This window comes from Pogona vitticeps, chromosome 4 (assembly GCF_051106095.1).
Source record: "Pogona vitticeps strain Pit_001003342236 chromosome 4, PviZW2.1, whole genome shotgun sequence".
In the NCBI taxonomy this organism is placed as follows: Eukaryota; Metazoa; Chordata; class Lepidosauria; order Squamata; family Agamidae; genus Pogona; species Pogona vitticeps.
The window spans coordinates 63,949,751-64,021,839 of record NC_135786.1 but is presented as its reverse complement, the minus strand read 5'-3'; the positions used below and the strand labels follow the sequence as shown (position 1 = coordinate 64,021,839).

General features: G+C 40.0%; 1 protein-coding gene across 1 annotated transcript; it reads left to right on the top strand.

The window, feature by feature from the left end:
• Positions 1–30,956: 30,956 nt before the first annotated feature.
• On the top strand, positions 30,957–67,098 carry SMIM44 (small integral membrane protein 44). The gene is made up of 2 exons (XM_072997583.2): positions 30,957–32,367; positions 66,038–67,098. Exons 1-2 carry the CDS (start codon positions 31,977–31,979, stop codon positions 66,214–66,216), a joined length of 570 nt encoding a protein of 189 aa, XP_072853684.2. The 5' UTR covers positions 30,957–31,976; the 3' UTR covers positions 66,217–67,098.
• The last annotated feature ends 4,991 nt before the right edge of the window (positions 67,099–72,089 follow it).

Here is a 72,089-nt window from a genome sequence, read left to right as displayed (position 1 = left end):
CCAAATGCCATTGTGATCGAAAGAAGTCAGGGAAATTATCCTTTTCATGTTCCTCAAGCAGCCTGGCATTTAATAAGTACACTCTAATATATCGAAAGGTCAACTACTTTCATTTTGCTCAAGTAGCACCTTGTTATGTATTTAAAAAACTAATTAGAAACTTTGCTGTCACCAGGCAGTTTATTGAATGTGAAAACTTCCAATGTTAGCACACTGATCATCTTTTCTTCTGCTGTCGTATGTTGGCTGACTTGGACGTACGGCTAATTACACTCAGTGGGCTGTACTTTTCAATAATTGTCTTTAGGATATATTTATTTATTGCATGCCAAGACAAGGGTCAAAGCAATATTATCTGTTCCATATCCAGTTCCTTTCAGTCCACAAGGTTAAAAATAGCAATTGTTTCTTGAAAAGATTTGGAGTTTGGGTATTTCCTTTTTAGTACAGAGAAAAGTGTGGAGTGATTGGCCCAGTCTCACCTTCTTCATTGGATGATGATGATGATGATGATCGCTTATGGATGATGCACACTTCAGTGGTTCCCGTAGTTATCGTGGCTTCAGGAACAATATCAAGAAATTTCACACAATACTATAAGCAGTTGCAGATCTCATAAATCACAGCATCAGAGCTACCAAAAAGGGCAATATCAGGAACAGTGTACATATTGTGCCAATATTTAACAGAATCTTAGGTTTTTGGTTAAAACTTTTATCCGTTACATAATACCAGTCAATGTTTTTACAGTTTCGATTGACTGTGCCTGGTATTTTTTAATAACAATAACAATAACAATAACAATAACAACAACAACAATAGTAATAATAGTAATAGTAATAGTAATAGTAATAGTAGTAGTAGTAGTAGTAGTAATAATAATAAAATAATAATAATAAAATAATAATAATAATAATAATAATAATAATAATAATAATAATAATAATAATAATAATAATAATAATAATAATAATAATAATAATAATAATAATAATAATAATAATAATAATAATAATAATATAAATATAAATATAAATATAAATATAAATATAAATATAAATATAAATATAAATATAAATATAAATATAAATATAAATATAAATTCTTTACTGCCTTAAGTATTTTTTTCTACTGGCATAAGGAATACTGGCATGAAAGATCAAATTCCATTTTTTCTATTGCATGTTTTTCTTCCTGTCAGATTTTCTGTGTTGCAAAGAGCTTTGATTGATTATTTCTTATTTTCAAACTAAGTCAGGAAGTACATATACTAACATATACTTGCCTTCTTTGGGACTCTTTTATTAAAAGGTCATTAATGTTAAGAAGTATTCTGCAGGTGTAAAAACGGACACCAAGTCCCAGTGGGTTCCTCCCACTGCAAACTTACTCCAGAAGCCGAAGGCCTCTGAAAAAGTAACTGACACATTTGCAGGGAAATGCCATTGTCTTCAGTGAGCTAGAAAATCTTTAAATGGATACCTTTCCTAGTTCTGAATAACAAACAACAGCAAAAACAACACGAAGCAAGGTGTTGGGTCACCATTTATTATAGCATGAGCTTTTATGGACTTCATTCTAGTCTCTCAGACATGTTGCCATCACATCTGGCCCAATGTTAGGACTTTATGCTTGAAAAAGTCTTCTGTCATGATTGCCTGATAAAGAGTTCTGTAGAATCCAAAGGCTTACCTTACTTGTAACTGTTTAGTGATCTAATAAAAGTACTACCTAACCCAGAATTTTTCTTGGAGAGTCTCTGCTCTTTGCAATTTTAAGGAAAAGAATAATGTGGAGAATACTGGAAGCATGTGAAGCATAAATAGTTTTTTTTAAAAAAAATAGTGCTATGATTTTGAAAAAAATTAATTGGAGTTGTCCCTCTCCCAACTCTATTACCCCACAGGTTTGTTGTGTGATCCATTCCAGAAGTGCCACTAAAGCAGAGTTTGAGGCTAGATCTCCAGACCCACTCAGTACTCCAGTGTCTTCAAATTCAGCAGGATTCATGCAACATATTTTAAAGCAGTAGAATACAATTATTATCTAAGTAGAGGGCCCATTAAAATCAATAAACACAGAGTTTAAAGTCCCCTAATCACACACTTGGTCAGAACAATGGTGAAATGCCAGGGGTCAGACAGGATAAAATAAATGTGACCTTTGTAGTAGGAAGGAATGTGGGATTGACCAAAGACATGAGATCATGTAAGGAAGGCCAAAGAAGGGAAAGAAAAGAAAACAAGGAATAAGTGGCTTTCAAAATAGACATCAGCAGTACAATTTATTCCCACTACACATGAAAGAAAAAGCCATAGTGACTATGGTTGTGGAAGCACAAAGAAGAGTCTGGGACCCAGCAGTAATAGGCTGAGCTGAACAGAAAGTGACCCCTCTGGTCCAGCTGCCAACCTTTGTAATGTCATTGTCCATGGCACAATACAAGATTGGAACAGGCATAGAATGTGATTCTATAGCAACAGACTTTGAGTGCAGCAAAATCTAAACTTTTTCTCTTCAATATTTATTGTTACATTTTGAATAGAAAAAAGTTGGGTGATGCAATGGGTTAATTCTGAACACTGCCATCTGCCCTCCCATTACTACCACCAAAATTCAACAAATAAGGAAAAGCCTTATGATCTTTTTTCTTCTTTTAGACTTTATCCCCTAAGAAGAAATTGTTGCAAGGATACTGGTTAGCCGCTTCACTAGAATGTATCTAAGAGGAGAGGTTGGCCATGCCTGTCAATGTTCCCCTACCCTCCTTCCTCATCGCTCATCACTGATTTTAAGACTCTGCTGTTCAGCCAAGATCAGAAAGGATGGAGACACAAGACTGTGCTGACTTTGTATAGCCTGTATATTTAACTTATGATCACTACTAAGAAAAAATTCTCATTCCATTTAAAATGAACACACATCCTCTCCTGCTAGTAGTTTTTCTGACTTCTTACCACTCCAGGCAAGTCCAGGTTTACTGAGAGAGTCTGGAAGCTGAGTCATGGGAAATGGACTTCTTTCTTATAAGGTTGAAACATTTTGCTACTCATCCAACTTGCTTCTTCAGTCTAGATTGAGAAGTTAGGTGGTTTGAGAGAGGGATCAAGGAAGCTATACATGTGTATACAGAAAATCCCTCATTGGACAGGGGTGGAGGCCTTAGATACATACTATCTCCTATTTATCATGCTACCCTTTCATCCGTCCCCAGAAAGAATAGGACCACACATCAGAAAGACTGTTAATGGCCCATGACAATGGGTGGAGAAGGACTGCAGAAGTGGGATTATCCCTCACCCCAGTCCTTTGTCCATCTAACGAGCTTATTCAGACCAGGGGAAAGTGAAACCTACATAGAGGACATATCAGGGATCTCCTATCAACTCTCCTCAGACTAAAGAAGCTACTTGGATGAGTAGCAAAATGTTTCAGTCTAATAAGAAAGAAGTTCAGTTGCCATGACTCAACTTCCAGATAACCTCACCTGGATGACTGAGAATCTTCACAGATATATTTACTGAGAGAGCTCAAGACAATTTTATATTGTTGTCAGTGGAGGCTGGTTCAACACCTTGGAGAGCTCCTGTAAGGTTTCCATGCAACACAGAACAAACTGAGCACACCTGTGAAATTGAAGTCACCACTTTTGTTGATGGTATAATTAAATTATCATCCCCTGCAGAGAAAAAACTTGGATAGTTCCTTTGACAGAGGATGAATGTAGTGATACACGGGAGTCATCCACATTTGAACAGTGGTTGAATGATGCAGTGGAACCACAGCACTTTTACTGCTAAGGAAAGGGGGAGATACTTATGGAATGTTCTCCCTCATGTGCCCAGATAATGTGGTTGACTTTAAATAATGTGTGTCTTGACTTCAGTGGGTAGGGACAGCAAAATGTCCTGTGCCGTCATCCAGAAACCTTTCCCATTAGTAGGGTGTGTGTGAAATGTTCTCTCCACTTTTGGCAAGAGGTAGCCAATCCAACAATGGAATGGAAAAGAATGGTAGAGGAGACAGCAAAAAAATGGAAGGGAGCCAGACAGCATAAAGGATAAACCTGAGGATGGGCATGTGTTCCTTTGGCTGGATTTTTGCTACAGTGCTGGAGAGTGGAAGGGAAAGGTACCAGGTAGTCTGAAAATCCTGTTAACTAGGCAGCTAAAGCACCATGTTGTAAAATATGCAGCATTGGCTACATGTGCAGAAAGAGCACAGCCAAGGAAAAGTCAGTGAAAATCAAAGCAAAGCCATGTCTTGCCGCATAGAAAGTAAGTTCCTAGCAAGGAGTTCCAAAGGCAAACCACGGTGTCAAAACTCAAGAGCTAACCAGTCCAGACAAGGAAGTGACAACATACATACAAGGATGTGACGAGAGACAAAATCCAGCACATGAATACACTGTACACAAAAATAAACCCTTTGCCTCTCTGGTAAGGACTCAAGTGGGATTGGGATGAATGAATGTAATTTCAATGTGAAGTGGCAACATGCCACTTGCACTGATGGAGAAACCACCACTATCCAGTGGTCTCCCTATGTAGAAAACACTGGATGGAGGGTAGATATAGTTTATTCTTCACTTTGGAAGAAGACCATCTCCATCATATTTGCCATTTAAGACTGAGGAAAGAAACAACCAGTTAAGGTTGAGCATTAGCACATTGATGGATACTCAGGTAACTAGCTCACTGCGAACTACGAACATTTTGATGTCTTCAGTGTATCTTTGTATCTTTTCTTTTGTGCACCACACAATTGTGCATCTTCACCAGTACAGTGAGCACCCGAAGCACACACACAAAGGATTCAGAGCCCATGTCTTCTGAGTGCTAATTGTCATTTTGTCCTCACTGCTGCTCAAAGGAAAGGCAAAGCTGTGCCTTGTTTCCCTGGATGGATCCCCTTTACCTTCTCCAATTCATATCAGAGAAGTAATTAATTTCCAATCGCTGGCCATATGGCACGTTGTCTTCTGCCTCCCTCCATTGTCTTAACGTAAGCCTTCAAGAATTGTGTCATAACATTACGTAAATGCAATCAGGAGAAAGGTGTTACCCTCAACAGTCAAGGACATTTTTATGTTTTATCAAAAAGACTCCACAAAAAATCAGTTGGCAACATATGTTATCAATAAGGTTACTTGATTAATCTTATTTTTAGAGAACATCTCCAGCTATAAAACACCAGAACAGTGCAAGATATGATGGCATTTTTAATTGAGATCCATAGTTTCATACACAATGGGTAAACCTTTTGCATTTTCACAATTTCAGTCAGACAGCTGTAGTCTGTGATCCTGAAGACACATAGGATAAAATCCTGTGGTGCAGAGTTACATCAATGTAAGCTGACTCCATAACTGGAAATACTTCATTTAAATGAATTGAAAATTTCGTATCACTCCCTCACTTTCAGGTCCCAAGGCTCCCTAGGACTCCCTTTTGACATGCAGAAGCCTTTGGCAGCTCAGAATGTGTGCGGATGAGGCACCCTTTAATAGTAAAAAATTACTGATTGATTACTGATGGCAATCCCGATCACAGCGGTGATGATCCAGCGGTGATTTTTTTTTTTTACTATTAAAAAAAATAGTATGGATCCCTGCTCCATCCTGAGGACCCCAAAGGCTTCCCCCGGGGCAAATGGAATTCCCAGAGGGCCTCAGAAGCTAGCACTAGATTTGGTTTATCTGGTTTAACTTTATGCAACAGGATTTTGCCCATACTAAGTAGAGAGTAAGTCCCACTGAACTCAGAGAGTTTTCCTTTGCTTAGAACTGCACTATTTTTTCTTTTAATAGAATTAGACTTAGTTTTCAAAAACACTTCCCATTCATGCTCTTGTAGAGCAGTATAATTCATTATAGTTATACATTGATTTCCCTGCATTTGCCATGCTCTATGTATTGGTGTTTCAGACTTGCTACCACCCATGTTGCTGTTCAAGAATGGATACATGCAGAGGAGCCTTGTACCTCCTGTTGCACTTACAAGCTAAACATGGGCCTATATCCATACAACTGAAATATTAGAAATGCCCTTCCTGTAGCAGGGCTCACAGAGTGATGGAGGCATTTGAACTCTGCAAACCTTCATCTTAACTGCAACTGGAGAAAACTTAGCAGACAAGTAGGGCTCCAGTAAACAAGCCTGTCAATACACAGGTCACCTCAACTCAAAATAAGTCAGCTTAAAGCACACCCATTCCTCAAACAAAGGGCAAGAGGGGGACACTGATCTCTGAGGTGTGGTTTTGCAGTGGTTTTCCTTCACCCTGGCTTGAAATCACCTGGCTAGAAGGGAAGTTTCAGAGGGCTAGCCAAATATATTTTTCTATCCGAAGTCAAGAATAACATGGTGCCCCTCCATTCCAGGTTCAAAAGCTAGCTGGACTGACAGTTGAAACTTTCCTCATTGTTGAAGACAGGACAGCATCCACCACTGAGAAGGCACATGACAGGATCCCCACCCATTCCTTACTCCACAGCACCTGAAACCTGAGGTCACCAAACCAGTCTTGATTAAATGATCAAGTCGCTCACAGACCAACTATCATATCCAATCAGGCTGACCAGAGTTTTAAATGAACAGATTTTTAATAGTTACTTGGAGGAAGAAATCTCGATAGATTAAAAGGTGCATCTGCTGACATTTTTTTTGTTCTAAGCAATGATGGAAGGTACAGGAACCCTGTCTTCTTTTTCTTCTGATCACCTACTCCCTTATGCATTTACATTGCCATAGCAAATACAGGTATGACTTTACAGAAATTAGGGGGAAAAAAAACCCTTTTTAGAGATAACTCCTGGAACCTCTAGATTCTGCTATGTTGTACTGTATACTTTAAAGTAAAGTCCCTATTGTATGTCTAATGGAAAAGCAAGGTAGGACTGTTTTATTTCTTTCCATATGACAGTGTTCCAAGTGGTGTTGTTTATCTTGTAAGAACAGTTTCCCCTTCTCACAGCAGGAAGGGTCCAAGCTCCCATGTTTGCTGTAATCAGCACTATTCTGTAGGCTGGGATGGTTTCTGATTAGCTCTAATTAAGGTTGGGTGCTCTGCACCTTCTACAGACTGATTATGAGATAGGATTCCTTCCTTTAGATCTTCAGCATTTCTGGTGGGTCAGCATTTGGGATGAGCTCAAAACGAAAAAAAAAAACCCTCCATATCTACATAACCTGTGTACAGTAGCCCAGATTTCAAGAGACAGTTACTCCCTAGAGGTTATACATCATGAATGAGATTCTTGAGAACTAGATCTTACTGACCAGCTCCTGGATTTCCTGTCCTAAACCAAGTTCTTTTGTTGGTCTCTAGGCTGGTTCTATGTAGTTATACATTTTCCTTCACACACTTTGTGCCTGATTAGTATCAGGCAATCCACAATAGACTGCCTTATCTTTCCTGTAGATTTTTCCAATACATTTTTCACAAGTTACAGGCTTGCATTCACATGCACATAAACTCAGATCTCCAAATTGTGCAAAAGCAAATGTATGCATTGATGAGGAGCTTGCAAAATGTATTGTAATAAAAAGTGGAACAAATCTGATTCCAAGTTTCTTAGCAGTAAGCAGCATACAAACTGATATGTTGAGATAGCCAAGGAACATTTTTTGGGTAGTTGCTCCATTCCAGTACCCAGTTAAATTATCTAACCTACTCTTTCAGTATTCTCCACTTCCAAATATCATCACAAGCATCTTCAGAGTTTGTGGAAATGAACTTCAGTAGTCATGCAAATTGTTTTTAATTTGCCAATAATCTGAAGAAAGCCCAGCTGGCTGCCTCCAGACTCTACAGTTATGATGATGTGCAGCAAAAATGGCCAAACTGCAAAGGGCTGGAATTCCAATAGCTGTGCAGAATCAGGAATAGCTCCCAATAGCTGTGGAGAATTGGGAGTTTCAGTGCTCAATTTCATCTTATGTTTCAATGACCTGTTGTAGAGCTGTAGCAAGCTATGACTGCAACCTACACAGCTACACTCGTCCTTTTGCTGTCCAAGGATTTCATGGATTGCAATCAAGATTGCATCCATCCCAGTTTATGGTAGATTAGCATGGGCACAAGTATGGAAGGAGGGAGACCCAACAAAAGACGAAGTGATTATCAAAAAAATATTAGAGTGCGCTGAAATGGATAGACTTACAAAGAGACTAAAAGGGCAAGAAAAGTCAACTTACTATGAAAGCTGGAATATGTTCTACGAATGGTGGAAAGCAAAAACTTTGTAATAAATAGAAAATGACCAAAAGGAATAATGAGGAGAAGACACTGCTGAAAGAAATGTGTTATTATACAAAAGGCTTGTAGGCTAAGCTCTACAGTATGTATCGTTTGTAGATAGAGATTTAGGCATATGTGTGTATATATATGTCTATGTATGGATATGTGTATATAAAGTAAAAAATAAAAAAATAAAAAAAAAGATTGCATGCATCCCAGTTTATGGTAGACTTGTCTTCACTGCAACAATAAATGCAATATGAAGAGCCATGACTGTATATTTGGGTGCCTGCAATTGTCTCTGGTGTTTGGCCCCAGAGTGAAAATTACCACATGTCTGGTGGGCCCGTGCCCTTCCTGGTTTATAAAGGCTGCAAGAGAGGGACAGGCTGAGTGGGTATGAGGAGTGGTGAATGTCTTCTTGCAGCAGGATAGGATCCCAGCATGTTTAAAGGGGGCAGTAGAAAGACTGCTGTTGAAAAATCCTTCCTTGAATCCCACGGTATTGGATAATTATTGCCCAAACATTCCATTCCTGGGCAAGGTGCTAGAGTGGACTGTGGCTACTCAGCTCCATGGGTTCCTAGGTGAGATGGATTATCTAGATCCATTTCAATCTGTCTTCAGGCCTGGTTATAGGATGGAGACTGCTCTGGTCACCTATGCCAGGAAATGGGCAGGGGGAGTGTGTCCCTGATGGTTCTGTTGGGCCTCTCAGCAGCTTTCAGTACCATCAACCATGGTCTCCTTCTGGGATGGGACTTAGAGACATTCTTTTATGGTGGTGCTGATCCTTTTTTGAGGGGAGAACTCAGGGGGTGGTGTTGGGGGACTATTATTTAATACCTTGGCTATTGGCCTGTGGTGTCCCTCAGGGTTCTGTTTTGTCCCCTGTGCTTTTTAACTTCTACAGGAAACTGCTGGAAGAGACTACCTAGAGTTTCAGGGTTCAGTGTGGATTACACTCAGTTCTGTCTCTCATTTCCATCTAAATCTGAGGAAGCTGTTTCAGTTCTAGCTCATTGTCTGGTGCCAGTAATGGACTGGATGAGGACAAATAAACTGAAACTTAATTGAGGCAAGAAAGAGGTGCTCCTGGTCAGCTGAAATGCAAATCAAGGACTAGGAATCCAACCTGTGCTGCACAGGGTTAGGTTCCCTATGAAAATACAGGTGTGCAGCTTGGGGATGCTCCTGGATTCATATCTGAGCCTGTATGCCCAGTTTTCGGTGGTGGCCAGGAGTACATTTGCACAGTTAAAAGTAGTGTGCCAACTGTCCCTGTTCCTTGAGAGGTCTAATATGGCCATGGTGACACATGCTTTGCATCCTGACTGGATTACTGTAACATGCTCTACATGGAAAGTGTTTTGAAACTCCTGCCAGATGATTAACTGGGACAGATGACTGGGAACATATAACTCCTCTGTTACAGCAGCTCTGCTAGCTGCCAGTCCATTTCCAGGAAGAATTCAAAGTGCTGATTTTAAGCTATAAAGCCCTAAATGGCCTGGGTCCAAGATATCTTTGTTGTTGCCGTTTAGTCATTAAGTCGTGTCCGACTCTTCGTGACCCCATGGACCAGAGCAAGACAGGCCCTCCTGTCTTCCACTGCCTTCTGGAGTTGGGTCAAATTCATTTTGGTAGCTTTGGTGACACTGTCCAACCATCTCGTCCTCTGTTCTCCCCTTCTCCTCTTGCCTTCACACTTTCCCAACATCAGGGTCTTTTCCAGGGAGTCTTCTCTTCCCATGAGATGGCCAAAGTACTGGAACCTCAGCTTCAGGATCTGTCCTTCCAGTGAGCACTCAGGGTTGATTTCCTTTGGAATGGATAGGTTTGTTCTCCTTGCAGTCCAGGGGGCTCTCAAGAGCCTCCTCCAGCACCACAATTCAAAAGCATCACTTTTTCAGCGGTTAGCTTTCTTTATGGTCCAGCTCTCACTTCCATACATCGCTACTGGAAAAACCATAGCTTTGACTATGAGGACCTTTGTCAGCAAAGTGATATATCTGCTTTTTAAGATGCTGTCTAGGTTTGTCATTGCTTTCCTCCCAAGAAGCAGGCATCTTTTCATTTTGTGGCTGCTGTCCCCATCTGCAGTAATCATGGAGCCCAAGAAAGTAAAATCTGTCATTGTCTCCATATCCTCCCCTTCTATTTGCCAGGAGGTGATGGGACCAGTGGCCATGATCTTAGTTTTATTGATGTTGAGCTTCAGACCATTTTTGGTGCTCTCCTCTTTCACCCTCATTAAGAGGTTCTTTAATTCCTCCTCACTTTGTGCCATCAGAGTGGTATCATTTACATATCGGAGGTTGTTGATATTTCTTCCAACAATCTTAATTCTGGCTTGGGATTCCTCCAGTCCAGCCTTTCACATGTTGTATTCTGCATATAACTTAAATAAGCAGGGAGACAATACAGTATACAGCCTTGCCGTACTCGTTTCCCAATTTTGAAGCAATCAGTTGTTCCATATCCAGTTCTGTTTTGCTTCCTGTCCCACATATAGAATTCTCAGGAGGCAGATAAGGTGGTCAGGCACTCCCAATTCTTTAAGGACTTGCCCAGATATCTAAAAGACTGTATCTCCTTTTATGAGTCTGCCCGGGTGTTAAGATCAGCAGGAGAGGCCTTTATCTCAGTCCCATCTTCCTCATAAGTGTGTTTGGTGGGGACACGGGAAAGGGTCTTCTCTGTGGCTGCCTCCAGACTCTGGAACCTGCTCCCATGGGAGGCCAGGCTGGCCCCATCTTTGTTGTCCTTCCACAAGCAGGCAGGCTTTCCTTTAAATGACTGTTTGACCAAGGATATTTTAAAAAGGGATTATTGCATTCTGTTTTATTTGTATTTTTAATATTCCTCTTATTTATAAGTTTTAATATATTTGTTTTTAACTTTCTTTTTTAAAAAACTGTAAGCCACCCTAGATCCTTTAGGACAGTGATTCCCAATCTTTTTTATAATAGCCAAATAATCTGCAACCCTAACCCAGCCACATTTTCATTAATAGGCCATTCTCATCATTCTCCAACATGGCAGCGCCATCAATTATGCTGATGCTACTCGCCCTCCTACAGCCCCTGGCACTGACTTGGTAGTGGCTGCTACTGCTTCAAAACTGGCGAGGGAACAGGCTGGGAAAAGTCAAAGGTAGGGAGAAGGGAAGGCAAAGGGTTTCAGAGATAGGCCAGGGGATGGAAGGACATTGTGGTACCCGGGGAGGGGGCAAAGCCTTCATGCAGAGAGGATTCCCCTCAGAAACCAGCACAACACTTTCCTTGCATCTGCTACTGAAGAGGTGGCCCATTTGTTTTTGTGTCCCCCTCCTGGGGGGTTTATTGTGTGTGTGGGGTCTTCTTTTTCCTTTTCCTTCCCTTCTTTAGGCTCTCCCAAAGTGACACATCTTAGTTCAAATCCTTTGCTTGCAGAAGAGGCAGCAATTATATCTTTCTGCTGGCATTTGCTTTTTTGTAGAAAATAGTCCCGGTCATCACTTTGCAGAAAGTAGAGGTTTCTTTCTCCCTTGAAGGCCTGTTGCTCATACATTGACATACACACTAACTAACTAATATCCTGCTCCAAAAGGTCAAATAAGACATTACTTAACAAGGGCTACAACACATATAAGGTAAACCATGACCCACCAGAAAAACCCCAGGCTGGGAAACACATTGCTTCAGGACGAAGATGGCAGAGAGAGAGAGAGAGAGAGAGATTGTGTGCTGTGATTTTTGGCTTGAAACAAGTACTGTACTTGGGAAAGGATATACCTATGCCTAGTCATGCTGTAGATGAATTTCCTTATATACATTTTATCTTGTGCCATATAAAGCAGCCCTAAATTGGGCAAGAAATGTATGAAACTTGTCAGAGAACTGAAGTGCCTCTGTTTTGATGCCTTTCTCCCAACTCCCTCCTTTAATGAAAATGTCATTCTTTCCTTTAGTACTAGAATTGTTCTGATAGCTAATGGAACACTTTTCATGTGTTAGTATCGCAAACTCTGCGTCTCTCCATTCTTAGAGTATTCAAGCTGTGCTTTTATAGCTTTCAAGTGTGAGTAGCCACATCAAAGTTGCCTTTCCTTTTGCGTGCTCAAGTCAAAATGAGACCACACAGCTCCAAATGACAACTTGTTGAAGACCAATCATCTGTCCTTTTCTTTCCCAGCATCAATAATTTCCTTAATTTTCCCCCTGCCGGCTTAGGTGTGTGTGTGTGTTTTTTTTTCTTTCCAGGGCTTGAATGGTAGCCTCGTAATGGGCACTGGAAGCTTCCAACTGTTCTCTTCTACTTCCTTTCTCTCAAAATGACAAGAACAATTTCATCCACCAGAACTGAGCTCTGCTCCTGACAGAAAAGCCACAGACCCTGCTGGCAGTGCAGTGTGGCTGCTTCATGACATAGGTTTCCACCTTGTGCCCATGCATACCAAACGCAGAAACGGCTGCACACATTTGCTGTTTTCTGAAGCCAGAGTAACTTTACAACCCCAAGGAGCACCAACAGATCAGTTCAACAGATCAAACTGAAGTACCAAGGGACCCATAAAATCCCAGCATTAAATAAGCTTGTGTAAGAAGTAACTAACAATAGAGGGGTGCATGCAGGACAAGTGTGGGGGAGGTGATGCGCACCACTTTGCTGCCGAACCTTTTGCCTCTAGTTATTTTATGCCATGTCTTTAGAGGCAAATAATTAGGGATGTGAAAATCTAATAGCCTCATTCATAATCACTGAGTTTCTCAGAATGGCATCAGTATTCTCATCCTGTCCTTTTCCGTTTTTTAAAAAACTTTCCAAACCGGCATTTGTTCTTTTACTCATACGTCTCTCTACATAGACTAATGCATGTTTGTGTACATTCTCAAACATATGCATTTCAGTAGTGTAGACTTTTCAAATATGTGCATAAGGCTTGGTACAGTTTTTCTGAAATGTATTGCAAGCTTCAGAAGTGTATACATTTCTGTGGCAAGATTTTTCATGGAGTTAATAATAATAATAATAATAATAATAATAATAATAATAATAATAATAATAATAATAATAATAATAATAATAATAATAATAATAATAACAATAATAACAACAACAACAACAACAACAACAACAACAACAATAATAATAATAATAATAATAATAATAATAATAATAATAATAATAATAATAATAATAATAATAATAATAATAATAATAATAATAATAATAATAATAATAATAATAATAATAATAATAATAATAATAATAATAGTGTGCCATTTAGTTGATTCTGACTTATGGCAGCTCTTTCTAGGGTTTTCTAGGGAGAGAATACTCAAAGGTGGCCAACCATTCCTTTTCTGGGTGGGTGGGGGGCTGGGACTATGGAGCTTGTCCAAGGCCACACAGGCTGGCTCTTCTTCCTGGAGGCACAGTGAGGAAATGAACTGCCAACCTCTAGCTCTCCAGCAACATACCTAAACCACTGAGCTATCTAGCCAGCAGAAGATGTTCATAGGGGAATGTAATTCCAACCAAAGTCCTTTCTATCCATATAGACTATCCATAATCATCTTGAAAAAGCAACTTGGGTATCTGTAAGAGTAGGGAAAGTTACTTTATCTACAATTTAATAATCTTAGATTAATATATTAGAACTGTAGAGCTGGAAGGGACCCTATGGACCATCACGTTCAGCCCCTCTTAAAGAGGCACTGTTAGGAATTGAATTCTCAGCTTCTGACTCTGCAGCCTAAAGACCTGAGCCATCCAGCAGTTCTTGGAATACAACTCTCAGAAACTGACATGTAGTGCGGAATTTTTATTTCAGAAATGTAACTTTACCTACCCCTTCATGGATTGCTGCCTTGTTGTGGGAAAGGCGCTTGAGTAATTCAGAGAAGCTATGGGCTATGCTGTGCAGGGATACCCAAGACGGACAGGTCATAGTGGAGAATTCTGACTAAACGCGATCCACCTGGAGCAGAAACTGGCAAGCCACTCCAGTATCTTTGCCAATAAAACTCCATGGACAGAAACAAAAGGCTAAAAGATATGACGCTGGAAGATGAGCCCCTCGGGTCAGAAGGTGTCCAACATACTACTGAGGAAGAGTGGAGGACAAGGACAAGTAGCTCCAGAGCTACTGTGTTTCCCTGAAAATAAGACAGGGACTTTTATTATTTTTGCTCCAAAAATCTCATTAGGGCTTGTTTTAAGGGGATTTTTTTTTCATTCACAACAATGTATATTTATTCAAATACACTCATCATCTTCTTCTGGTTGCTGCAAAAAGGTGGAGGGTCGGGTTTCACTTAACTAGGGCTTATTTTGGGGGTCGGGCTAATATAACAAGCATCCTGAAAAATCATACTAGGGCTTATTTTCAGGTTAGGTCTTATTTTCAGGGAAACAGGCCAAAGCTGAAAGGATGCTGAGCTGTGGTCGTGCCTGGAAGTGAAAGGAAAGTCTGATGTTGCAAAGAAAAATACTATACAGGAACCCGGAATGTAAGATTTATGAACCTTGCTAAGCTGGATGTGGTCAAACAGGAGATGGCAAGAATAAACATTGACATCCTGGGTGTCAATGAACTAAAATGGATGGGAATGGGCAAATTCAATTCAAATGATTATCATATCTACTATTGTAGGCAAGAATTTCATAGAAGAAATGGAGTAGCCCTCATAGTCAACAAAAGAGTGGAAAAAAGCTGTACTGGGATCCAATTTCAAAAATGATAGAATGGTTTCAATACGAATCCAAGGCAGACCTTTCAACATCACAGTAATCCAAGTTTATGCACCAACCACCAATGCTGAAGCTGAAATTGACCAATTCTATGAAGACTTAGAACACCTTCTAGAACTGACACCAAAGAAAGATGTAAGGAGTCAAGAGATAAAAGGAAGAACAGGTAAGTTTGGACTTGGAGTTCAAAACAAAACGGGGCAGAGGCTAATAGAGTTTTGTCAAGAGAACAAGCTGGTCATCACAAACATTCTTTTCCAACAACACAAGAGGCGACTCTACATATGGACATCACCAAATGGGCAATACTGAAATCAAATTCATTATGTTCTCTGCAGCCAAAGATGGAGAAGCTCTATACACTCAACAAAAACAAGACCTGGAGCTGATTGTGGCTCTGATCATCAGCTTCTTATAGCAAAACCCAAGCTTAAACTGAAGAAAGTAGGAAAAACCACTGGGCTAGTCAGGAATAATCTAAACCAAATCCCTTATGAATACACAGTAGAAGTGAAGAACAGATTTCAGGAACTAGATTTGGTTGGCAGAGTGCCTGAAGAATTATGGATGGAGGCTCGCAACGTTGTACAGGAGGCAGCAACAAGAAACATCCCAAAGAAAAGAAAATGCAAAAAAGCAAAGTGGCTGTCCAATGAGGCTTTACAAATAGGAGAGAAGAGAAGGGAAACAAAATGCAAGGGAGATAGGGAAAGTTACAGAAAATGAATGCAGACTTCCAAAGAATAGCAAGGAGAGACAAGAGGGCCTTCTTAAATGAACAGTGCAAAGAAATAGAGGAAAATAATAGAAAGGGAAAAACCAGAGATCTGTTCATGAAAATCAGAGCTAGTAAAGGAACCTGTTGTGCAAAGATGGACATGATAAAGGACAAAAATGGAGGGACCCCACACAAGCAGAAGACATCAAGAAGAGGTGGCAAGAATACACAGAGGAATTATACCAGAAAGATCTGGATGTTCCGGACAACCACAGATAGTGTGGTTGCTGACCTTGAGCCAAATATCCTGGAGAGTGAAGTCAAGTGGGCCTTAGAAAGCTTGTCTGACAACAAGGCCAGTGGAGGTGATGGCATTCCAGTGGAACTATTTAAAATCTTAAAAGATGACACTCTTAAGGTGCTACACTATATATGCCAGCAAGTTTGGAAAACTCAACAGTGGCAAGAGGACTGGAAAAGATCAGTCTACATCTCAATCCCAAAGAAGGGCAGTGCCAAAGAATGCACCAACTACCATACAGTTGCACTCATTTCACATGCTAGCAAGGTTATGATCAAAATCCTACAAGGTAGGCTTCAGCAGTATGTGGACTGAGAACTCCCAGAAGTACAAGATGGATTTTGAAGGAGCAGAGGAACTAGAGACCAAATTGCTAACATGCGCTGGATTATAGAGAAAGCCAGAGAGTTCCAGAAAAATATCTATTTCTGCTTCATTGACTATGCAAAAGCCTTTGACTGTGTGGATCACAGCAAACTATAGCAAGTTCTTAAAGAAATGGGAGTGCCTGACCACCTTATCTATCTCCTGAGAAACCTATATGTGGGACAGGAAGCAACAGTTAGAACTGGATATGGAACAACTGATTGGTTCAAAATTGGGAAAGGAGTACGACAAGGATGTATATTGTCTCCCTGCTTATTTAACCTATATGGAGAATACATTATGCGAAAGGCTGGACTGGAGGAATCCCAAACTGGAATTAAGATTGCTGGAAGAAATATCAACGACCTCAGATATGCAGATGATACCACTCTGATGGAAGAAAGTGAGGAGGAATTAAAGAACCTCTTAATGAGGGTGAAAGAGGAGAGCGCCAAAATTGGTCTGAAGCTCAACATCAAAAAAAACAAAACAAAAACAAAAACAAAAAAACAACTAAGATCTTTCCAGTAGCGATGTATGGAAGTGAGAGCTGGACCATAAAGAAGGCTGACCGCTGGAGAATTGATGCTTTTGAATTGTGGTGCTGAAGGAGACTCTTGAGGGTCTCCTGCACTGCAAAGAGAACAAACCTATCCATTTTGAAGGAAGTCAACCCTGAGTGCTCACTGGAAGGACAGATCCTGAAGCTGAGGCTTCAATACTTTGGCCATATCATGAAAAGAGAACACTCTCTGGAAAAGACCCTGATGGTGGGAAAGTGTGAAGGCAAGAGGAGAAGGGTTCAACAGTGGACGAGATGGTTGGACATTGTCACCGAAGTTACCAAAATGAATTTGACCCAACTCTGGGAGGCAGTGGAAGACAGGAGGGCCTGGCATGCTCTGGTCCATGGGGTCACGAAGAGTCGGACATGACTTAATGACTAAACAACAACAAAACTTTCCCCGACTTTGAAGCAGATTTGGAACAGGGAAGCAGCAGGAAGAGGAAAACCTAAGCTTACTTTTTTATAGACCACTTGTTCAATTCCAGTCACCCCTGCTGCAAAATTCCAAAACATGTGCTAAAACAGTGGTTCACAATCTTGGGGAACCTAAGTGTTCTTGGACTGCAACTTCCAGAAACCATGGCCAGCGTAGCTGGTGGCACAGGCGTCTGGAAGTGGCAGTCCAAGAACACCGGGGTTATCCCAGGTCAGGAACCACTGTGTTATGGTGATAGCTTTATTAGGCCAACCAAAAGGTGCAACGAGTGTACAAGAGCACAGACGACTGTGGAAGCTTTCAAGAGAAAACTCTCCATAAGCAGGGGTAAAAAGTAAGCAGGATGGGAAAAGAAGGAGTGCCTGGATGTTAGGTCCTTGTTGTCTGCCTGTTATTGCAGGAAGTAACAGAGAAGAGCAGGCCGGGTAGGTGGGGCTCGTCAGCCATGGAAGGCAGCCTGTCTAGGAGAAGGAAAACTCCGATTTCAAACCTCCACTGCCTTGTGGCTATATCCGTTCATGGAAAAGGCTTCAGGAGTTAACCTAGAGGCAAAATCCAGAGCTGGAGTCCCGAAGGCAGTTCTTGTCGTTCTGCCAACTCCTGCGACGTTGCCGGAACCAGTCGTATTGGCTCTTGCCTTTCCATTGGACCAGCAATGTGGAGAGGGGGGATCTGCTGCTTGGGTAACAGCCTATCCTCCATATTACTTTACCCAGGCTTTATGCTCTTGAGGGGACACTCCTCAATTCAGAGCATGTTACCATAGTCTTTCGAGACTGAAGGATTCCTATGCTAACAGAGAAGAAGCTGAAGACAAAGAGACTAAACTTGTCATGATGCCATGGTATTAACTTTCATCTAGGCTCAGAGATGGAGATTCAGAAACATTCAGCCTCTGATATAGGCAACAGGAGTCCCCACAAGCATGTGTTAAGTTTGAAACAGGCTAGGAAAGACTGGAAGGAGAGGATAGCAAGCTATCCTGATGCCATGTGTAGGTGAGGAGTGATAGCAAAAGGATTACACTGAAGCAAAAGCCAGGAAAGGTACTTTTGACTGACTGCCAAATAAAGGACTAAATAAATAACATTCTGAACTACTCATGAGAGATTACAAATTGCTTTTGCCACTGACTCAGTTAAAAGAAACACTTAAACCTAATTCTTTCCTTTTTCATCTCTTCATTTATTAATTCTGGTGAGAAGCTAAAGTGCCTGTGGGTTCTCTAGAAGTTATTTGATCTCTTGAATAAATCCCACTTCACTCATTAACACAGGCTGAGTCCCATGAGAATAGAAGCTTGATTGGGATCTAATGTATGGCATTCATCAAGACATTTTTTTTTAATGAAGGAATGAGAGTGTATACAACCACTTTCACCTGGAAGCTTTGTTCCTTTATCCAGACAGAGTGTGACATCCCCAATGCATGATTTTCACCATAGTTTCTCCAATCCATTCCAAACACACACGTGTGCATGCCTGTGCTTGTGTATGCAGAACAAATATTTTCCACCTTCAAAGTGGTTAATGATTTTGGTGAATAGTTCCAAGGCTAATAGTTACACAGATGGCATAAATAAAAAATTAACATATGAGGCACACATTTTGAAATCTAGATAACAGCCTGTTGTTAATGTTTCCTCCAACACTGCTGCAATGAGACAAATATTCCAGTCTGAAATCAACAGGAATTCCTCATTTAAACCTGTATCCATTTGAACGAAATGGTCTACCACAAGGTACTGTGGTTGTAAGAGTCTGGATATGATTTCTCATCCACAACGAGTAAGCCATGGGACAGCTGGTCATTTTTTGCTTTTAATCTACACAATCATTTCTCAATCATACTCATATTTTCCCAGAATTCCCACCCATTGGCCATGTTAGCTGGGACTTCTAGGAGCTGAAGTTCAATTCTTCAAATGCTGAACCATTGATCTCTACTACGGGACATTAAGTGAAGGGGCAACAATGACGGCCAACAGAATTGGGGGGGGGGAGTCCTGTGACGAAGTGTAGAAAGAACTGAGTAACTTAGCCTTCAAACTTATGCTGCTTGAACTCAAGAAAATGGGGGACAGAGTTCTTCCATTTTCCAGAAACGATGCACATTGCAGAATAAAAATATTGACAATCTCCTGTTACACATATGGTCAATACTCAGAGTAAGCACAGAGTGCTGTCCTCTGAAGATGCCGGCCACAGAGACTGGCAAAACGTTAGGAAGAACAACCTTCAGAACACAGCCAAAGAGCCCAAAAAACCCCACAACTCAGAGTAAGCTTTCTCCAGGCAATTCACCTTATCATGTAGGGGATAGCCCATTATTATAAAACAATAGCAGTTTGAGGAGGAAATGTTATCCTTCCTGCAAAGTGCAATATGAAAGAGTTTCTTTCTGTTGTTATAATTAAAATGTTTCTCCTAATATGGAAGCAATATCTACCCACCTCTAATTTAAACAGGGGACAGGAACATTTCAAACTTGCAGGTGGTACTTTTTTAGCTGGCAGGGATGGCAGTGCAATCCTAGGATCCACTACTTGGGCCTGCTGCAAAAGAAATACTGTACATTTAGGGTCAGATCACCTGTTCAGAGATTAGGGGGGATGGATTATCATATTGCTGTTATTGTTAAACTGTAAAGAATCAGAAAGCTGACCAATCTATTTACAACCCATTCAGAGACCTTTCTGTCTACCTTCTGCTTACCCTTGCTTCAAAGGCATTTAATTTGGAAAACAGATACATGAGTACATATTATTTATTCACAGCATTTATACTTTTTTTCTACAGATTAAAAGATCCCAAGACCAGTTTTCATGTCAATAAAACAGAGAAGCCAGTCTCTCCTCAACTGATGTGCAGTCTGAAAAGACATGAGCAAAAGGGGAAAGGGAAGAAAATGAAAACAAGAAAGCTTAGGCACAAATTCTTCATGGGCGTGTATTTGGAGTCAGACAAATCCTGAATGGAATTGAATTGGATCAGACACTGTAAGGAGCAGACTCAACATGAACCTGAATGCTCCTGAAGATTTATTAGAGGCTGGGCTTTATTGGGATGCAAATTCTCTTCAGGCATTCAGCATGAAAGCATGTAGGACACAAAGTGTGGTGGGAATGCCAATGGGCAGATAAACCTCCCTCTCACATCTCCACCTCTCACAGAAGTCCTACAGTGTAAAGGTCTGCAGAAGCACTATAAGCACATTCAGCTGAACATGTGTGCAGTGTTTCCATGAGTGACAGCCCTTTCTGATCAAGGCTGTTGATCATCATGTGCAAAAAGCTGTTCAGCTGAAAAGATTTACAGCGTCTATGCAGACAATGCAAAATACATTAAAGTTGGCAGGACTGCTGAATGAGGTGAACATTTAACTGCATTCCTGTGTTCCCATCACCCGTTGAACTCCACAGGATTTGGGGCTGAACACCTGAAGACACAGAAACTCTACAACACTCTCCTCAAACGCTTCATAAAAGGAAAATACCAAAGAGGGGGAAAAGGAAATTGAGAAGAGGTAGTTTGAGGCTCTGTGGGAGACACTTTGTCTTTCTAATCACATTGAATGGTTTTACCCAAACTCTCTGTTGCATTCCCCCAGTGTCCCCTGTTTGTTTTCCCTCAAACACAGGTCCACCCTTGGACACGATGTATTATTTTCTCCCTTTACATGCTGCCACCAGTGGATTTTTATCCACACTATACCAAATATGGTGGCTTTAAATTGATCTGAGTGGACTTGTCTGTTTTCAAACTCCTGAACTGGGGTACAACCCAAATTGGTGTATACCCCAAACTCTTGAAATTATGAGTTCAATACTGTGTTCTAGTGCTAAATTTGGAAGTGCAGGCAGCTCCTATAGCCAGACTTTCTGAAAAACATTCTAGAAATGCAACCATCTAGATTTGTCTATATCAACAAATGACAAATAGACTTTTTGTATGATTAATAGCTCTTAATGGCCCATTGAAGACCAAACGACCCTCAAATGCTTTGAATTACTGCAGGGTCAACATACAATAACATACTGTACTATTATTTCTGGAGAAAACTTTTCTACATGGTGATCGTGAGGACTGAGACATAAACCCAGAGAGAACAGGGAAACCAAGGAGAGTACAAATGCAAGAGCAGTTGATACCTTTATTAGGCACTAAACAAATCAAACAATCGACGAGCTTTCCTGGGTCAAGTCCACTTCCTCAGGCCATGCACTGATATCTTGCAGATAGTGCAGAAAAATTACAAGTGAGAGCCCCCCAAAAAATCAAGGCAGCTGCATGTGCCAGGCTTGCTTCTCCACCTCTGAGAAGCAAGCCTGGCACCACCAGCAGAGTTATAGGCTAGCATTCTAACCATTACACCACACTCTCTCTATATACTTATTAAAAGGCTGTGATCCTACTTGCAGGTCTGCCAGCCCCCTCTCCAGCTCTCTTGCATGTGCTCCCTCTCCCCCTTGGTTGTTTGCCATGGAGCCAACAGCTTTTGTGTGCACAGACAATGCCTCTGTTCCCCATTTCCTGCCTGGGGCTGCTGTCTCCCACAATTAACATCAAAGTGACAACAATAAGGCCTCTGATACCAATTTCACCTTGGCTGGTTTGAAGCTTATCTCCTCCCAGCCTGCAATTGTATAATATAACAGGCAAAGGAAACCTTTTCAGATGAAGCTGATGGGCCAGAAGAGATGGCACTGAGAACAGGCAGGCACCAGAAAGGTGAGCTCGAGAAACAATTGCTTTTATTGAAGGGAGAGCTTTCTTTCCCTTTGGTGGGAAAATCACTCTCTTGAAATAACACTGGAAAGGGAGCCACTGATGACTGTGCCTCACATTCTTCTTGGCAGAGATTTTTAGTGCGCAGAATAAAGAGACCTGAGAATGAGACCCACCTTCAGAGTTTGCAGGCCATAGACAATGCATCCATATTTCTGAATACATTACAAGTATTTGATGATGAATACTTGTTATATAATCAGAAATAGGGATACATTCGGGGATTTGTTATTATAAAACTGGAGTTGTACACAATATGCTGTCCGGCAGGACTTGCTGTACCATGAGACAAGGCAGAGCAGAATCCTTTAAGGAAATATACATTAGAAAGGCAGTTTCACAGCTGTCTTCCTCTTCCCCCCCCCAGTGACCTGTTGTTTTCACAACTAGACACACACCACAGATAATGTGTCATGCAATCAGTCGCATGAAGGGCCGCCTGTGAGAAGATGGGAGATCATTGTTGAATTGCTCTTACAAGCACAGATTTCGGCAACAGGAGCCTAGTCTTCATGTGTTTATTATGGACTCATTTGTGGGATTTTCTCACAAATATGTCACAATAATTTGACTAGCATTGGGATACTGCATGGGTGGACATGGGTGGATGGGGGTGCCATTTGCTGCTGTACATCAGATGCTAAATACCTTGAGCTGGACCTGCTATAGGGACATATCTCCTTCTCCTCCCCCCCCACTCCACAAGTTCTACTTACCATTCCTAACACTCACTTACTCTCATGAAGCTTTTTTTGCTACTCACATAGGCTAACAAATGATACCATTGTGTTGAGTATCTTAGGAACAGGGTGCTTTTGAAGCCTCTTGTATTAGAGGATTACCAATCTTTCCATATTGGAGATGTGGTCCATAATATACCTAAAGAGAAAAAAAATGCAAAATGTCCTTAAAGATATACAGTGGTACCTCGACTTATGAACTTAATCCATTTTGGAATGACATTTGTACGTCGAAAAGTTCGTAAGTTGAAGTACCATTTCCCATTGAAATGCATGGGAATGGAATTAATCCGTTCCAGCATTTCAAAAGGCAAAAAGGCAGGGGGAAACGGCTGGAAATTCCAATTTCCCACCCTGTCTCCCTGCCTTTTTGGCTTCGGAGGTCTCAAACGGCCTCTGAAGCCAAAAATTAAAATAAGCCTGTTTCTGATCTGAATGTAGTCAAGAGTAGCTATGACACCAAGACACATCTTTCAATTTATATCACACATCTTTTTTTAAAATGCAAATTGCATCCATTTGTCTGCTGTGTCTCTGTGGCTGAAATCCAGTAGTGAGTGGCAACTAGAGTAGGCTCATTGACACAGCATGACTCATGGAGAAGGTGATTCACCAAATTCCCACTGATTCAATGGACCTCCTCTACTTGCAATTTACCTACTGGATTTTAGCTGATGTGTGGAAACAGTTTGGATCACAGGAGGTGGGGGGGGGGGGCGTTTTAATCATTCATTGTTACAACTCTGTTACAAGTTCCTCCTTTGAAGCAAGAAAATCCCCTTCTGTAGCCTGAAAAGCTGGTTAGCAGACAAGAAAAAGTGTTGTAAAAGGAGACTCAAATAGAAACTAAGTGCAAGAGCAAACCAAAGTGTGTGAGAGCAAACCAAAGATAATGTCTGGGTCCCTGCTGAAGTATGAGGATACAAATAAATGGATAATCCAGCTGAGGTTACTTGCATAGACTATACACAAATGCCAGCTAAAGTACAGGCAATCCAAACGCACCATTTGTTCAGTAACATATTTCCCTCTTATGCCTCTGTTCTTTTGGATTTACCTATTAATATGCCTCTTGATTGCTCTGTTCATATCTGTGAGAGCTACTTTTGGGGACTACAGCTCCCAGCATCCCTGAGACCCCAAAGATGATGGCCATGCTGGCTGGAGGATCCCGGAAATTGTAATCCTTAAAAGTAACTTTTCGCAGCTCTGGCAGTGCTTGCTTAAAACTTCAGGCAGCTGAAGCTAGCATCTTCCTAGTATGACACAATCTGTAGATGTATATGCAAGGGCAGTGACATCTCCCCTCTGGAAAAGACTTCCTGACTCTTCTGAGCTTCAAAGAGTACTCCCCATTGCACACAGTGATCATAATTTCTCCACCGTCTTCACAAAGGTTAGGCAGAAGGTTGTATTTGTCAATTGACTGCATAATATCCGATCTGTCAAAGAGAAACAGCAATCTAATTTTCAGCCTCACCTAACTCAATCAGAAGTCTGGGAGAGCTTCTCCTGAGATCACTATACTTACTGGTTCTGTAACCTCTCCTGAGAGCTTTTTCTAATACTTTTGAAGAATGGGTAGATTTTACGGGACATAAATCTGCCAGCCTAGGTGGTCCCCGTGATCCAGGCAATATCACTCTGGTGGTGTACCGAGAGATCTGCTCTTCCAACAGAATTTAGATATTACTGGTTGATTAGTGTGGGGTGAAGCAAATACACCTCTGGTTATAGATAAATTGGTTATTAGATCCCACAATACAAGGAAGTGAGATTGTTCATTCTTTTCCACAAAATTGTTGCTTTTCTTCTCATTTATTTGGTTTTTAGAGATTATTCTTGTTTTGTTTTTATTTTAAATTTTAGTAGAAACTGAGCTTGAGATCTCATAATATAAGGTGGAATATAAATATTACAAATGAAGAAATAGTACATATTACCAAGCAGAAAAACATTCTGGTGACCATTTCTTTTTTTGTGGCTTCCCTCATTTGGACGGTACAGAAGAGCCAGGAAGATGTTGAAGTATACTCTTGTGACCAGTGGTGCAACTATGGAGGGGCAAATCTTTTAGAGGTAGAATTGACATTGGTTTTGACCATTGCCTCCCTTCCTTGTCCATCATAGACTTTCTTGAAGAGGGAGACATGTGGTGATACCACATAATGGGGGAAGGGGGCAGGAGAAAGGTGAGCCAGTGTATGTTTTGTGGAGTCGCCCCTCCCCATCACCAATGAACAAGGAAGTGTTTTCATCATCATAGAGAATTCAGGATATGGACTTCCTTGCAGATCTGAGTTCTGCATCTTCCTCTTTTAAGAAAATTAAGATATACTCCTCCGCCTTGATAGCATCATGGCATGGTGATTAAACTGCAGTGTTGCAGTGCAGAATCTGCTCATGACCTGCACTCAATCTGGAGTAATGCGTAGCCTGCATAACTAAATTGAAAACCACCCAGAGAAAATTTTACAGTATATGGTATTTTTACACTGCTAAACTTGATGCCAAAAATCTGTAGAAGGCTTTTTCTTTATTTGTGAGTCAACATTATGCCTAATGAATCTTCATGTATTAAACCATTAGGTCTTTCAGGCAAAGGATGTCAACCATTTATTATATACATTTCTCCCTTGAATTGCACTGGTCTGAACAGTATGGATTTGGTTATAAAACTTTTTTTTCAATTATAAATAAATAATGAATAAATAAATAAATATTCAAGAAATTCTGTGCCTGTGGCCAGCCCATGGGTTCAACACAGAAAGCATCAAAGTGGTCTACTTGCCCCCAAAATCAACATCTCTAATTCAGCCTCTAGTTAAGGGTCATAAAGACTTTTAAGGCTCATTACACATGGTACTGTATGGAAAGGATTGTCAACACTATGGAAGAGAACCCTGATAGAGAGAACTGTTCTCTCTCTCTCTCTCTCTCTCTCTCTCTCTCTCTCTCTCTCTCTCTCTCTCTCTCTCTCTCCCTCTCCCTCTCCCTCTCCCTCTCCCTCTCCCTCCCTCTCTCTCTCTCTCTCTCTCTCTCTCTCTCTCTGTGTGTGTGTGTAAATCTACTGTTTATGCTTGGGGGGCATAAGAAGTACACAAATTTTGAACTACACAGGAGTTCAGCACCCCTACCCCCAGTGTTGTTGAACTGAGAAGTGCCCTACTAATGCCAGTGAATGTTTGCCTATCATGGAAAAAAACTATAGGACAAGATGACAGTAACAGTAGATTTTTAATATTCATGGACCTGCGGTAGAAAGAAATCTCTCTGGGATTAATTTATGAACTTTCTAAAGTCACTAATATTTTACTTGCACAGACCAAAATCAAACTTCTCTACCCCCAATCATTTGCTTCATCCTTTGTGTGTGTAGTTCTGAATCCATTTTCTCCAATTGCATCAAGAGAAGCAAGTAATCCTGAAAATTGTTCTTCCTCTATAATCAACTACTCTGTCAAGAAGCATTTGAGGAGAATTGCTGTGATGATGATTTTGATTTAAAGCAATTTATCAGAATCATTAACAACATTTCCAGAGCAGAACCTGTGATCTTGTTAATCTTCTCCTTGAATGGAGTGAAAAAGCAAGTGATGCTTATAAGTAATTCCAAGGAAGTTTTCCTGAAACAAACCTTTTTTCTTCCCTTTCTGAGATGAAAAATATTCTCATGTTGAATAAAGATTTTCCCCTTAGCACAGGAAATGGAGATGTAGAAAAATGCAAACAGGAATAATTGCTTTTGTTGCTTTTCCATGATGTAAATAAAACTGGTCTACTACTTGGAAAAGTTTGGAAAGGTTGCTTCCTTGGATTACAACACCCAATATCCCTAGCCAACATGGCCAGTGACTTTTTCAAGCTCCAGTCTTAAAGCTGAACAATAAACAATAACCAGTAATGGAGCCCTGTATGTGCCTACCCTGAAGTAAGCCACCTTAACTTCAATTCTTACTCCCAAATATACAGTATGTGTGTAGGATAGTATGCTGTATACTGTTGCTTGTGTTGTCTTGTAGAACACAATAGGAGTTGCTTTTCAATATATTTGTATAGGAGCGCACCACAATACAACATAACCAGTACTGAGTAAATATTGAAATATTGAAGCAATCTTGGTGTGAACTCACATTGTCACAAGGAATTTGAAAACATCCAGAATTTTTGAAATAATAGCATTCAAACTGTACAAGATCTAACTAATTGCCAGCTCATACTTTTGTGAAATGGATTGTGCACTTTCTGCAATATTTTCTGCATATGGTAGGAGAGCATGGCTTATGTCACTTTTAGTGTGTGTGTAAAATTAGTGCTTATGAAACTGCCAGTCAGTGACATAGTGATAAATTTTGAAGTGCAGATGCAGGAAGAATCCCAAAAGTTTGAACTATGTTGATCCAGCAGGTTCAGCAGTGTTCAACCCCATTAGAAAGAAGGACTTTACAAAGCTAATGGGCCTTAATTGTACATTCAAGACCAAGCCACACTCCAAATACTTTGCATCGTAACTGTACATATGGCCACAACATATCATTTCTATGGAAAATCCATTTCTTATCTATGTAACAATTGTAAAATATTGGGGCTCAGTCCAGAATGGGATAGCCTGGTGGATTGACATATGTTGTCTCTAGTAATCAATAATCCTATTACTTTAGCCCCGTACATTCTGGCTTTACTAGACAGCTGATGGCAGTCCCTCAGAATCCCCGCCATTGATTCTGGTACTCTTATTACTAGCCGCTATATGGCTTGCTGATGTCTCTGTGCTCAGTCTGGAGAGATACAACCTGTCTACATGAAGCATGTAGATAATCATTTCTTTGTAAACTTTTCACAGGAACTTATTCCTTTGAATTTTTCTCCTTAAAAATAATTAATAGGTTTTAACCATTCCTTCTATGGGTTATCTGTTCTGATTTTCATCTAAAATGCTAACCTTTAGAAATAAAGATTAGTTTTTTGTTATGATTCATCTTTTACTAGCTAATTATAGAACATGGTTCCAACAAAGGCATTTCTGGAGGTTTTGGTGGAGAAATTACTCTTCTGGGCCTATTCTTTTTTAAAGACCCTGTGACATCTTGAATAAACAATAAAGTTAGCTGTGAATAAAAAGATAGTATTTATGAAGTGTGTGCTTGTGGAGATGACGTAGTTGAGTCCTTGACCTATGTCTCATTTGAATGCAACTTCCACAGAGATGATCATAATAGACTTCTCTGTCCTATGAGAAAAGGCCATTTGGAATATTTCTTGGCAGGTAAAAACCAAACAGTTACAGAGTCTGCAGCCAAGTTCTTGTTTTCTGTTATAAGATCTCATAAAAAGGCCTTATTAATCTAACCAACTACTTTTTCTAAATCTGTGCATTTTTTGATAATCTTTTTATCTTGTTCTTATTGTTGTATTGTTTTACCTTATAATAAGGAAAGAATTAATTAGAATTTCTCCCCTTATATATATATAAGGGGAGAAATTCTAATTAATTCTTTCCTTATTATAAGGTAATATATCATAATATATCATATTTCTGCTTTGGTTGAGTTGGTACTAGATGAAAACCTGCATTATATAAAGTGATTCTTCTATCAGAGTTTGGAAATGTAATATTTTAGACTATGACACCCAGCATGGCTAGTGACTTTGGTGGCTGGGGGAGTCTGAAAGTTGTAGCCCAAAGAGTAACTTCCACAAGCTATGTCCTCAATGGCTTCCATGTTCTCTTACAGAAAAGTAGACAACATGTTTTTGAGGAGAGCCATTGGGCATATCCAGTTGCTAGTTAAGTACAGAGAAATAAAATGGTCTACCTACTTATGTGAAATATTTGCAGTGTAAAAGACATCTAACTTACTCAAGGCTTGCAGATATCATTAAAGCAATAGGATATTAGAGGGGCATCAAATTTAAATATGCTTGGGATAGCTGAATGGGTGGATTTATTTGCATATATTCATGTAGTGTAGGGCATCCAAAACATAAATAAATAAATAAATAAATAAATAAATAAATAAATAAATAAATAAATAAATAAATAAATAAATAAATAAATAAATAAATAAATAAATAAATAAATAAATAAATAAATAAAAAGCTAGGGTTCAAGCTTTCTAACTTGGGATTTTGTCCTTAATCCACATAACTGGGGATTCTGTTTTGTTATTGTGCCCTGCCTTGTGCAATACATATAGGTTCCTCAGAATCCATATGAAATGAAGTAATGCTTAGCTATTTTCTGTACATGTATATTTATGCTGTGTTCATTCTGTACTTGAAGATGATATCCATGGTGAGTTTTATTATGCAAGCTGATCTGTGAAGGGCAATGGATTAACAGAGAGTGCCTGTCCCATTTATTTATTCAAGTTTGTGGTAGACAAACAATCAATAGAATTTGAATAACTCCAGCCACCAAATCCATTCAAAGTCTGGCCAAAGGAAGGAGAGTCATCGAACAACAACAACAACACTCAACAGTTTCCATCCTGAAAAGAAATTCCTGTGAAGCAACCACTTCACAGGAAAATACCCCTAATTGATCCCAAATGGTGCAAGGTAATCAAATGTGGCTTGTGGAAGTCCACAATCTACATTTTGCTGTGCCATTTAACTTCATAGCTAGCTTTCTGTGTTTTAGCCTTACTAGACTCACCCATCCCTGTTTAAGGTGATCATCATATTCACCTACCATATAAGGTGGTTGTAAACTATGGTGTAGTGGCAATAATGGTTGTGCAGGCACTCATGAGGATAGTGCCCATAGCCATCTCCCACAAGAGGAGTCCAAACATTCAAGGATCTAAATTAATTCATATCAACAAATGGAGAAGGTGTTTTATATAGTTAATGGTTCTTAATTGCCCTTTCAAAGCCAAACCAACATCTAATACTTTTCATTACAACAGGGACAGCTTGCAACAATGTCCTCAGAAAATCTATTTCTCTTCCAGTGACTGGGAGGACTGCAGCTAAACTCAGAGGAAACAGAGAAAACCTGAGCAGGTTGATAGGTGATGCCATAGTTCCTAATACTCCAAAGTCCTGGGACTTTAATTCTGAAAGGCCTGGCTCCACCACATCATTATTTTTAACAACGCTTTGTTAAATACTCAGACTATTATTAAAACAACTCTAGAAGTGAAAAGCAGTATCAGTTGTAGTCCAAACTCAAACATTTTTATCTTTAGGTCCTACTGAGTTCTATGCGACTTGATCCTAAGTAAACACATATAGGGTTTGAATAACACAATAATAAATAATAGCAAAAGTCTTGTGCCTCCTTAAAGAAAAACAATTTGATTCTTTGTTTCACATGAGCTTTTATGGACTCTGATCCATTTCTTCAGATGCAGGAGTGGATTATAGAGTTTTTCTTCCTTTTGTCTCCTGCCCAACAGCCTGAATTTTTCCTCCCCAAGCTTAAGGTTCATCGATGAGGCTCTGAAAGTCAGATGATAATTTGTTTCCAAGGGGGAGGTCTTTCCCTCTTCTAGAAAAGGGAGAGACGCTCAGAAGTCTTAACAGTCTGTGTCCCAAAGGATCCTGGGCTCATCACCAGCTGATCGTCAAGGTAAGAAGAGCCCCTGTCCAAACCTATTAGCATGTATAGCCCTCTGTCCCGGCATGGAAAGAGTTTACGGGGGGATTAAGAGAAAGGGGAGGGAACAGCAAAGACGGAGAAGGTGGGTGGGTGGCAAGCTGATCGGATGTCCTTTGATTTTTAATTTAAATTTAAAAAAAAAAAAAAAAACACCAAACGCCGATTTAAGAAGACCCGGCGAGGTTTAAATCTGCCGGCATCAAGGAAGCTCCTTAGGCGACTCGGTTCTCCTCGGGAAAGCCTTCAGCACCTCGGTCAGCTCCTCCGCTCTCGATGCTGCCTAGCGGCAGTCGGCCGCGAAAGAGCAAGTGCGCGGCGGGAGAGACTCGCCAGGCAGCGTTCAGGCGCTCGCTAGACCTCACCGCCCGCTGGAACGCTCGGGAGGCCGTCTGGAAGGCGAAGGGGTGCCCCATCCAGGCAGCCGGGACGCGGAGAGAGCCGTGCGTGCTGCGGTCGTCCTTTCCTCCCTTCTCCAAGCGAAGGTCTCCTGTGTGGGAACCAGGCGTCATTGTCTTCAGTGCGCCGAAAGGTTTGTTGATTTCAGATCCTGTGTTGTCCTGTAAATGAAGGACGAGGGAGGGAGGGAGGGAAGGAGACGAAATGTAGGATCCCCGTCTTGCAAGAAGTTGCCAGAAGGGTTTTCTGTCTAATCAGGAAATCGATGTCAGCTCGTGGGGATGATGACCTAACTAAGTGAGGTTTGCCGTTCACTTTGGGCTGTTGGTGCCTAGAAATGTTCAGTCTTGTAGATTTCTCGTATCTGTGAGCAGAAGGGTTTCTTTCCACACAGCATCTCACACTTCGAGGGGTCTAAGCTGTCTTGTGGATAGCATGCTCAAAAAAGCAAAAATGGAGTTGGGTTTGGGTTTGAACAAGAGAGGCTTAGCTGTGCTTATGGCGCTTGTGGTTGGGTCCTAGAGTTAAACAGTCATCTGGCAAAAGACATGGTAATTTGGTGAATGGGCTGGTTAATGAAATCAGAAAGCCGCTGGTGCTCAGGAAATAGCAAGCAGTTGGGAAGCCTGGCCTGTTTAACAGCTTGGTTTGTGTTTGCATTTTCATTTTCTTGAAGGCAGAAACTAGAGAAAGAAGGAGCTGGCTTTTGCAGGCAGACAACTGAAGCCTACAGACAACTTTTCTGTCCTCACCTTCTCTCATCAAGCTTCAGGAAAGGCTATCTGGAAAGCATCAATGACAAGTGGAAAGGACACTATCTCCTTTCTGGGAACTGTTCTTTTTTTAAGAATTTGGCTAGTACTATCTTTTACTCTTCCAGAATGATGTGGTATCACTGGATCAACCTACATCGTCAGGGGAAATGTGAATGGCAAGTCACCGTTGGATGTATTCTTTCCAGTTTAAAATGGATTCTCCATGCACAGGTGGTTTGAAGAAGGAAGAAGGACATTGATATCCAACATCTTTGAATCTCCCAGGTTTGCAGAATATCTCTTCTTTCCCGCTTCATTGCCATTATGCTCATTTGCAATATCAGTGCAATTAAAGATTGGAGCACGTTTCTCTCCCAGATTCTCCCCAGTGTTAACAAGACTCTCAGTTTAGTCCAGCAAGTGGAAGCCACCACCAACTCCATGGTGAGTGTCCTGCAAGATCCTGAGCAAGACAGTTACTTACCAAACAGCCAGTCCATGAATTCCAGTAACTTTACCACTGGCCTGGACCACCTTTTCCAGTATTCCTATTCGGACAATGACCAGCTTTACAAGGAATACAAACCACCTCCGCGCGATGCCATCCCTTTGCCCAAGGCAGTGCTCTACCTCCTTATGGCAGCACTGGTGGTGGTGGCAGTTGCTTATGCCATTGTTGGGCATCTCATCAAGGATCTTGTCCATGATTTGATAGGTGAGTGCTAAAGTCAAACCTGTTCCTCTTACACTTCATGCACTGGAAATTGCTATGGTCATTTTCACAGGGAATTCCCCCCCCTTTTTTTGGCATCTTAGGGTTCTGTCTCTGTAATGGTCACATTGAGTAAAGTTGCAATCCCATGCTCACTTAATTAACCCAAGTGAATTTGAATTTACTTCTAAATCAACAGGTGCAGGGCTGTGTTGTAAAACTTCTCTGAATTTAGTTGTTCTATTTAAATATTTAAATATCATCATTATATAAAACTCCTTATCTGTATAAAGTTCTTTATTCTATATCATTAGTGTATGTAGTACTTTATGGTGTGGCAGAAGAAAAAGGACAATACTTTACTCCAAGGATGTTATAGTCCCAAACAATTGTAACATTCTGGGTCAACATCATTTTTATTTGTCTTCTATCCCCAGTGTGTTGTAGTGGCTAGTGTAATTGATTAGGACTCAGGAGATCTTGCTCAACCATGGAAACTTCATAGAAGACAAATAAAAATATTGTTGACCCAGAATGTTACAATTGTTTGAGACTATAACATTCTTGGGGTAAAGTCTTGTCCTTTTTCTTATGCCACACCATAAAGTACTACATACACTAATGATATAGAATAAAGAACTTTATACAGATAAAGAGTTTTATATAACATAGAGAGGGAGGTGGAACTAGTAAAGACACTACTTAAATATCTCACTTACCTTGACAGCCTTATTAGGGTTGCTACAAGTTAGTTCTGACTTAATGGCACATAATATAAGATAACATATTACATATGCATTAGTAGCATAAGAGAGACTTGAAAGCACTTCCTATGGCCATATGATAAAACACCAGATAAAAATTTAATTCAGAACAGGACATTGTTTCCAATTTCTTCACTGGCTCTGTTTCAGTTTGTATCTACTATGTATCACTTTATCGGAAATAAAACTACCAAAATAAATCTATCACACTAAGTAATAAGACTCCACAATTTTCTAATTGCTGTTAAACAATAATCCTGATTAGAAAGGAAGATACCCATGCACACATTATTCAAATTTTGCTTAGGAAAAGCTTAGTGGACTCTCTTATCTACATAGCCCATGTATTTTAGTTCCCTTTGTCTGAAATGTTTTCTTTATTAGTATTGATACTGCAGCTGCTGTTATTTCATTGAATTACACCCTGGTTTATCATTCAACTCAAACTAGCCTTATAAATTAAGATGGTACAACATATAATTCTGGATTGTGCCAATATTCTGCATATCTTGAAGACCATATGTTGTAATAGTGCATACTTTTTTTTTAAAGGAAGGGAGAGTAGCAGCTGGAACAACATTTGTAGAACCAAGATAGATCCTTCATTATTTATACAGAAATTGTTATGACAATTTTGGGTCAGTGCAGGATTGACTGAATAAAATTCTGAAGCAGGTAAATACAGATGATCAGGTCTCACTATTATAAAGGTATTAACTGTTCTAATGACTACCATAATATGTTGAAATATTCTGAATCAAGAGCTTTGTATTTCTGAGATCCCTTGGACAATATAGGGCCATGCTCTTTGTTGGGGCACACGGTTTTTCAACATGTTCATCAACTTGCTTATGAAAGAAGATAAAAGCAGTAGCCATATTTTTGGTAATTTGTTTGTACTGAACCAATGTTGAATGAACCAATACCACCAGAGTTGCTGGAGTCAAGGGAATGAAAATACCAAAATATTCTTTTTGAATAAGGAAAAATTAGACTAAATTATACAGTCTCATAAGTGTTTTATGCAGTTTACTCCCAACAAAGAATGCATAAGATTTAGGCTAACATATTTTTCAAAGACACTTGTTTAATCCAGACTTCTTTGAAATTGTGATAACCAACAAACCTATATGATGGACAGAAATCTTAATCAACACCTGCATTTTATGTTTCTCAAAATTTTTGAGATTTAACCATTTTATGTTAGTTTGTTCCAGCACACCCAGGTGTAACTTAAAACTTGCATGACACCTACTAGGACCTAATCAATTTAAATTTGTATCTCCCCCATGTCGGACTTAGACCATTAAGAGTTCATGACTTCAACATCAAGTCACCTTTCCCCATGTCTGTGTTCCTCCTCAGCTTGTTTTGTAACATCTTGCCAGATATTCAGATCTGGATACTTTTTCTTTGGTCCTAATAAAAGTGTTGCTTAGTTTTGGATTTTGGAATATTAAATCTTGGAATCAATGTTTCTTCTCATGTGCTGTACGTGTATGGATTCTTAGCCAGATGTAAACCTGCTAGATTTGTAAACAGAAGAAACAAATAGCACATGTCCATCCATGTTTACTCAGTATAAGTTTAATAAGTTCAATAAGGCTTACTCCCACATAGATGTACATGGGTTACTCCTCAAGTTTCACACACATATTATAGTCATGTGTGTCCCATTATGAGCAATTAACCTGCATGTTTAAGAAACTAGATTCAGATGGGCATTGTAAGGGGAGCTAATATTGACCTGTAAGATTCACAGCAGAAGACTCTAATTAAACACAGATCTAAGCATTTTCTAAATCATAGATGAGGAATACTTGGCCCTCCAGATATTATGGATTACAGGCCCACATCCACTTCCCATGGGCCATGCTGGCAAGGGCATCTGGGAGTTGCAGTACAAAATATCTGATTAGCCAAGGTTCCCCATGCTTGTGCTAGAGATAAACCATCAAAAATAATGGTTGTTGTGTTTTTTTCAGGCTGTTTGGCCGTGTTCAGGACACATCCAAAAGAGCCTGAAAAACCTACAACAACCATCAGATCCCAGCCGTGAAAGCCTTCGAGAATCAAAAATATTTCCCCTTCCCCCAAACCAAGCAGCCCTATTGACTTTCTTTGACCTTGACTTCTAGATCAACAAGGTCTCCTTTTCAGTTCAGTGGGAAAGTCCAAAATCCATTTAGAACCTTCCCTTAATATAACATGTGTTCTTATTCTTACTATTTTATTTTTATTAATCTAAATCTGTCAAAAAGTCTAAGTACACATATTATTTTAACAGCACTTCAGTATTACTAGGTTGTTCTGATCTTTACCTGAAAAGTCTGCATTGATTTAACTTGAACACTCCAAATGACCACTCAAAGATTTAATCTATACTTTGTCTTGTGAGATGCAATTATTCCTAGATCTTATCTGGGTCTCCTCAGTTCTGGGATATGACAAACTACCTTCCAAACCCGATTCATTTCACAGGGCTGATAGATAGCATCCTTCATCTTGTCAGAAAAAAATAGATCTGCTAAAGAGTGGGTTTTGAACGTAGCAATCTTTTATTTATGATTAGAACCAAAAAAAAAGAGAGTGTGTTTCCATGTCATGTAAATGGAAAATGGAAATTAGTTCTGGGCACTTCAATTCTGCTGGAGTGCAGTCAAAGCAACAGTTTAGACCTCTTTAGTAGGCCATACATGCATTTGTCATATTTATACACTCCAAATTATTGAATTTTCCCAAGAGGGAAAATGAGATTATGTTTGTTAACATTGCAAAGGTGAGTCATCTTTTTTTCTTCTTCTTCCAAGAGGCATCTTCATTTGAATATGTTTGAATAAATGACTTCTGGGATCAGACAGAAGGTGGAAACAGAAGTAGAAGTCAGCTCTCAGCTCCATCTAAACTCTTTTCATAAACTCTGCACAACTACTATGGCTTCCTCAGACAAATTGCATAACAAATTCCCACCTAATCAGTGTTCAAATTATAAGGGAAAGAGTGAGGAATCTTAATGAAATGGACAAGCATCCAGTTCTTAACGCCTCCCCCAAGTCACGTCTGGAGGAGCACTGAATGATGTTTACTCTGAGTCAGACCTTTAGTCCTTTTAACAGCATCCACCTGCCCGGTGCTCTCCAGGATGCAATGGTCCGTAACTCCCATCATCCTCAGACAACACTGCTGGCTGATAGTGATGGGGGATGTAGTTCATTCCCTCTACTGGACACATGGCTGGTGGAGGCTGATTTAGTTCTATTTCACCCACTCCAACTGGCTTCAGGCCTGCAGGATATAAAGGTTAGGGAGGTTTCCAAACTCATTACAGGTACCTGGAATCTTCTTAAATAGATAAGTTGCAGTTTGAAACTGGGATCTTCTGTATGTGAATGATATGCTCCATCATTGAGCTGTGGGTCCTTTCTGCCCCTCCCCCCCACAAGGTTGCATTCCAAAAGGGTAAAGTGGTCAAGTTTAGCTACCACTTTATAATTTGAGTGCTGTATCTTATGCAGTTTTCCAACTGTATGAATAAAGCAAACAGAGGACTGCAGCTTATATTGAGTTTACTTTTATTCTCTCTTTCCTTTTTAAATAAAGGGACACATAGTTTGTGAAACATTACTCTTAGGGTATTTGCTTGTTTCTGAATAATCATATAAACCAAATATCTGAAACCATACATAAATGCACATGTACCCAAATATTAAACTGCCCTTTTCCTCCTTTCATGAGTATCACAAGGTTCCAAAAGAACGTAAGCAATGTGTATTCAATTTATTTGGGAACTATATTTTACATTGAATGTCAGTAACAACAGATGACAGAAAACGGCTTTTTTGAATTTTCAAGGGAAATAAATACGGTATGTCCTTCATGTATTTAGCTTGTAAATTCAAAGGGAAAGAGAGAGAAACTTTCCTCAGAAAGGTGAAGTGTTAATGCATTTAAAATGTATCCCTGGTTGACCTAAAGATTAGAAAGCAACAAAGGTTGGAAAATATACATTATTAATTTTTTTGCCCAAAAAGACAAGAATGAATGAGATGAATTTTTTAAAATGGTTCCAGATAGGCACAGTAATAATGTGGTGGGTTAATAAAGGAATATGTCTTATTAAAGGCTTTTTTTACTCAATTGAATTGGAAGAAGCCTTGCAGGTGCCTGGCTTATCCAGCAAACACCAAATCCTAATGTTTTACTAGATCTGGAAAGTTTGTTTCCCATGAATTATTTCCAGACTAGACTTGACACTCTCTGGATTGGGGTCCTTACAAATACTACTGCTCAGAAGCTTCTTCCTAGTGGCACAAGACAATTACCTTATACAAATCCTGTTTACGTTTATCCTTATGCAAGCAAATTCCACTGTGCTCATTGGAGTTGTTTCTTACTTCATGACAGCCCAGTGAGTCAAGTATGTAGCTGCAGAGCCAAAGCTGGCAGATCCATACCCCAGATGAACCAGCCTTTGTAGCCTTGGGCAAGCTGCACAGCCCCAGGGTACCACCAGAAGAAGGGAATGATAAACCACTTCAGTTCTTCCTAGAAAACCCCGGAAAGAGTTACCATATTTCAGACTTGATGGCACACAACTACTGTACAGCTATAAGCTCCCCAGCATATTACCCTCTAGGTCAGTGGTTCCAAACTTTGAGTAACCCAGGTGTTTTTGGACTACAACTCCCAGAAGCCTTCAACACCAGTTGTGCTGGCCAGTGTTTCAGCTCACTGTAGCACAATTATCCTTCTTTATATGGGCTCAATTTTAGAACTGCATGTTCACCCCAACAAGTTGGAAAAGAAGACCAATCTAGTATAGTGAATTTTGACAGTAATAGAGCTAATCTTAGAGTTATTAATTACTTTTAAATGTAATAAGTTACAGTTATATATCCAAAGCAGCAAAGTAATTAGTTACCATTATAATTAAACCACTTTTTATTTTCCAGTTTCACAGTGGTAACAAAATTATTTCCTCTTTACCCTATTTTTGTGAATGCTTCAAGCTGCTCACCTGCTGTGTAAAACAGACTATGTATCTCATCTTCAACTCAATACCTACAACACACTAGGACCCAGCATAAGCCAGGCCTTGAACCATGTGAAATTCATATTCTATCATTCTAAAGAAGTTACATGTATACAGCAAAAAATATTATCCTCTATTCCATTATAATAACATTAAGTAAGTTTAATCATACCTTGATTATTGTTAAAAAGTGAATTAATTGGCATGTAACCACTTAATTCCATACAGAGTATGACTAGGCTTAATAACTTAAAATCACCGGCAGGAGATGCTGTCCAGTTTGCCTTAGAAACATTAGCTTTATTTGCATCCAACAGGCCTTCTTAGGACCACAGTTGTACATAAATATGTATACAAATGCATGAATATTCACTGAGTTACATATACCCAGGATCTGGTCCATGAAGTGTAAGGAATGAAGGTTCCAGTCATCCCTCCAAATAGAAATCCCATGTCTCTTTGTCCTCCTGGCCTGTTTGCTATATTATTCTCGTTCTGCCTTATCTTTGCAAACCACATTTCAGGCTTCTTTTTCCATAAGAAATCCTTTTTTCTTTAAATGAGTGAAATTGGGGGTGAATATAGAACTTCTGAAAGCAGCTGATAGCTCTGCATGTAAGTGTTGTTTGAGTGAATGACCTTTTACCAGAAACCTTAGCACCCTTAGAGTAATTCAAATCTGGATTTCCTTGCTTAGTAAGTGCCACTGACACCCAATTAGGCAGAGAGAAGGATTTTCTCCTAGTCATTCCATTCACACCAATATACAAAATTAAACCATATCAGAGAGAGCTATATCTTCACCCACAAGTAATAATTTAGTCTGAACCCATCTGAAAGTGGAAGCATTTATCTTGCATAGGATCTGTAAACAACAGGATCTTTTTTCAGTTTAGAATCAATTATTATGCATTTTATAATTGATACAGATCGCACCACTTGTCTGAATTGTGACTGCACTGAGTAATCTGGTGCAAGTCATTATCTCTGTGTCTCAGCTGCTATGACAGTAATATTGTCCCACTTTGCAGGGTGGTTGATGGAAAGATTTCAGCAACATCCTGTGTAACATACTTATTATAAAATTCACTATATGAATATTTATCGCCATCTTCTCTTTCCAAAGAACACACATGTTTGTGTTAGGGATGGATGAACTGGTTTTGTTGCAGTCTTGAATTAGGTCTGACTTACAAGTAGAACAGCCAAACCCAGTCTGGTGCCTTCCAGGTTTCTCCTATTACGTATAAGAAGTCGCCACAGTGGTTGGGAATTCTGGGAGATGTAATCCCCCAAAACTTCATTTTCATACCCTGATATTTTAGTTACAAACTCACTAGACGGACATTGAACCATCGGCAATGGTGTTGGGTGTGAGTGAACAAGTAGCAGAAGCAGCAGTACAAGGAAAAAGAAAGAAAGAAAACAAAAATAAATCAACTGGTGTTGTATTTAATGTGTGTCTTGAAATCATGACTTGTTATACATACGGAATTACAAGCAGGCTGGATTTATATTTCAGACTTGCTAATCAGAGTTTGTTGTAGCATAACCAGCCTGCATTCATTAAGCTGCAGCTATGTCTATTCTTTTCCAGCAAACATGCCTTCAGACCCGAAGCTCTTTGTTCCAGACTGAGTCTCACACTACATGTTTTTTGAGCTCGGTCAGGAAACTGAAGAACATTCCCTCACTCAGCATCATGAGCTCCCAATGGGGATACTTCTGCCAACGTATTATGTAGAACTTGGGAAACTTACTTTTTCTGAACCACAACTGCACAGGCCTTGTCAGTGGAGGGATTCTGGGGGTTGCGCTCCCAGAAATAAGCTTTCCAAGCTCTGTTCAGCAGACAGCTGTGATATCCATGTCTATACCTCTATCTCGGTTTGCACATAATATCAGTGTATATACATCTGTTTTAGAGTGGCAAGGTGTAGTTTACTTGAAGCAGCTGCACCCATTGGCCCAGGTCTCCTGCTCTCCTTCCACTCAGGTTGAAGATCTCTGTATGGTTAGCTGTTTGTCGTAATGAAAGCTGAATGAGAGCGTTTGGTCTAAGCACACTTTGCCCTGGTATGTTTTTACCTACTATACACAGATATACTACAGTCTCATTTAACCAGATTACTTTTGCCACATTTGGCAGGGATTTGCAGGCTTAGAAAGGAAGGAACATTAGTAGGTGAGCATCTGGAAGTACCGTTAGGGTGATTGCTCATTCCTGAGAATAGCTAGCTTGAGCTGTTGGAACCTTGAGCAGGGTAAGATTGATTTGGGTGCTAATTAAAACTTCTCCAGCCAGAGATGTAGGGCACTTAGAAGGTGTGTCAAGAATACATGTGGCCCTAGCTCATTTCCAATGGATTGTGCCTTACCTCTTTATTTCTGGCTCATTTGCAATGCATGGCACACCTTAGATCCTATTTCGACTTCCAAATTCTCCCATTGGTGGAGCTACTTCTTATTATCACAGTGACAAAGCAAAGGCAAGGAGGAGGAGACTTAGAAGATTGCTCCTCTGCTCTGTTTTGTATTGTCTCACACTTATGATGTATTTGAATGTGAATCCATATATCCCCTATAATGTGCAAAACAATTATTCATCCTCAAAATCTCAGCAATGTCATCATTATTAACAGATGCTAAAATAGCGAAACAGCTCATAATTCATGAAAGCTGCCTCAACAGCTATGCATGAAATGGATTTTGCATCCATGTCTTCCACATCAGCTATTCCACAAGGTGACATAAAACTCCCTTTTTGTTGCCACTCTTGCTTGTGAGCCCCAAAACCATTGTAGCACATCCTGTCACAATTTTTGTTGAAACAACATTAACCACAGAATCGCAGTCTTTGATTCAGCACCATGGAAAACTCTGAGAGTGGACCATGAGCTGATAGGGCTAAATCAGCACAATAAGACATTTCTAGAATGTCTATTTAACATATCATTTATACAGTGGAACCTCGACTTACGAACTTAATCCATATTGGAACGGTGTTCGTACTTCGAAACATTCGTAAGTCGAAGTAAAATTTCCCATAGGAATGCATTGAAAACCATTTAATCCTTTCTGGCTGTTTTTCATTCTTATCTAGAGGCGCCATTCACAAATTAACCTGGCAAAGTTGGTTAATCCGTACTCTACTACTTGGGGAGAATTTTTCTTTTTTTGACCTAAGATGAATTTAGGTCGAAAAAAGGGCAGGAAAGGAAGGAGGGGGGAGGGAACACCTTCTAAACAGAACACTTTTAAACCCAAGCACCTTTTAAACAAAACCAAGCACCTTTTAGCTTTAAAAAAGGGCAGGAGAACACCTTTTAAACAGAACACTTTTTTCCGTTCGTAGGTCGAAGCCCCGTTCGCAAGTCAAAGCAAAATTTTGCAAATGGAGCAGTTCGTAAGTCAAGATGTTCATAGGTAGGGACGTTCGTAAGTCGAGGTTCCACTGTATGAGCTTTATGGATATCATGATACAGCTAATATACATGCTGCAAATGTGGTGTCATTTGTATATTTTTTTCCCTATGAAACCAGAACTCAGACTGGTCACATATTACATGGGACACACTCATTGGTCAAAGAAATGTCCTCCTAGATCTGCATGTGTCAGATTTTCCAATAATGGCTCAGCACTGGAATTAAGGTGAAATAAAACATTTACTGCTGCTTTCCCTCATCTTCTCTAAGTTTCATCAGGACCCATTATGTATCTGACTCCTGACAGATTCCATAAATGGAATGAATTATCTCTTTCCCTGTCACGTTGGTACAGTCGCTTGTGAAACAATTGCAAGACTCTGGGTATTACTCCTCAGCAGGACATTTCCCACATGAGCTGTCATTGGTAATTTAATAGATCTGCTTTCCAAGAGGATAAAGGGCAGCCACCTTCAGTTTTATGTCATTAAGGAAAGGACTGGTGGCCTATATGGAAGAAAAGACTGCAAGCTGTTACTCAATTTTGGAATGTAAGGGACTTGGCCTTCACCATGCCAGAGGAATAACCTGTACCTTAGTTTTTTTTAAAGATCTCTTGCCACCAGGTTGCTTCCAATTTATAGTTAATGACCTGCAAGAAGTCCTATCTTTAACAGTCTGGCTCAGATCTCCTAAACTAAAGGCCATGACTTCCTTTATTAAGTCATGCCACCTCGACCTCAGTCTTCCTCATCTCCTGCTGCTTTCCACTTTTCATAGCATTACGATCTTTTCCACTGAGTTTCACTTTTTCATAATACAGTATGTCCAATTATGATAGCTTCAGTGTAGTCATTTTAATCTCTTTTGAGAGTTCGTGTTTCATTTGATCTAGAACCCACTTACTTGTCCTTCTGGTGGTCCATAATATCTATAAACACCATGTTTCAAATGGACTGATTTCCCTCCCATTAGCTTTCTGTTATTTCTCAGCTTTCATATCCTTGCATAGTCATTGGGAATAACTTAGTAAGGATTATCTTGGCCTTGGTTTCCAGGAACACATCCTTGCACTTTAGGATCTTTTCTCATTCCTTCCTATCTGCTCTTCACAGTCTTCTTCTGCTTTCTTGGTTGCATCCTCTATTTTGATTAGTAGTTGAACCAAGGTATAGATGTTTTTATTATTATTATTATTTTAAATATCTTCATTGTCAGTATTCAGGTCATGTATGTCTTCTGTAAACATTATTTTGGCTTCCTAATACAGTATTCAGCTGTAACCCTGCTTTTATACTTTCTTTGTGTACCTTCATCAGGAGTCGCTTCAAATCAATCCTATTTTCTGCCAGTAATATGTTACATGCGTATCTTAAATTATTGATGTTTCTTCCACTTGTTTTCTCTCCTATTTCACTTGAATTGAATCCTGTTTTCTGTAGGATATTTTATGTACCAGGACAATCAAATGTTGTGACACCACCCTCCCCACTTCTTTTAGGAACTCATATGGATCATATAGCTTTTCATGCTGCATAGATTTTCATGCTTCAGTGAGTGTAAACTGGTTCTCTGAAAATCTCTGGTACACCTGAGTAGTCAACACAAATTTGCATTATGATCCCTAGTCTCTATACCTTATGCAATATCCGGCATTTCTTGCTCCATATACAGTGACGGTCTTCCTTATAAAATATTGAGCATTTTCCCAGTCCTTGATCTTGTCTGGGAAAGTGGACTCATCCCAATGAAAGTTCATATTGAAACATAGCAGTTAGTTTTTCAGGTGCCACAACATTTTTGTCTTATTTTCATTTAGTTTCGTTTTTGCTTGATCTTGTCAATTACCCATAGGGAAGATTTTCATAGTTGCAGTGAAACCTTTTTTTTTTAAATCACTGTCAGGACTGATATAGCTAGAATCAGGGGGAAGGCAGAAGTACCAGAAAGGGTTTCAGCCATTTATTCTGCTAGCAACAGAAGTAATGGGGAAGGAGCATTTGGTACTTTCTAAAAAAAATTACTGGAACTGTGATAAAAAGACTGGCTGCATGATGCTGAAAATGAACAGCATTCAGGTTACCTTCTTGAGTGACTTAAAGGAATAGTCCATACTGAGCACTGATTCCCTTTGAATGCACAATTTGCACTAATTTACTGAGCAGACCTTTGACTCCTTTCAAGGTTTTCTTTCTTGCTTTCACAATGGCACAGATGTCATTATATTCTTACTAAAATAAAGAGTATAAGAAGTATTATTTCACACAACATGTATTGTTGCATTCAGTGGTGTCCAGCCACCACTGGAATGGGAACCACTAGCAGAATGGATTCCACCTCCAACCTGTAGCTTCCTATGTCTCCCCAGATCTGTACCAAAGAATCTGAGAACCTTCAGGTGCAGATATGGGGATGGGGGAATGTAGAGCACATTCAGGAGAGTGAAGAACAAGGAGACATCAAGTTGCAAGATAGTGATGGAGCCCATGATTCATCAGCATAGTTTATTACCAAAATACGTGGAGATGGCCACCACATCAGATGCCTTTGCAAGGGGTTGGGGAATCTTTTGCCATCCAAATGTTTTGGGATTTATATGCCAGAAGCACCAGCCAGCATGGCCAATGGTAAAGGTTTATGGGAGTTGGAGGGGCAAATGTTCCCCTAATGCATTACATGAATTCAGGGTGAGAATAAGGCTATCACAGGCTAGTAGTCAGGATGATAGGTCCAGTATACCTCTGAGCACCAACTGGTGAGGGTGAGCAATAAAAATGTAGATTCCACCGTAGGAGGAGGGCTTTCTGTAAACATCTGGCTGATCACTGTGGGATCTGAAGGGAAATAAGAATTTCCCTGTAAGAAATAAGGAGGATTCTGGGTTACATGACCACACAGCTAAATATTCTAACATTTCATAAACATGTTACGAATTAGTAGCCCATTACTAACTCACAGGATCAAAAGAAAACTCCTTGGCCGAAGTCCTTTTGTTTATCATAGTAAATTAGATACAGTATAGTAAACATTAGACTAGGCCCATTGAAACAATGGGGATTAGTGAGTCATCCACTCCATAATTTCCATGGATTTAAATAGGCTTACTCTAGCTGCTGCATGCTAGGGCTAAAGTGTGCTGCAGTTAGTGTACACCCATGTGACCCAATGAAACTTATGGAGGAGCTGGCTCACCAAATCCCCATTGATCCAATGAGTCTACTCTTGTGTGATTTACTGTGTTAAATAACAGGATTTAGCTATTGGTTCATATAGTTTAAAAAGACAAATGTGAAGATTGCAACAAATTGACACTTCTGAGTTCCAAAAAAGATGAATTCTGTTTCACACCTCTATTCAATATCATTACTTCATTCAGTTTCTAAATACCTTGTTTCCCCGAAAATAAGACAGGATCTTATATTAATTTTAGCTCCAAAAAAAGCACTAGGGCTTATTTTCAGGGATTTTTTTTTCATGTACAACAATCTACATTTATTCAAATAGTGTCATGTCATCTTCTTCTGGTTGCTGCACAATGGTGGAGGGCAAGGTTTCACTTAACTGGGGCTTATTTTGGGGGTAGGGTTTATATTATGAGCATCCTGAAAAATCATACTAGGGCTTATTTTCAGGCTAGGTCTTATTTTAAGGGAAACAGGGTAGAATCATAGACTCAAAGAATAATTGAGTTGGAAGGGGCCCGTAAAGCCATTGAGTACAACCCCCTGCTCAATTCAGGAATCTAAATCAAAGCAAATCTGACAGATGGTTATCCAATTTTTTCTTGAGTGCCTCCACCATTGGCTGTTATCAATGTCATTTCATAAACTGTGTCTGTTGTAATTCCTTTGTAGGAATAATGATAATACTTCCTTCTATGCTTCTTTTTGTTTGTTTAAACTGTGAACTCCTTAAAAAGTGATCATCTAGTGGTGCAAAGTTGAAGCAAATTATCACTTTGTATTCACAGATTATCATCCATTCATATATGATATCCATCAAAAATATGTTTGTCTAGTAGTGCAATCATGGTTGTGCAACAATGTACTAGCCTTTTACTTTCTTTCATTGGGAAGTGCTGTACAGGTTGTCAGATGTAATAGTTTTCTGTAGTTGCTTAGAGAATCTAAGATGAAAGGTAATAAACAGAGTAATAAGTTGTGTACTGTATTTGTTCTTATATCATTCTCTGAGATTCAGTGATGAGTGCCATTAGCATTAAGCCATCTCCTCCTAAGACAGCAAAATATTTCGTTATATAAAAGCAATGAAGGCATATCAGCAGCACTTTACCACCCCGTTGCATCACTCAAATTGTACTGTGGAAGCAGATTTCCTTAGGATGCTGGATTCCAAGAGAACTGATGTGAGTCAAACTGGAGGCTCCTCTAAAGCTACAACAATGCTCTAAAGGCCATAGTCTTTGCCACATTAGGCTTGTTACACTAGGTCTTTACACAAAAGTTTGGACAATCTACCTTTGAACCATGATTCCCCAAATTCTCTGCCATTGCTGGTTGGGAATTCAGGGAACTGATGTCTAAATGGAAGTTGGCAAACTAGCCCAAGCTACGCATCTCACATATTGTTGGGCTTTGGCTAATTGAGTATACGTGAGCTGGGGAATCAATTCAAGCAAAGCTCTGTTATAGCTCTAATCATTCATAAACAGGGTACCCCTTCCTATGACCACCTGCATCTGAAGAGGCCTATGCTCCTTGCCTTCATTGGCTCACGTGGCCATGCCCCGTGCATAGATATTGAAGGATGGAGCCAGGGGAAAAATAAGATGTTAAAGCAGGACTAGAAACCAAAGAGCTCTCGATTTAAAGAAATATTTGAAACCCCTACGCTTGGGGTTATCTGATGCTCTTCTCTTGCTGAGAATCACCCAAAAGCTCTTGTTCACCCCCCCACAACATTATTACTGTTCAGTAGAGAGAAAGTGAAGGAAAAGTTTGAAAGCCTGTCACATATCCCAGGCTTGAGCTGTATCCCAGTGGCCTTTTTTTCTCTTGGAATGGTGGAAGAGGTAAGCCAAGGACATCTGCAGGGAACTGCATAAGGGAACGGTACTATACACTAAGCAATCCTATCCTGTTTAATAGAGCTTGCTTTAGTATCAAGGGTCAAGAGGACGGCAGCCACCAGGTCTTAACTATTTCTTTGTCAGTGCCACCAGCAGCCCCTACTGATATCAGGGAGAGAAGCGACGCCAGATTAAACTTGCAGCATGGATAGGAAAGCATAGGCTGGCTTCCATACAGCCATTTTGTGCATAAGAGCATTTTCACAAAAATCACACAACCAAGGAATTATACAAGATTTTATATTAAACATTGGTACAAGGAAGGTGCAACCCTTTCAGATAGAACTCTTATTAAATAAGGTGTTTTAGTAACTGGAAAACACAGGTAAGCATTGTACGTTATGTGCTGTCAAGTCACTTCTCAGTTATGGTATCTATAATAGGGTTTTCAAAGTATAAGAATAGTTGAGAGAATGGTTTACCATGGCCACTCCCCAGGAATTTGAACCCAAGTCTCCTGAGTCTGAGCCCATCATTCAGTCTACTGCACCACAGTGGTTCTTGCATCTATAATGAAGAGATAGATAAATGGAAAGGGGAAAAAATCCTCACTGGACCAGGAAAGGAGTGGGGGGGGCAGGAATTCTGCTGCTTTTCTGAGCACTGCCATTGCGACTGCCACTTTTCGCACTCTTTTCCTTCCTTTTCCTCTTCTTTGTGTAGTGGACTTGCTAAGGGTTTGAATGTACGTATTAATTTTCTGTGTTTCCTGATGTAGTGTTTCATTTACTTTCAAAAGCATATGTCCTGCATTAAGACCAGTCATGAAAGATGATAAAATACATAAAGGCAATAAAACAATATAATGACACCAGATAAGGAGTACAATAAGCATTAAAGCTCTGCAGCAAATTCTCATAAATGACAAGGTCATGATTATGTATTGGAATGTTGTTGGAGAGGATCAAATCTTAGGAAAAGGGTGCAAGCAAGCTAAGAAATTCTATTTCAAAAAAGTAACCTCGCCAAAGTCCAGAGAGGATAGCTAACCTAGGACTGAAGAACCGATTATGTAGGTGTGGCCACTAGGAAATGCCTTTTTTTGTGTCTCCATCAGCAGTGAGAGGATGTCAGTGTTGTGTTGCCTTGAATCCCCTGTGTGAGAGAAAGGTGGAAGATAACTCTTTCAACAAGTAAAACTATTTGTGAAGAGCACATCAGAACAGTCAGAGAGGCTGCATGATCAAGGTGTCTTTATTACCTTTGCGGTAAAAGGCAAATCTAGAATCTTTTGGAGGGGGGATTGGTCTGTTGCATGTAGATTCTTGAGACATCAGTGCCTGAGGCACTGCAACTCCCAGAAATCCCGGCCAGCACAGCTAGTGGTGAAGGCTCCTGGGAGGTTTAGTCCAGGAACATCTGAGGACCCAAGGTTGGGAACCATTGATTTAAAGTAATGGGTGGAGAGGCAAAGAGAGTCTGTGATGGCTGCTTTAAAAAAAAAAAAAACCAGCCTAGTCTTACTTTAAATAAATGAACAAAATCATCACTGACACCCACCCAAACAGGGCAGTATTTCCTCTTACAGAATATTGGGTTGGGAATTTCACTGTATGAATCTGCAAATGGCTATGGGATTCTGAGAGCTGAAAACAACTTTCCAACTCTGTATAGGAATTAAAGGGTCTTTGATCTGGCCGTGGAAATCGCAGCATTCTTCTTAGTAAGAGACATTCAGTTTTCCTGTTATTTGAAAATTGTTGTCATAGCTTTCCTCAAGCTAAGCACATTTAGCTCTTTCAACTGTTCTTCACCAGACTCAGTTCTCCATCCACTCTCTGTTCTGGTCACTCCCTTCCCTCCATGTGCTGCATAGCCACCTTAAAATGTGGCACCCAGCACTGGCCACAGTACTCCAAATGTTTCAAACAGGAGTAGTTTTTCCTATTCAACAGTCATTAACTTTACATTTATATCTTGCTTGTCATCTCTCCAGACTCCTCAATAATCAGAACTTCCTCAAAGCCTTCACAGGATAACAGTTACTCTGCCACCAGCTGTGTTGTCTGCAGGATTCTGAGAGCTGCTGGCCCAAAATAATTTTCCCCAGCTATTAACTTGGCACTCTGTGTGACCAACCAGCCATCCTGGCTCACCTTTTTCCAAACTGAAAACCTCTTTGCAACTTGTTTGCTTTTTGCAATGGCTAAAAATGAGGGATATTTTCCAATTGCTTTGTCAGATCATTTCTTTCTGAACTATGTTTCACTGAAGTTTCAGATTTGTTTGATGTCCTGAAAAATACAGCAATAAAGCCGCTAAATGCTCTCAGCACTTCCCATTCCTTCTAAAAACCCAGTGCATCACAAATGCACTGCCTTTTGAAAATCAAGTGACAGTGTTAATGTTAGCAAGGATGGGAGTGGTAGGTTGCACATTAATGGCAGGCGTTATAGAAACTTGCTGTTTCGGTCCCTCCAGACTGATTTCTGTCCTCAATCTCATCTTTCTTAAGGTGTTTGCAATCCATCCTCAATCTCTTGTCCTTCTTGAGGTGTTCTCAATTACTCTCCCTACTCAGTCTACCTGTATTGATCACATCCAAGTTCCTAACATAAGGTAGCCTTTCCATCCTTTAATTGGTTCACTACTAACAGTTGTCAGCTTCCTCAAATCTAGCAATCAATATAATTCCTTGGTCCAACTCAGTTCCTGTTTCCTCGTTTGTCATTCTTCTGACATACAGATCAGACCAACAGGAAGCCTTGAGGCACAGGTATCCTTTATGGGCCTTGAAATGCACATCTTTCTCCCTATGCTATTTGTGTAACAGAATCTTTTGAGATGACGTTTCATTCCCCAGAACTTCACAGCCGAGTCTTGTGTGTCAGGGCTGTTTAACTGAAGAATGTTGCTGAGTGAATTTTGATTGGTTGTTATGGTTTTGTCATACTTTAAGATAATATATTAATGTATTGTACATTTTTGTTCTACCTTGGGATCACTATACAATGAAGGGTGGCATATACAATTCATAATTAAAATAGAACAAAATTAAATTCCAGAAAATGAAAAGAATGAAAAAAGTTATCTGAAAACCTTGTGATATTTAAATGAATTCATAATTGAGAGCCACAACACCACTGAATTTGAGGTGTTGCTGTCTTAATCTCTGAATTCCTGCAACAGCTCTATTTTTCCCATTGGCCCTCCTTACAGGTTTCCAGGACCTGGCTGGCTGTAAGGGAGGCAGGCTGCTCGATTGGATGGCCCTTTAACCTGATCAGTAAATTCTTCTTATTTATTTCACTTTCTTTCTAGAAATTGTGACTCCTGCCTTGCCCCACCATGGAAGGTTCCAGTTCCAGAACCTTCAATCACCCAGAGTCAGGTGACCCCTCCCACCAGTTCTATCCTCTTTTCTGCCAGCATTCAGTCTTCAGTCTTCTTCCCCCCCCCCCTCTGCATACCTTGCAAGGAGAGCCTTTTTCTTTCCATCTCACTTTGGAATGCTAAGCTGCACCAGAACCCCTCTCTAGGGATCTTCCTTGTAAATGTACATAATCTACTCTCCAGGGGTCTGGTTCCTTCTCGGGAACCTGTCAGCAAAATAAGCTGGAGACCACTCTTCTCTAGCATTGTTTCTCTCATTTTCTTCTTTTTCTCCCCTCCTTTGATTCTCTGGTCTCTCTCTCTCTCTCTCTCTCTCTCTCACTCACTCACTCACTCCCTTAATTTCAGTCAGCCCAGTTCCAGCTGTCTTGCTCCTTTATTTTCTTACTGGGCACTTCTCGTTCTTTCACCTGGCCTACTATCCTCTCTGTTTCTCCTTCTTCAGCTCTTCCTGTCGTTCCTTTGCTTCCTTGTCCATTGATGGTAACATCCTCCTTTTATTTACTGTCTTACTAGAGTATAAAACTTCCCCCTTTTCTTTCTATTGGTTATCTCCATTTTTAGGGGCAACCTCACCATCTGGGTGGCGTCTGTGTTTTGCCATCCTTGCCCATAGTTCCCCATCTTTCTTGGTCCATGTATCATCATAGGCATCCTTCAGTCTCGAGAGACTATGGTAACATGCTCTGAATTGAGGAGTGTCCTCTCCAGAGCATGAAGCCTGGGTAAAGTAATATGGAGGATAGGCTGTTACCCAAGCAGCAGATCCTCCCTCTCCACAGGCTGGGTGTTTTGAGGTGGAGTTAAACCACTGACCAGAGCAGTCATGTCCCTGTGCTTCTCACATAATTCTGATTCATGGTGTGTGAATCCCTTCAGTCACCAGCAACAAAACTGCATTACAGATAACATCTCATGATTCAAAACTGCTGCTTCTTGCTTCAGCTGGCTATGCTTTAGCTAAAATGTGAAGGCTTTATTCTAAAGGACAAGTAAGTCAGAAAGTCCAAAGCCAAGAAATGTGAGTGCAACAGGGCAAAGCGTTTGACACAGTTATTATTATTAGAGCATTCAGGTTTTCCCAGAAGAGCTTTCGCTGATCTTGAAAGCTATGCATAAGTCAGCACTCTGTTCAAGGGTCCTGGCACTAAAAAGACCTCACAGTGTCTTTGTTCACAATGGAAAATATTAACAGCATTGCAGGTCCCAACCAACAATCTCCTAATTACTTCTTCCTGCAGATAACTAGCTTATTAAATCCAGAAAGTCCTGAAATAATCCTCACGGAAACCATCTTGTGGATTAGCCTGTGAAGGAATAAGCCATCCTGTTATTTACTCTGGAATTAGATGAGACTTCTGTTATATAACTTCCCTCCCTTCCCATCACCATGTTGCCTGAAATCCGACCCCATTTCAGCTGAGTCTGCAAGGCCTGAAAGGAATTTGTTGAAGCTTTGCATCCTCATTCTGTCCGCAGGGTCAGTCCATTTTTGTGAATCCATGGAGAGCGGGAAATCGGGTGGCCACAAAAGAGGACACTGATTTCCATAAAACTGCATATGCTTATCTATATGTAAAGATGCAAATAGGGACAGAGTTCAAATAGAAACACACACATCTCAATACAGTGGGAAAGAGTGATTGTGATTTCTGTGCTTGCTAAATCTGCTATCCAGCTTTGGATGGGCAGCTCCAGCATTTCTGGTGTCCCTTCTTAATTGTTGTTTAACTCTGAAATAGACATAGACATGTCCTTCAAATCGAGGACACTTTCAAAAAGCTACCTTCAAAACATGTGACTGTCCTCTCTAAAAGAGGACACATGGCTACCCCAGTTAAGAGACATGATGATGGTGCAAGCCTCCAAATGTTCATTGGATCTACTGCAAAGAGGCCACTGTAGATCCCTTCAGCCTGCAGGATTTCTGACCAGGTTCACAAAATGTACATGGGTATAATTTTTCTGGATGTAGACTCCATGCTGAAGAGCCACTGAGTGTGAGCAAAGTGTGAGCAGAACTTTCAGAGTTACTTCCAAAAAGAAATCCTAACCAGCACAAGTAGTGAGTGTGTGTTTCCTGGAATATTGAGCTGCCTTGAGTCCCACTGTTGGGAGAAAGGCACCAGATAAAAGTAGTGAATAAATAAATACATTGCAGTCACTTTTAGACCATTAAGCAACTTTTCCCAGTACCGAGTAAGGGCTGTGCCTGCTACCAAAGCCCTACTTCTCTACCTTCCGTGCAGTCATTGTATTCTCTTGACCAGATTATGAAACCTATTCTGGGGCTGAAGGGTCCCTGAGCAGCTGGGCAAGACTGGGGCAGTGGAGATTTCTCTGCTCTGAGGCAGTTGTTATGTAGAGAGAAATCAATTTATTCAAGTTCTATATCCTTATTCTTTTTTTTTCCAGGAACTGTCACCAGAGCTGCATTTTCTTCCAGGTTTTGTGTTAAACACCTCCAAAATCAGACAATCACACAAATAGCTTTTCAAGCCCATTTCTTGTAGCCTGCCATCATTGCATAGGGGATACCTAAAAGCATCAAAGTATATTTGACTATATGAAGCCAGTAGTGTGTGTGCAGCCTCAGGAAATATCACCCCCATATCCCACAGTTTCTAGTGTTCCCATATCAAGCGTGTGCCGCCTTTACCTAGCCCAAGGTATTTCTTTGCCCATCTTTGGGCTGAATATTCTCAGGTCATATTCTGTCTTCTGTCATTCCATATCTCACCTGCTGCTACTGATGTTTAACCACTGACGTCAATGAGTTTTAAAAGTAACTGCAATCTCATTATCTGCAGTCTCCTCCTCCCAGCTATTCCAACTGGAAGCAAGAAATAAGGAGGCAGAGAGGGACAGAAGAACCTAAAGCAGCATATATACACACTTATATATTAGCTGCAGCCATTGGGTGGGGTGTTGGAAAGAGAAGATTAACCAATGAGAAGATGTGTAACTGATATATCATTTTACCATCTGTTTTCGTAGACTTGCTCATAGAACCCCAGAGTTGCCCCTATCTCCCAAGTATTTAATCTCTGCAAGCTGAGAAGAGAGAACTTTAAAATTATTGAAGGAGGAGATGCAAAAGAGGTCAAGTCAAGACTATGCTTGTGTGATGATATGCCCCCATTTGATTTATGCACATGATTGTGGACATGATTTTTGGATACCTAAGTTCTGCTCAGCTAAATGCTAAGTTGCTGCAGTCCTAGTGAGTTAAAGATTGTGATACAATCGCACAGCACAGAGCTACAGTGTTTTAGTGACCAGCTATATGAGCAGTCAAGAGTAACTGTGCAATACCACTCCTGCTAGTTTTTTCCTTATGGGTTCAGTGAGATTACACCCTGGTTAGCATGTGTAGAATGAGACTGTAGTATAAATAGCTAAAGCTAAAACAGAGAGGCACTGCAAAGAAGCATCAATGCCTTGTTTCAAAGATTGACCAAATGCCATAGTGATCTCTTTTTTAGCACACTGGGAACAAGTTGCAAGACAGGCACACGTCTGCCCCGTGAGCCCTACTGGAGTCCTTCCAGACTCAAGAAGCTTTTAATCCTGTGCAGTGAGTGGAATGAGGTCAACTGAGATCCAAGTGCAGATAGAGTTGTTTAACCTTACATTATAACTGAAGGTTTATTTGTTCTCCAGATCACACGCTTCTACACTAGATTAATCAATCCCAAAAAACTACCAGTTATTCTTTCCTCTCCGTTCTCCCACTAGATCTCTCTTCATTCTGTACTATAATTATAGCCGCAAATGGAATTACCACATATCCATCCACACAGCTGCAGGAAACAAAACGTGTGTGTGTGTGTGTGTGTGTGTGTGTGTGTGTGTGTGTGTGTGTGTGTGTGTGTGTGAGAGAGAGAGAGAGAGAGAGAGAGAGAGAGAGAGAGAGAGAGAGAGAGAGATCCATCATTTTCTCACTTGGATTGTACGTAAGAGAGGGTGTTTGGAAAGGGCTAAAGGATAACTAATCTATATTAACTGACTGATCCTATGAGCTACTGTACTGGCAGAGTGGCTTGTAATATCAGCTGCTCGCCTGCCCTGCACAGGGATCTGACCTCAGCATTAATGCTGAGCTAGGAACAACTGTGGCTACCATGAAAGACTGCAGAACAGATAACAGTAATCGGGCTCTTCTGGAGCCTTGCACAGCTATATGGAAAAAGGGTGGAAACAGGACTGACAACAGTTCTGAGGGGAAACATTATTCTAAATCAGGGGTGAGGAACATGTGGCCCTCCAGATGTTGTCAAGCTGTGATTCCCATTAACCTTGCTAGCTTAACCAATGATAAGGGATGATGAGAGTTGCAGTCCAAGTACATCTGGAAGTCCCCACATTCCCCCCTCCCTGTCCTAAAGGCTCTTTAAGTACCTTGGGAGGCAAAAGCTTGACACTATCATGAAACAGGTGATTAACCTTTCCTGTTGGCAGATGCTCTCTTCACAAGTATATTAATCCATTAAGCCCGGTATCATTGTTTCTGACTGGCAGGAGATTTCAGGACCTTAGGCAGAGGTCTTTCTCAGTCATGCTCTTAAGACTGCAGCTTGGGAAACGTACTCTGGGGAGTTTGTCACCGTGGACGGTGGTGATTCTGGGAACCATGGTGCAAAAAAGAACTTTTCTGACCTCAGACTAAACATGCATTCCATCTTTGTTGTTGTTGTTGTTGTTGTTGTTGTTGTTGTTGTTGTTGTTGTTGTTGTTTCTGCCTGGTACATTATATAAGGTTATTTCCAGCTTTTTAAAAAGAAGTAGCATGCATAGCTGTTCTTGATTACTGTTTTCCACTTACTGAGAATGCTGTGTATTTCATCTGAAGACAGAGATATTTCTGAATAGGGATGAGCACCAGCTTCACAAAAAAGTATGCAAATATGGCTGAGATTGACATTTGTACATTAGAGGAGATACCAGGTGACTCAGGAAGCCTTTTGGCACACATGGGTTGGTTCATTTGCCCTTTCAAATCAATGAAGCTTGTGCTGGCATTTTAGGCATTAAAATGCTGGAATTTGATCAATTTGGCAAGGGGAGTTTGGCATATTGCTTATGATACTGACTGTGTTCCAGATTTGTTTTGCTTTTTCTTTGCGATAGCTACATTGAGTTGCTCTTAGAACTGAGTTTCTGTTTGTGAATATGGGTTGGATCAGTGACTCTCTTGTGCAAGCTTTGATTGGATAGGTGAAAGCAGCAGCAGGAATGAGCTTCCTCCCCAATCCTGATGACCAATATTATGAATGTTCTCTTTTTTTTTAATACTTGCAGCTGACCTCTTTTCTTGCAGAACCTTATGCCCCATTGTATGAATTTTTCTGTATGTTCCATAGTGGGTGGATATCAAGTGTGCAGCACTCTTATTTGGGCTAAGGAGTGAGTGAGCACACTTCGGTAAGCCAGGCTATTGACTGAAGACATATGGAGACTTATTTCACACCCTCAACACATTTTCCTGAGCATGGCCTTTGAAGGTCCACTACATTCCCAAAGCTGCTATATAGTGCCTCATCTCAGGTCATAACAAGCCTCTGTTCATTACAGCTGTCATTTATTCCCCAAAAAGGGTTGATTCCAGAATGATATCAGACAACCATTTCCCATCATACTAAAATTCATCTGGGTATCAAGGTACAAGTCTTTTCATTGTTGCAATAATTCCAGGCAACATCAGCTTATCTAATTCTATAAGCTTATTTATCTACGTTGCTTCTATGTTCCATAAACAAAAAATCAAATCCTAAATATTGGAAACATCTGAAAGTCTTGCAGCTATGGAAAAAGCTGTAGACAAAAATGCTTTAAAATATATCCTTGCATCTTGTGAAAATCTGCAGTGTGATTGCCATCCAGCATTCTTACAACTATGAGAAATTGCAAGCAAAAGTACATTCTAAAACATAACTTCAGTTGTAAGGATAATTTAAATCACAAAAACAAATTTCTATTGTAAGCTTTTAGCTATAAAAGTTATAGACAAAAACATATATCACATTCAATCCAAAAATAAAGGAACTTGTATATAGTCTAAAAAAGAAACATTAAGACAGCAGAATTTTTTTCCAAAATACCAAACTTCTTAAAAGATTGATTTTTTTAGTCTTTAAGCATATTATAAACACACAAGACATTTTTAAAGGAATTACCTAGCCAAACCAGTTTGATTATATGGAGGAAAATCCATGTTGTCCTCATCTACTGTTGCTACTGCTACATGATTGTTGTTGGTGTCCAGGATGTGTGGCATGTTGTGTAGTTTTTCCTTCTTTTGCTGAATGCCATCCTTTGCTCCTTATATTTATAGTTCTTTTGGATGTTTACCGTTTCTCTTCAGACTGAAAACATTCTCTTTTCCAGGGCCTGCAAGTTATAGAAGTTTGATGCATCAGCAGAAAATTTTTAACTGTACTAGGGATTTCTGTTGTTCTTGCACCTCTTGTAACTATAGGAGTTGGTAACTGATAATCTGGCAGGCTGCAACCATGATAATAAGCATTATTGTTGTGACTAAAATTTGCAAAGCCTGGAGGAATAAAGGCATGTAACATAAAGTATCTAATACACTTAGGTATGTAAAACCAGAATATAGTAGCTGCAGAAAGTCCAAGTTATAGGATTTGCAAACACCACCTATCTGTCACTTTAACATTTTACTTACAATGATTTTTTCTCATCATCAATGTTGAACTGTCATCAATGAACGAAATTCTTTTGCATGGCAGTCTTCTTGTACATTGACCTTGCTAAATAATTGCTTTGCAGTGGCTTTTAGTAGATTCCTGTTCAAACCTCATTTTTAAGTATTCCAATCAAAAACAGTAGATTTTCAGGGCTACTTCTTCTACACCCCTTTAATTGTTTTAATACATACATATTCTATACATACACAATGTTACATCTTGATAGTGGGGTTGATGTTGCATCTTGACTTGCCACTCAACAGTTAATTCAGTTCTCCTCTAGTTGGTATTAGCAATACTATACCATTCACAGCATTTGTTCTGCTAAGTGATTGCCTCTTTCCCAACACCATCATTCTGTTTACACAGAGTAAGTCATATCAAAGCTCAGCAAATATTTGTTGATTATATATTTGTTGATCGTTAATCTAGGAAATAAACCAAATACAGTTGGATTTATTGATGAATAAATTCAGAGGGTAGTGTTGGAAATTACCTCTGTTCCATTCCATTAGGAGAAGGCTTTTGCTACAATAAGGCAAGCTTTGGGATACAACAGCTAAAACATTCCTAGAGAATTTTGGTTTTTAAACCATTTCTTCTCCTTCTGAAAATTTTAAGTGCCATAGTTGTGCCAGAGATGGCACAAAAGAGGTGAACATAATCAGCAATGTCTGAAGTTCAACTGTAAGCCAATATAGTTCTACTCAAAAGTAAATCTCTCTTTTTCAGATAGAGGCAACAAGAATATTTGTTTGCCAGGTATCTTTCCTGGTAGGGCTCTTTTGCTTGTACAGCAACATTATACAGTAAACTGAAATTTAGCAGACTTTTGTTTTGTTTGTGCTGCGTAGTACTTTGCAGACTGGACAGCTGAGTGGTTTAGATATCTAGCTGTGGAGCCAGACGTTCACTGTCCAATTCCCACTGTGCCTCCTGGCAGAAGTGCCAGCCTGTGCAACCATTCCCAGGGCACTCAAGGAATGAGGGACTGGTCAACCACTTCTAAGCATTCTTTACCTAGAAAACCCTGCAAAGGATTGCCATAAGTCAGAACTGACTTGATGTTACACTATTATTATAATATAATATTTCAGCTCCTACCTAGTGTCTCATAAAATAATTTAAAAGTTCGGGAATTAAACACATTTTCTTTTTCTTCCTTCTTTTTTCTCTTTTTGGAATCTTTGGCAACAACATGTATCTTCCTAAAACAGGCAGATTCTATTCTGCAGGTTCCATTGTGTAGGGCAAGTGATACAAATCTCAGTTTTATTTCATTAAGGAGGATTTTGCTTATCTGCCACTGTCTTCCATTTTCATTACTGCTGAGATACCATGGTTGGCCTAAACTTACGTGCAGACAATTGGAACTTTAAATCCTTCTGATTGTGCTTTAATGAGCAGTAATTATTAAACTGTCATGTCCATATTTCTGTCTTTCTCATGGACACACACACATACACACACAAACGAAATACTGGGTTCTACTGATCATTCCTGCAGTGGCTGCATGTTTGCAAAGAGGAAATAGCACAGCAGAAAAGAAAAAAGAGGAAAATCTAAGAAAGGGATGATTTGCAACTGGACCTTTTGTTTGTTTTGATATTTGTAGTATGCAGCACTTCTAAAGTGAGTCTTGCACAAATAGTACCAGTAACGAAAGGGTGGCAGCAGGGGGGAGGGCGGTTACTATGACTGAGAATACTACAGAAACTCAACAAGGGAAGTAAGGAGGACATTGCCTTACAAAATCAAGAGTCCGGTTCTTCCCAATTTATGGCAAATGACGTCTAAGTTTTTACTGGGTCACTGTGTATTGGAAGCTGATGTTGGGATAAGCCTGGTCAGCTGCTTTTGGCTGGAACGTCTCAGAAATTCATATACTTCTCTTAAATAATGTGCCTGTTGCTTCCAAGGACCAGACAATATGTTACAGATAACCTATTATCACAGCTAAAGTCATGTTCACATTTAAGAGAGTTTGACTGAGAGAGTTTGTCCTGTATGACAGATCAAGCTTACAAAAGATAAACAGCCTGAAGACCAAACACAAATCACAGGAAGTGAGCAAAGACTCCTGCTATGACAGTCATTCCTCATCTTTCCACCCTCTTCCACTGTGTAGTATTAGGGCTTGTTTAGACACTAGTGTTTTCAGCATTAGTATTGTCATTTCAAAAGAGATCGCAGTTCAGCCTACTCAGAAACCTTTCATTCTCTCATGCTTCTACCATCTGTCCGGAAACCCAATCAGCACTCTTTATCCTGTTGCATACCATTGATTTTTTGCTGTAGATATTTTTCTGTGGTATCATCACTGATGACAAGAGGCAAACTCTTCGTACCCTGATCTAAACTCAGCCTATAATTTTTTTAATGAAACAAAAGAGCATGGGAACAAGAGCTAAATGCACGAATGACCTCACGTTTGCTTTGGGCCTTAACCATGGCTGGTGCAAGTTCTCCTGCTGCTTTAGGTGGGAAGCAGTGTGGTGGCACCCCCGTGGTGCTGGGACAGCCTTGGCACACGTTCATCTTCCTTTCCTGAAGGAGAAGGTTGACAATGTAGAGTACTCGCCACCTACACCTTCCCTGCAGCAGGAGGAGGAAGTTGGCAGTAGTACTTCCATAAATACACATATACATGGAGAGGGGGGGGGAAGGGAGTGAAGGCAGCAAGGCCAGGGCCAGTGGCTTTCTTTTTTAATTATTATTAATTTTTTTTTTAATTTTATCACACATATAGACATACAGAACTAACAAAGATCACACAAAACAAGCAAAAGCAATAAAAATAAAATAAAAAACAAAAACAAAGCAGAACCCCACATATAGACAGGGTGGAGGCATATCCATACAATATTATCCATTATATAAATCTGACTGCATCAACCTTATTGCTCTTAAAAATTTAATTCAAATATAAACCGTCCTAAGGTTATAGTAATTCTAGTGATTGATTTTTTTAAAGATTATTTCTCTTACATCCTTGGCTAACCAATTATATCTCAGAATATCAGTGCTTTACCATCATGAGAAATCTGCATTTCAGGGAAAAAAAAACCACCACAAGATACATTTATCTGACATTAGCTACTTAATCATATTATAATTCATATGTGCTTAATATCTCTATATAAGTGCCTTATAATTGAATAATCTCCAGTACTATGTTAACTCTAGTATACATCTATACATACATGTATTTTATATCAGTGGCTTTCCTATCCACCCATCAGCCTGCTAGCCAAAAGGTGATGAATGTGGCAGAAATTCTCTTAAGAAAGCATCTTCACTGCCAAGCTCTACAGGAAGGGAGACTAGCAAAATGGCCTTTACTGCAACACAGGGAATTTTCTTGGTCACTCTTTCCATCAGGTCTGGCTCAGAAGACTCTCTGAAAGCCTATAGCCAGGCTTTGATGAACTAGCTGCTCTGATTGTTGTGTCAAGGAGCAGCACTATCCAGAGCAACAGGGTCCTGCCAGGGCAGGGTGAGCTGCAAGTTTACCACTCTAACACCTTGCCACCTGAGGCAATCTCCTCACTGCAGCACCAGCTCTGCCTGTACTTTAAATAAATGTGTCACATCACTAGGAAATGAACACATCAAAGGACCATTAATGAAGGAAATCTTGGATGACCATTAAAGCCACAGCAACTTTCATGTATGCTGCTGGGGATGAATGATTCCCGCTGCCAGCATCTGTTGCCAATCAAAACAAAAGTATTTGCTGCAAACATTCATTATTCATTTGCATTGCTCTTTTGATTCAAGGTCTCCTTGGGCTAGGAGTGAATGGTACACATACTGTATTCCTAGGTCTCTTCCGGTAAAGTAGCCATTTCTTAGTCTCTCCTAGGAACCAAACCTCTATAAAATTACCATTATATATGAACTCCAGGAAGGTAAAAAGTTTGGAAACGAAGGAACAATTTGAAAACTTGGGTAGGTATTGCCTCTCAGTATCCTTTTGAAGAAGGCAATATAACTGCTATCTCTGAATGCCTGAAAGGCTGAATTTCCAATCTTTTGTTAAAGACTGGAAAATTAGTGTTGTTTTTTTTTGTAGCGCTGGAGGGTGGGGCCTGAACTATTCATTAAAAATTGTAAGAAAGATTTTGGCTAAACATTGGGAAAGATTTCCTGACAGTGAGATCTGTTTGACAGTGGAATGGAGTGGACTTCCCTTTTATAGGGGGTTTTATAAAGAGGTTGGATGGTCCTTCATCCACAATCCTTTAGTTAGGATTTTCCTGCATCAGCGGAGGGTTGTAGTAGATGACTCTTGAAATACCTCCTAGTTCTAGAGTTCTAAGAGTATAAAACCCCAGGGCAGGGACAGAAAGGAGCATCAAAAGCTGATAGCCACCCTTGATCTAAACCAGTAGTATTAAGAAAAGATACATAATCCAGCTGTAATAGTAATTTTACCCACAAAAACTTAGTAGACTGTCCCCTCATCCTAGTGTTTCACCTCCTCAAGGTCCTCTCTATTCCACCTTGCAACAAAATGTGGTCTCTTTTATATATGTACCAAAATGAGATGGCAGAATCTTGAGGTGATAGTATAGACTCTTCTAATTCAGACTTCTGTATAAATACCTTTTTTAAAAATTAAAATTAAAAATAAAAATCAGCAGAAAAGTGTGTGCCATGCTGTAATAGTGCCATAGAAAGCTTAGGATACCAGTCAAGAAGATAGATGAAAACTTTATTATCTTTCTTAAAACAGAGTAGAACAATAGCAGGAGAAGTCCTAAGCCGACCAAAAATAAATCTAAGGCCACTGCTGCCTAGTGATTGAATTATATAATGATAACAATACCCATACAGCCAGTTTCTGCTTCCAAATATATGCTGTGTATGTGATTTTTTTAAAAAATGAAAGTAACAGAGGAACTGTTGTTATTACTTTTGGATAATGAGTAAGTAAAGACTTAATTTTATTATATGTGTACTTAGTGGAAAATCCTGGTTACCTTCTGATTCATATATGAGAGAGAGAGAGAGAGAAAGAGAGAGAGAGATGTGATGTGTATGGTGGAAGGAAGGAGTAATAATTATAGTAATCTGAGTACCCGCTTAGTCTGGAAAGAAACAAAACAATGCTGGTTGCTGGATGTTTCCATTACACATCACAACCTACCAGCAGCTAAAAAAATGTAGGTTTCTTTGACACAGTTTAAATTCAAAATATACATTCAGACTCACAGACTGACTGCATCAGACAGGGGTCAATATACAGTTGCTAAGCAGCTCTCCAAGTGAATTGTCACCAAAGGACATCTAAAGCATACTGCAAAATACAGAAATAAATGCAACAAAATATAAGTAAGAAAGGGCTGGTAGCAGTGTGGAATCTTTACTAAGTATGTCAGAGACATCCTGTGATGGTGCATGTGGTTTCTCAGAATCTATTGCCGAGGCTAAATGTTCTAGATCAGAAGCAGGTCTCTCAGTATCTGAGCAGGTGCCTAGGTTAAATAACAAACATTCAAATAGAATTAAGTCATTGTGTTTTTATTTTTAAAAAATCATTAAAATACTAATACTAATAATAAATACATGCCATCAGTTCCAATTTATTCTGTATTCAGAAGCAGTCTACCATTCCCTTCCTCTCAGACTCTCTGGGACTGTGCAGATTTTCCAAGGCTGGATAGGCCATCTCTAATCCTGCAAGGCATTGGACACCCAGCTTTTGGCTCTTTAGTCAAGTCTCCAACTCACTGAGCTATTCAATCAGCCTTTTCCTTAAGAAAAGAAACCAGCTCATCAGCTAAAATCTTCACTTTTAATTGCCCTTTCTCAAGTCCCCATCACTGGGGGCTGTGAGAAGGGCCCCACCAGCAGATCATGAATAATCCCTCTTGTTTTACCACTTCTAGACTATTTGAGAATTGATTTTAAACAAGGCAATATTTTGTGTTGTTGTGGGTAGTTCGCTTGGGAGTCAAGTACACCAGAGTACAGAGTGCTGTTGTCTGAAGATGCCGGCCACAGAGACTGGTGAAAAGTTAGGAAGAACATCCTTCAGAACACGGCCAAAGAGCCCAAAAAGCCCCACAACAACCATTAGATCCCGGCCGTGAAAGCCTTCGCAAATACAAGGCAATATTTTGTTTGTGTTTCCTTCTAGCCAGGGTGGGTAGGCACCCTTTCAACAGCAAATTTTTGCACCTCCTAAATTCTGTGTCGGTTTTTTATACTCATACCTGATGATTCACTTTGTGTGTAAATTCACAGAAATTGTGACATTTGGAACAGCACTGACTAAGGGACACTTTGCAAATTAAACAGGAAACAAAAATATCCATGTATTCTTGAAGGCTTTCATGGCTGGGATCTGATGGTTGTTGTAGGTTTTTTGGGCTGTTTGACCATGTTCTTAAGATTTTTCTTCCTAACATTTTGCCAGTCTCTGTGGCCAGCATCTTCAGAGGACAGGAGTCTGTCTGTGCTCTGGTGCAGTTTGTGGGATACTTGAGTATTTGTAGCTGTGGGATCAGCTTTTGTCCTTTTCAGGAAATGGGGTGATTATGGTGATCAGTGTGTTTTTTGCTGTGGGTGAATTGTTGTGATAAGGGGGAGAGATGATCTGTCACTGTGATTGATGGCTGTCATTAGCTGGTCTTTTGTGTGTAGTGATCACCGGTCCTTGTGGCTGGATAGAGTTTGTTGACCTTTTGCAGGCTGTATTTTTCAGTGCTGGGATCCAGGCTTTGTTGAGTTTTAGACTTTCTTCTTTTTTGTTGAAGCTCTGCTTGTGTGTGTGGATTTCAATGGCTTCCCTGTGCAGTCTAACATAATGTTGCAACTCCATAGAAGGCTTCAAACAAGGATAGATGTGGCATCCAAGCATCAGGAAAATATTAGGCAATTTTCCAGCATTAAATATTTGAAAATGGTGAGTTTCTTGTCAGGCTTAATTTGGTCTCTGCTCCTTTCTCAATTAACAATTTAAGCACTGTCCTCCATTTTTCCATTCTGTGGCTGAAGAACGGGTTTTCTCTTCCACAGAAAGCTGAGGGGAATCTCAAGGCTGACTGTCTAAATAAATAATACTGTGGAATGGAAGGTGCTTAGAGAGCTATGGATTCAAAATACCCAGGGATGTTTAATTAGGAAAGAAATTCCAGTGCATTCTTGCTTGGGGAGATATTTCACAGAGCATCTGCAAGCCTGCCAGTAAAGTGAGACAGAGTATATGTGAGCCCAGAGGGAGAATTAATTCTAGAGGATACTTGGCTAAGGGCTACACATGTGACCAAATATTCCACACCACCAGAGGCAAGAAAATTGTATTGCTGCTGTTTCTTCATATTGATCATTTGAACTCTTCCTCAGTAGCAAAAGAAGCAGTTACAATAGCTCTATCAAATTCACAGTAATGAGATGTCCACTGATGGTATACCCCAGAGGGATATTTCTGGTTACCAGTAAATTGTGTCATATTTGGAAGTGTATCTAATGCTGTTGGTTGGATGGCTTAATCGGCTGGAGCACTTTGGAGCAAGAATTTGATTCTTCACTGTGCCTCGCAGAAGAGCCAGTCCCAAAGCACCCTCCTCAGAAGGGAGTAGTAAAACCACATCTGAGTACTCCAAAATCCTGGCATTCCATAATTCAGAAATTATTTGACAGCAAATAATTATTTAGTGCAATTTCTATATGACTTGTGATTCATGACATAATATTCCCACACTCCATTCAACTGTTTGGTCTGTAATCTATTTCTGACAGAAGTTAGCATCTGTGGTGAGGCAAACTAATGTGATTTCTTCTAGCAAAATTGGAAATATAATCTAGTTCTTGAACTGCATTAGCAATTATTCTATTATTGCCACTTATTTTTATGAGACAGATACTGTGTGGCGCAGATCCCACGCATATGTGAAACATAGTCCAAACTCCCCCCCCCATCCCAAACAAAAAGCAGTTGGGGACCATGTAGCTCAAGTGGAGAACATGAGTCAGTAAATGTCCTTAGCATATCTCTTTTGTTCAAGTTCAAAAACACAGGCAAGTTAACTTACCTCTCAACTTGCGAGGCAAGTTAAGAGACACTCACAGGACATGCAATGGTGTAAGTTTATTCAGTATTCCTGTTAAGGTCACAATAGAAGCTATACAGAAACTCTGTGGAAACCAGTCAACTGTGGATGAGATCCAGGAGGCAACAGTGCAATAAACTTGTTTCTCTGTATGCAGACACATGAGGACTGGTGGAAGTAACTCTGCAGCATTTGGTTAACAGGGATATAGATGATAGCTAATGTGGATAGAGCGGCAGAGGCAAATTAGAGATATCTTGCTTCAGAACTCTACTTACTCATAAACCTGTCTAAGGTATTTTTAGGCCAGTCACACTCTCAGACTAACCTTCTCACCTAACTTTCATGATAAGGACGGAAACTGTCCCAAGCCCTTTTGCTTCCTGAGGCAAAGGACAAATTGGCTCCCCTTCCATTTCAAGTACAGAAGCTGAGTACAGTAGTTGCAATGAGGTACCATAGCCTATTCCATTTAAGGACAATAGGCTAAAACCAGAATAGAAAACCATATGGCACAAGAAACTACAAGGAAAAAAATATGCCCGGGTGAACTCTATAGGAAGAGCCAAGGGGCTGCCACTGTGCTCCTCCATCCACCCAGTACCTGCTGCCTGAATTAGTGTCCCCACTCTGTCTAATGGTAGGGCCACCCTCAGTGAGGATAATGTCAGAAAGCCTCATATTTGCTTCTTTAAGCCCTTCTGAGAGAGGGGTTTAGGGTTTGCCAGCATCCTATTATGTAAACTATATAAGTGGCATGTGCACCCTTTCTGGCTAGCTGTCACCAGCTTGGACATGTCCAAGAAATAACCAGAAAACTGGGGAAAAGAGACAAACAAACCTTTGCCTAATTCCCCTGACGTGCACTTTTTAACATTAGGATTTTGGCCAAATCTTTCTGTGAGTGTAGGAAAAAAAACTATAATTTGTTTCCCTTACAGAAGCCTGTTTTTGACAAATGTTGGATTCCTGGCCAACACTTCTTCCACCTAAATTGCTAACAGGAAAGGAAGCCTTATATAACTGCTATTTACAGAGCTTTCAAAAAGCTTTGGACTACACGTAGAATTTACCAGTTGGAGGATTCTGGGAGTTGAAGCTTCTCCCCTTCCAAAACAAAACAAACAAACAAACAAAAACCACAATTTATCCAAATATAATTCATGGTGACTTTACAAGACACACAGCTTACTCTTCAATGACACTGAAATGCTCAAACAGTGAAATGCCATGTCTCCATTTTGTCATTCTGTTTACAGACTGGATGTTTGGCCCCAACCCTGAAGACGACAGCAACAAGAGTGATGTGAACTGTATCAGCAATAATGTCAATGAGATGAGTGAGATCCAGGAGACACACCATCACCAGGAAAGCCAGTCTCAGGATGTGGTCATTTCCATCAGTGAAAGTTCATCTCATCTACCCCAGCAGATATGAACTGGCTAATCCCTGGACATGCACAGACCATCTGGGAGGTGATGGGGTAGAGGGCTGCCTTTTTAAAATGTATGTGTGTGTGTGTGTGTGGGGTTTCTCAAGCAATTCTGCCATTTTTTGATGATACTTGTTAGATTGCTGAGCATCCTGAACTTTACTTAGGGAGAATCCAACCCACAGTGCATCTGAAGGAACACAAAGCAGACAGCTACTTTGTATTTGATCTCAATTAACACTGCAAACTACATGAAACCAAGGAGTTGCCATTTTAAGGAACTCTCTACATAAATCTTTACAAGCATTCTGTAGAAAGCAAAAGAAGGAGAAAACTTATAGGACATTGCATGGATGTTGTGGCTGCATAGCATCAGGCAAAGTCTTCTGTTTTTGACTGTATGCCATGCTTTCCCATTGGGGGAGGTTATATGGAGAATCAGAGGCATTTACAAATACATTTCTCATCTCTGTAGCACAGAGATGGGTGATCTTGCCTCACCAGTTGAATTTCTTGTCCCAGTACTGGTATTAAAGGCACCAGAGTAGCATTTGCATCAATGGGTGGTATATAAATCAAATAAATAAGTAAAAACCTGCTTTGAGTCTGGACTTCGTAACCCTATGTACGAGGAGAATGGGAAGGCAGTCAGCAGAGTGGCTGTAACATATTGACTCTGCTGCTTGGCAGAAAATAAGCCGTTGATTGGACTTATGGGAAGCATTGCCAATATCAAAAGAAGCATCACTAAGTGCAAAGGACTGTGTATGCACCACTCTCCTAATTTCTGCTGTTAATTTACTTTCTGATTAGTTCAATGTTCGCTCTACTTTGAAATAAAATAATATTTGTATGCACAGAGAGACTTTTCAGTGCATCACAGCTCATCCACATTGTGCCTATTGATTTTCTTTCTTTCTTTCTTTCTTTCTTTCTTTCTTTCTTTCTTTCTTTCTTTCTTTCTTTCTTTCTTTCTTTCTTTCTTTCTTTCTTTCTTTCTTTCTTTCTTTCTTTCTTTCTTTCTTGGAATAGGAAAAACAAGATTTTAAAAAAGAACCTGGTCTCAGGGATGATTTCTCTCTTTGCCTATTTTCAAAAGTTTGAGGTTCCCCCTACCCCATGATTTCTCCACTTTCATTTTACCAGTTATACTGATGTATGCATTTTTTTAAAAGATGAAAGCAGGGAAAGATAACAAAACAAATAAGCAGAGATGAGGCATTTACTGCCAGTGGTTTGTAGCAGGTGGGGGGAATGATATATACATAGGAAAGTATGTTATACTGAGTCAGACCATTGGCTCATCTAGCCAAGCACTATTGACACTGGAGATGGAGTATAATTATTGAATGTTTCACATTTTCATGCAAGCTTATCTAATTTGGAAACATCTGAATAAATACATGAAACACAGCACATTTATCCTTCAATTTTTCAAATTCTGCAATGGAACTCTTCAAACAAAAATACACACAAACATGTGTCCATTAGCAGATCGTGCACACAACATGAATATTACTGTCATTTTGGAATTGAAAATATAATTCATTTTCAATTCCAAAATGAATTATATTAGCACAATTTCTTGCAAAGGGGAATATATTGGGGGGAAACTGCATATACAAATACTTTGTATTGGGGAAAATGAACCCTGAAATGAAAGCACATTTTCATGCAAACTTTCCAGGGGGTGGGATCCACACTCAGGTCTTAAAATTTAAGTCTGGAAAAGTTTTCTGGTTTACTATTCTGCGATTCTGTGGGTGCCCTAGGACTGTGAAGCTTGCCCAAGGCCACATAGGCTGACTCTGCTTGCAGGAGATACAATGGGGAATTGAACTCCCAACCTTTGGCTCCACAGACAGATACCTAAACCACAGAGCTATCCAACCAGCTACAGACTATCTAGTTATCTGCATTTCGGATTCTCTGATTGGAGGGGTGTGTGTGGAGGGGACTGTCAAGATGAACACCTGCAGTTTCAAACATTCCCATCACCGAAGATGGTATTGTGACTATCACATATGCAGAAAACATTAGCTTTTAAGACTATTGTTGCCAGATTCTGACAAGAGGTTTCTTGTAATCCAAAAACTGGTGAAGAATGAGGCATTTTGCTGTACCAGAGGTGGTCAATAAGCTGGTGTTCAAGATGTTTTTATGGCCCTGGGATCCTCTGGAAGCCACATGAGTATCTCCAAGCAAAAGTGGAAGATCACTTTCATTTTTTTTAAGAAAAAAAGACTTCTCATTTTAGGAAAAACATAGTCTTTGCTTAAACAAAGGCAAGTATTCCACTGTGCTTTCGCTGAGCAGAAAATAGTGCTAAGTGATAACTCAGTATTGTACTATTTGCACACACATTGCTATTGCACAAGTAATAAAAGGGCGGATTTTCTTCATGAAGATCATTGCCTGCACAATGGCCACACCTGCAGAAGCAGTCTCATCTTATGGCACTAGCAGGACCTTCCATACAGCGAGAGGTCAGTGTGTTGCTGGCCAAATGGGAGAGAAGGCCCACATCTTGTTTTGGAGGAAAATGACATCCCATACAGATACCATTTCCCCATTTTACAGGATTGGGGGACTGTAGAGGGTGTGAATCTTTTGCCTCTGTAAAAACAGCAGGGGGTAGTGGTCATGCAGACTACACAGCTTATGGCATTAAAATATGTGCAATGTCATCACTACTTTAGGGGAAAAAAACTGGCCCTGCTCCTGGGATTGATACAGATGTTTGCAAAGATGATCCAATGATAGCCACAGATATAAAAAGCAGGGTTTATCCACTTGATCTTGGTGCATCCAGGTATTAAAACAAAAGAACAGAAAGAATAAATGCTTGGCAGCCCCAAGTGATTTTTAATCAATATTTGAAGCCTTTAAGCTAGAGCAGGGAGAAAAACTGTGTAGCCCATGTGCTGTGTACACACAGAGAGAGAGACAGAGAGAGAGAGAGAGAGAGAGAGAGAGAGAGAGAGAGAGAGAGACTGACTATATTTGCAGCCTTAAGACTCCCAAGGAGCCTCCCCCCCCATGTCCTCATTAAATAAAACTAAAGCATTAAAAACAGGGTTTTCAACTTCTGAATAGTGTTTTTGTTTTTGTTTGTTTTTTTGTTTTTTGCCTGAAAAAGTGGAGGCCACAAGCTTTGCCAAGATTAGCCTTCCAATCCAGTCAGTTCCTGATTATGATGATGACTGTCAATTTTCAGCACTTCTGGGCCTGGGCCTCTTTTCTTAACACAGAAAAAGTTCACCATTCTTATGCTCTGAAATGATATGCTTCTGGGACAGGGATTTCTCCAAGCATCATACAGTTTTTCTTTTCTTTTTAAAAATTTCCTGTGACACAAACACTCTAGAAAAACTCAAGGCCTTCTCAATGGCACTTCTTTTATCTCAGAAAGGAGTTTAAAAACTAGCCCTGTTCTTGTCTAGCTACTGGATAAGCGCTTGTTAGCATAAAAATGGACTCCTGCCATTGTCACTTGAGCATCTGTAATTATACGAATGACAACCCTCTTATTCCCTTTTTTTAGAAAGCAGTTTTGACAAATGAATAGGCAAAGGATGCATAGTATGAATTCAATAATGCATCAAAAATTGCTTTAGGAAATGTGCATGGAACTGTTCTCTAAAATGCAGTTCTGTGGCAGTTACAATGATACTCACAGTAATGATTTTATTTTTAAAAAAAGATCATTGAGGATAAAATCAGACAAAAATAATACTTCTAAAATATAAATCTTGATCTATTCTGATCTCTACAATTCAGTCAGATGTATCATTTTCCAAGCAAAATATCCACTATTGGGATGAGAAGCATGTCTCAAATACACCCTTGTAAAGTCCTTCCAATTTGCTTCTGTCCAAATGTGTGCAACTATAACTCCCACCATTCCCAGTGAGGACAGCCATGATATCTGGGAATGATGGGACTACAGTATAACAAAAATGCTCAGTCAGATAAAGGTGTAATAGATTTTAAGCATCTCTATGTCAATCACTAATGCAAAAGGATGGTGACATTAAGGTATAACTAATCCAGGTTAAACAATTTTCACTATGAACATAAAAGGTAAATTTTCAGAGAACCTTATTGTTTGCGTGCTTTCCAAAACCAAGCACCAGGAGAAGTCTTCAGGTGAACTTATAATAAGGCATATGTTATTTTTTTTCTTTAAAAGATTTTTACATTGTGTTTCCCTTCCAAAGAAATGAGTCATTTAAAGTGGTTTATAAAATATCATTAGTATTTATGTGCCATCAAGACAGTTTTGACTTACGGTAACTGTTGCAAAGATTTCCTAGGTATAAAGTACTCAGAAGTAGTTAACTAGTCCTTTCTTCATGCTCTGAGGCTGTGCAGCTCACTCAAGGCTACACAGGCTGTTCTCTTCTCTTGGGCCACACAATGGAGAAACAAACTCTTGACCTGTGGCTCTGTAGCCAAGTATTCCAACTCACCGGTTTATTCAGTCAGCTTTGTAATATATGCAAACACAGAAAGAATAAGTAAATATTAAAACACATTAACAAGCTCAAAGCAAGAGCAAACACAAGAAACTAAAAGTAGCAGTCAAGGAATAAAATTAAGCTGAGTCAAATGTTTGTTTATAGAGAAATTCAATTCTTTAAAAAAACTCCACTTTATGAATGTAGTATATTGTGCTTCTGTACCCATAATTCAAAATGTACAATACTGTGCTTGCATTGCCAACAGGAAAAGGGAAGCCAAACTTTGCATAACAAAGGGCAGTCTGAATGCTGACATCACCAATGGCAGCAATCAAAACAATCTACAGCAGTGGTCCCCAACCTTGGGCCTCCAGATGTTCTTGGACTTTAACTCCCAGAAATCCTGGCCAGCTAAGGTGATGGTGAAGGTTTCGGGAGTTGTAGTCCAAGAACATCTGGAGGCCCAAGGTTGGGGACCACTGATCTACAGGATACCTCTACAATGCTCACTACCATTCACAAAGTGACAAAAACCAAGAAATCCCAGGTATTGACTCCTATTTTCACCAGTTAAACATTTCTCACACAACCAAAAAGCAAGTGTGAGAGCACAAGAGGATGTCCTATGTCTGTCACATCAGCAGGGTGCAAGAGCTACGAAAGCTACAAATGATACACCAGCAGAACAACAAAAATGGGATGAAGTCTTCATGGGGTATGAACAAAACAAGGGAGAAGTACAATTGCACTTTATCCTAAACTGTATATCCTGTACTTCTCCAGGTCATGACCATCCCGACATAAACCATACAGCTATACACTAGTTCTGCCCCAATACCAGAAATTCCCTCAGTGGTAGGAGAAGTGACAGTCACTTTACTCACATGTCTACAAGACATCATACTTGGTGTGACAGTTTCCTTTCAAGAAGATTGCTTGGTTGATTGATGGGCTGGTTGATTTGATTTTTACTCATATCTTTCTCCCAATAGAGGGACTCAAAGAAATTTGGCAAAGTTCATTTTTGGACAAGAACTTACAGCATCCCACTCCCATTCATGATTGACACCAGCGGACCAAGAAAATAACTTTTTCAAACTCTCTTTAAGACTCCATACATAGGCAGCCAATATGCTCCGCTTCTCCACTTCAACAATGAAAGGAACTATGCTGGGAGAAAGCACTCCAACCATGTGAACAAGAGGGGAATGTGTCTATTCTACATAAGTATGGAGACTTGCAGCAATTGTCCTCTGTGGGTCCATGCAGCATACAGCATTACTACTGGTTCAGCCCTGATTTCAGAGGAGGGATACTGGGGGTGTTTTGGTGGTCACTCTGGGTAAGTCTGCTCTTTTCTCCACCTATAGGATATGAGGGCATAGATTCATGAGCAACAGGGAACAACCAAGCGT

Coding starts and splice junctions, on each gene's coding strand:
- SMIM44 (XM_072997583.2), top strand. CDS start 31,977: ATGCTCATTTGCAATATCAGTGCAATTAAAGATTGGAGCACGTTTCTC. Junction 32,368..66,037: donor TCTTGTCCATGATTTGATAG/GTGAGTGCTAAA, acceptor TTCTGTTTACAG/ACTGGATGTTTGGCCCCAAC.